This window comes from Carex rostrata, chromosome 18 (genome assembly GCF_964058835.1).
Source record: "Carex rostrata chromosome 18, lpCarRost1.2, whole genome shotgun sequence".
Lineage (NCBI taxonomy): Eukaryota > Viridiplantae > Streptophyta > Magnoliopsida > Poales > Cyperaceae > Carex > Carex rostrata.
The window spans coordinates 9,856,047-9,928,135 of NC_135935.1; the positions used below are offsets into that span (position 1 = coordinate 9,856,047).

The 72,089-nt window shown below is 35.1% G+C and overlaps 3 protein-coding genes and 2 long non-coding RNA genes across 5 annotated transcripts; 3 read left to right on the plus strand and 2 right to left on the minus strand.

Annotated features, from left to right (window-relative positions):
- Positions 1–21,073: 21,073 nt before the first annotated feature.
- On the minus strand, positions 21,074–23,051 carry LOC144569538 (proliferating cell nuclear antigen-like). Its single transcript, XM_078319922.1, has 4 exons — positions 22,638–23,051; positions 22,406–22,558; positions 22,213–22,310; positions 21,074–21,429 (listed from the first exon to the last, which is right to left on the minus strand). Exons 1-4 carry the CDS (start codon positions 22,960–22,962, stop codon positions 21,211–21,213), a joined length of 795 nt encoding a protein of 264 aa, XP_078176048.1. The 5' UTR covers positions 22,963–23,051; the 3' UTR covers positions 21,074–21,210.
- Positions 23,052–27,398: 4,347 nt separating this feature from the next.
- On the plus strand, positions 27,399–29,744 carry LOC144569223 (U-box domain-containing protein 70-like). The gene is made up of 3 exons (XM_078319464.1): positions 27,399–27,597; positions 29,155–29,254; positions 29,315–29,744. The coding sequence occupies exons 1-3, from the start codon at positions 27,399–27,401 to the stop codon at positions 29,742–29,744; spliced, it is 729 nt and encodes a 242-aa protein (XP_078175590.1).
- A 1,290-nt stretch (positions 29,745–31,034) lies between these two features.
- LOC144569224 (uncharacterized) lies at positions 31,035–31,643 on the minus strand. The gene has a single exon (XM_078319465.1). It carries the CDS (start codon positions 31,641–31,643, stop codon positions 31,035–31,037), a length of 609 nt encoding a protein of 202 aa, XP_078175591.1.
- Positions 31,644–61,456: 29,813 nt separating this feature from the next.
- On the plus strand, positions 61,457–62,428 carry LOC144569735 (uncharacterized). The gene is made up of 3 exons (XR_013516143.1): positions 61,457–61,509; positions 61,829–62,209; positions 62,304–62,428. It is a non-coding gene; the product is annotated as an uncharacterized LOC144569735 (long non-coding RNA).
- Positions 62,429–62,974: 546 nt separating this feature from the next.
- LOC144569665 (uncharacterized) lies at positions 62,975–64,545 on the plus strand. The gene is made up of 5 exons (XR_013516122.1): positions 62,975–63,010; positions 63,139–63,427; positions 63,559–63,670; positions 63,940–64,011; positions 64,113–64,545. It is a non-coding gene; the product is annotated as an uncharacterized LOC144569665 (long non-coding RNA).
- Positions 64,546–72,089: the final 7,544 nt, after the last annotated feature.

Here is a 72,089-nt window from a genome sequence, read left to right on the forward strand (position 1 = left end):
GTTACTTGTTTGATTTGATAGGTCTTTGTTATAGTTTCTTTTAGGTGGTCATGTCTCCCAACCTTCATTGTTTTTTTGTTTATGTAGATGAAGGTTTTTTTGATGTGGGCTGCTTTCTTGGAATGACACGAATGCAACAATCACGATTTCCTTCCGGTTTTGTTTCTAAAATAAGTTTCATTCACAATATATCCTTTCTTTTTTAGTTGCACGGTTTATTTCTTGCCCTTCTAGCTGTTTGGTGTACTTGACCGGTAGAAGTCAGCCAAAGCTGACTTGGCTGTTACTTGTTTCTGTTGATAGGTCTTTGTTATAGTTTCTTTCAGGTAATCATATCTCACAACCTTTATGGTTCTTTTCTTTATGTAGATGGAAGTTTTTTTGAATTGGGCTGTATTCTTGGAATGACACGCATGAAACAACCACGATTTCCTTCCGGTTTGGTTTGTAAGATAAGTTTCCTTCTCAATATATCATTTCTTTTTTTGTTGCACGGTTTATTTCTTCCCATTCTAGATGTTTGGTGTACTTGACATGTAGAAGTCAGCCAAAGCTGACTTGGCGGTTACTTGTTTCAGTTGATAGGTCTTTGTTATAGTTTCTTTTAGGTGGTCATGTCTCACAACCTTTATTATTCTTTTGGTTATGTAGATGGAGGTTTTTTTGAAGTGAGCTGCATTCTTGGAATGGAACGCATGCAACAACCACGATTTCCTTCCGGTTTGGTTTGTAAGATAAGTTTCCTTCACAATATATCCTTTCTTTTTTTGTTGCACGGTTATTTCATCCCCTTCTAGCTGTTTGGTGTACTTGACCGGTAGAAGTAAGCCAAAGCTGACTTGGCAGTTACTTGTTTTAGTTGATAGGTCTTTGTTATAGTTTCTTTTAGGTGGTCATGTCTCGCAACCTTTATTGTTCTTTTGTTTATGTAGATGGAGGTTTTTTTGAAGTGGGTTGTATTCTTGGAATGCCACGCATGCAACAATCACGATTTCCTTCCGGTTTGGTTTGTAAGATAAGTTTCCTTCTCAATATATCATTTCTTTTTTTGTTGCACGGTTTATTTCTTCCCCTTCTATATGTTTGGTGTACTTGACCTGTAGAAGTCAGCCAAAGCTGACTTGGCGGTTACTTGTTTCAGTTGATAGGTCTTTGTTATAGTTTCTTTTAGGTGGTCATGTCTCACAACCTTTATTATTCTTTTGTTTATGTAGATGGAGGTTTTTTTGAAGTGAGCAGCATTCTTGGAATGGAATGCATGCAACAACCACGATTTCCTTCCGGTTTGGTTTGTAAGATAAGTTTCCTTCACAATATATCTTTTCTTTTTTTCGTTGCACAGTTTATTTCTTGCCATTCTAGCTGTTTGGTGTACTTGACCGGTAGAAGTCAGCCAAAGCTGATTTGGCAGTTACTTGTTTTAGTTAATAGGTCTTTGTTATAGTTTCTTTTAGGTGGTCATGTCTCGCAACCTTTATTATTCTTTTGTTTATGTAGATGGAGGTATTTTTGAAGTGGGCTGTATTCTTGGAATGCCATGCATGCAACAATCACGATTTCCTTCTGGTTTGGTTTGTAAGATAAGTTTCCTTCTCAATATATCATTTCTTTTTTTGTTGCACGGTTTATTTCTTCCCATTCTAGATGTTTGGTGTACTTGACCTGTAGAAGTCAGCCAAAGCTGACTTGGCGGTTACTTGTTTCAGTTGATAGGTCTTTGTTATAGTTTCTTTTAGGTGGTCATGTCTCACAACCTTTATTGTTCTTTTGTTTATGTAGATGGAGGTTTTTTTGAAGTGGGCTGCTTTCTTGGAATGACACGAATGCAACAATCACGATTTCCTTCCGGTTTGGTTTTGTAAGATAAGTTTCATTCACAATATGTCCTTCCTTTTTTTGTTGCACGGTTTATTTCTTGCCCTTCTAGCTGTTTGGTGTACTTGACCGGTAGAAGTCAGCCAAAGCTGACTTGGCGGGTACTTGTTTCAGTTGATAGGTCTTTGTTATAGTTTCTTTTAGGTAGTCATATCTCACAACCTTTATGATTCTTTTCTTTATGTAGGTGGAAGTTTTTTTGAAGTGGGCTGTATTCTTGGAATGACACGCATGAAACAATCACGATTTCCTTCCGGTTTGGTTTGTAAGATAAGTTTCCTTCTCAATATATCCTTTCTTTTTTTGTTGCACGGTTTATTTGTTCCCCTTCTAGCTGTTTGGTGTACTTGACTGGTAGAAGTCAGCCAAAGCTGACTTGGCGGTTACTAGTTTGAGTTGATAGGTCTTTGTTGTAGTTTCTTTTAGGTGGTCATGTCTCGCAACCTTTATTGTTCTTTTGTTTATGTAGATGGTGGTTTTTTTGAAGTGAGCTGTATTCTTGGAATGACACGTATGAAACAAACACGATTTCCTTCCGGTTTGGTTTGTAAGAGAAGTTTCCTTCTCAATATATCCTTTCTTTTTTTGTTGCACAGTTTATTTGTTCCCCTTCTAGCTGTTTGGTGTACATGACCGGTATAAGTCAGTCAAAACTGACTTGGCGGTTACTAGTTTGAGTTGATAGGTCTTTGTTATAGTTTCTTTTAGGTGGTCATGTCTCGCAACCTTTATTATTCTTTTGTTTATGTAGATGGAGGTATTTTTGAAGTGGGCTGTATTCTTGGAATGCCATGCATGCAACAATCACGATTTCCTTCTGGTTTGGTTTGTAAGATAAGTTTCCTTCTCAATATATCATTTCTTTTTTTGTTGCACGGTTTATTTCTTCCCCTTCTATATGTTTGGTGTACTTGACCTGTAGAAGTCAGCCAAAGCTGACTTGGCGGTTACTTGTTTCAGTTGATAGGTCTTTGTTATAGTTTCTTTTAGGTGGTCATATCTCACAACCTTTATTGTTCTTTTGTTTATGTAGATGGAGGTTTTTTTGAAGTGGGCTGCTTTCTTGGAATGACACGAATGCAACAATCACGATTTCCTTCCGGTTTGGTTTTGTAAGATAAGTTTCATTCACAATATGTCCTTCCTTTTTTTGTTGCACGGTTTATTTCTTGCCCTTCTAGCTGTTTGGTGTACTTGACCGGTAGAAGTCAGCCAAAGCTGACTTGGCGGGTACTTGTTTCAGTTGATAGGTCTTTGTTATAGTTTCTTTTAGGTAGTCATATCTCACAACCTTTATGATTCTTTTCTTTATGTAGGTGGAAGTTTTTTTGAAGTGGGCTGTATTCTTGGAATGACACGCATGAAACAATCACGATTTCCTTCCGGTTTGGTTTGTAAGATAAGTTTCCTTCTCAATATATCCTTTCTTTTTTTGTTGCACGGTTTATTTGTTCCCCTTCTAGCTGTTTGGTGTACTTGACCGGTAGAAGTCAGCCAAAGCTGACTTGGCGGTTACTAGTTTGAGTTGATAGGTCTTTGTTGTAGTTTCTTTTAGGTGGTCATGTCTCGCAACCTTTATTGTTCTTGTGTTTATGTAGATGGTGGTTTTTTTGAAGTGAGCTGTATTCTTGGAATGACACGTATGAAACAAACACGATTTCCTTCCGGTTTGGTTTGTAAGAGAAGTTTCCTTCTCAATATATCCTTTCTTTTTTTGTTGCACAGTTTATTTGTTCCCCTTCTAGCTGTTTGGTGTACATGACCGGTATAAGTCAGTCAAAACTGACTTGGCGGTTACTAGTTTGAGTTGATAGGTCTTTGTTATAGTTTCTTTTAGGTGGTCATGTCTCGCAACCTTTATTATTCTTTTGTTTATGTAGATGGAGGTATTTTTGAAGTGGGCTGTATTCTTGGAATGCCATGCATGCAACAATCACGATTTCCTTCCGGTTTGGTTTGTAAGATAAGTTTCCTTCTCAGTATATCCTTTCTTTTTTTGTTGCACGGTTATTTCTTCCCCTTCTAGCTGTTTGGTATACTTGACAGGTAGAAGTCAGCCACAGCTGACTTGGCGGTTACTTGTTTTAGTTGATAGATCTTTGTTATAGTTTCTTTTAGGTAGTCATGTCTCACAACCTTTATGATTCTTTTCTTTATGTAGGTGGAAGTTTTTTTGAAGTGGGCTGTATTCTTGGAATTACACGCATGAAACAATCACGATTTCCTTCCGGTTTGGTTTGTATGATAAGTTTCCTTCTCAATATATCATTTCTTTTTTTGTTGCACGGTTTATTTCTTCCCCTTCTAGCTGTTTGGTGTACTTGACCGGTAGAAGTCAGCCAAAGCTGACTTGGCGGTTACTAGTTTGAGTTGATAGGTCTTTGTTATAGTTTCTTTTAGGTGGTCATGTCTCGCAACCTTTATTGTTCTTCTGTTTATGTAGATGGTGGTTTTTTTGAAGTGAGCTGTATTCTTGGAATGACACGTATGAAACAAACACGATTTCCTTCCGATTTGGTTTGTAAGATAAGTTTCCTTCTCAATATATCCTTTCTTTTTTTGTTGCACAGTTTATTTGTTCCCCTTCTAGCTGTTTGGTGTACATGACCGTTATAAGTCAGTCAAAACTGACTTGGCGGTTACTAGTTTGAGTTGATAGGTCTTTGTTATAGTTTTTTTTAGGTGGTCATGTCTCACAACCTTTATGGTTCTTTTGTTTATGTAGATGGTGGTTTTTTTGAAGTGGGCTGTATTTTTGGAATGGCACGCATGCAACAATCACGATTTCCTTCCGGTTTGGTTTGTAAGATAAGTTTCCTTCTCAATATATCCATTTTTTTGTTGCACGGTTTATTTGTTCCCCTTCTAGCTGTTTGGTGTACTTGACCGGTAGAAGTCAGCCAAAGCTGACTTGGCGGTTACTAGTTTGAGTTGATAGGTCTTTGTTGTAGTTTCTTTTAGGTGGTCATGTCTCGCAACCTTTATTGTTCTTGTGTTTATGTAGATGATGGTTTTTTTGAAGTGAGCTGTATTCTTGGAATGACACGTATGAAACAAACACGATTTCCTTCCGGTTTGGTTTGTAAGAGAAGTTTCCTTCTCAATATATCCTTTCTTTTTTTGTTGCACAGTTTATTTGTTCCCCTTCTAGCTGTTTGGTGTACATGACCGGTATAAGTCAGTCAAAACTGACTTGGCGGTTACTAGTTTGAGTTGATAGGTCTTTGTTATAGTTTCTTTTAGGTGGTCATGTCTCGCAACCTTTATTATTCTTTTGTTTATGTAGATGGAGGTATTTTTGAAGTGGGCTGTATTCTTGGAATGCCATGCATGCAACAATCACGATTTCCTTCCGGTTTGGTTTGTAAGATAAGTTTCCTTCTCAGTATATCCTTTCTTTTTTTGTTGCACGGTTATTTCTTCCCCTTCTAGCTGTTTGGTATACTTGACAGGTAGAAGTCAGCCACAGCTGACTTGGCGGTTACTTGTTTTAGTTGATAGATCTTTGTTATAGTTTCTTTTAGGTAGTCATGTCTCACAACCTTTATGATTCTTTTCTTTATGTAGGTGGAAGTTTTTTTGAAGTGGGCTGTATTCTTGGAATTACACGCATGAAACAATCACGATTTCCTTCCGGTTTGGTTTGTATGATAAGTTTCCTTCTCAATATATCATTTCTTTTTTTGTTGCACGGTTTATTTCTTCCCCTTCTAGCTGTTTGGTGTACTTGACCGGTAGAAGTCAGCCAAAGCTGACTTGGCGGTTACTAGTTTGAGTTGATAGGTCTTTGTTATAGTTTCTTTTAGGTGGTCATGTCTCGCAACCTTTATTGTTCTTCTGTTTATGTAGATGGTGGTTTTTTTGAAGTGAGCTGTATTCTTGGAATGACACGTATGAAACAAACACGATTTCCTTCCGATTTGGTTTGTAAGATAAGTTTCCTTCTCAATATATCCTTTCTTTTTTTGTTGCACAGTTTATTTGTTCCCCTTCTAGCTGTTTGGTGTACATGACCGGTATAAGTCAGTCAAAACTGACTTGGCGGTTACTAGTTTGAGTTGATAGGTCTTTGTTATAGTTTTTTTTAGGTGGTCATGTCTCACAACCTTTATGGTTCTTTTGTTTATGTAGATGGTGGTTTTTTTGAAGTGGGCTGTATTTTTGGAATGGCACGCATGCAACAATCACGATTTCCTTCCGGTTTGGTTTGTAAGATAAGTTTCCTTCTCAATATATCCATTTTTTTGTTGCACGGTTTATTTGTTCCCCTTCTAGCTGTTTGGTGTACTTGACCGGTAGAAGTCAGCCAAAGCTGACTTGGCGGTTACTAGTTTGAGTTGATAGGTCTTTGTTGTAGTTTCTTTTAGGTGGTCATGTCTCGCAACCTTTATTGTTCTTTTGTTTATGTAGATGGTGGTTTTTTTGAAGTGAGCTGTATTCTTGGAATGACACGTATGAAACAAACACGATTTCCTTCCGGTTTGGTTTGTAAGAGAAGTTTCCTTCTCAATATATCCTTTCTTTTTTTGTTGCACAGTTTATTTGTTCCCCTTCTAGCTGTTTGGTGTACATGACCGGTATAAGTCAGTCAAAACTGACTTGGCGGTTACTAGTTTGAGTTGATAGGTCTTTGTTATAGTTTTTTTAGGTGGTCATGTCTCACAACCTTTATGGTTCTTTTGTTTATGTAGATGGTGGTTTTTTTGAAGTGGGCTGTTTTTTTAGAATGGCACGCATGCAACAAACACGATTTCCTTCCGGTTTGGTTTGTAAGATAAGTTTCCTTCTCAGCATATCCTTTCTTTTTTCGTTGCACGGTTTATTTCTTTCCCTTCTAGCTGTTTGGTGTACTTGACCGGTAGAAGTCAGCCAAAGCTGACTTGGCGGTTACTAGTTTGAGTTGATAGGTCTTTGTTATAGTTTCTTTTAGGTGGTCATGTCTCACAACCTTTATGTTTCTTTTGTTTATGTAGATGGTGGTTTTTTTGAAGTGGGCTGTATTCTTGGAATGACACGCATGCAACAAACACGATTTCCTTCCGGTTTGGTTTGTAAGATAAGTTTCTTTCTCAATATATCATTTTTTTTTGTTGCACGGTTTATTTGTTCCCCTTCTAGCTGTTTGGTGTACTTGACCGGTAGAAGTCAGCCAAAGCTGACTTGGCGGTTACTAGTTTGAGTTGATAGGTCTTTGTTATAGTTTCTTTTAGGTGGTCATGTCTCGCAACCTTTGTTGTTCTTTTGTTTATGTAGATGGTGGTTTTTTTGAAGTGGGCTGTATTCTTGGAATGACACGCATGCAACAAACCCGAGTTCCTTCCGGTTTGGTTTGTAAGATAAGTTTCCTTCTCAATATATCCTTTTTTTTGTTGCACAGTTTATTTGTTCCCCTTCTAGCTATTTGGTGTACATGACCGGTATAAGTCAGTCAAAGCTGACTTGGCGGTTACTAGTTTGAGTTGATAGGTCTTTGTTATAGTTTCTTTTAGGTGGTCATGTCTCACAACCTTTATAGTTCTTTTGTTTATGTAGTTGGTGGTTTTTTTGAAGTGGGCTGTATTCTTGGAATGGCACGCATGCAACAAATACGATTTCCTTCCGGATTGGTTTGTAAGATAAGTTTCCTTCTCAATATATCCTTTTTTTTTGTTGCACGATTTATTTGTTCCCCTTCTAGCTGTTTGGTGTACTTAACCAGTAGAAGTCAGCCAAAGCTGACTTGGCGGTTACAAGTTTGAGTTGATAGGTCTTTGTTATAGTTTCTTTTAGGTGGTCATGTCTCGCAACCTTTATTGTTCTTTTGTTTATGTAGATGGAGGTTTTTTTGAGGTGAGCTGTATTCTTGGAATGACACGCATGCAACAACCACGATTTCCTTCCGGTTTGGTTTGTAAGATAAGTTTCCTTCACAATATATCTTTTCTTTTTTTCGTTGCACGGTTTATTTCTTCCCATTCTAGCTGTTTGGTGTACTTGACCGGTAGAAGTCAGCCAAAGCTGACTTGGCGGTTACTTGTTTGATTTGATAGGTCTTTGTTATAGTTTCTTTTAGGTGGTCATGTCTCCCAACCTTCATTGTTCTTTTGTTTATGTAGATGGAGGTTTTTTTGAAGTGGGCTGCTTTCTTGGAATGACACGAATGCAACAATCACGATTTCCTTCCGGTTTTGTTTCTAAAATAAGTTTCATTCACAATATATCCTTTCTTTTTTAGTTGCAGGGTTTATTTCTTGCCCTTCTAGATGTTTGGTGTACTTGACCGGTAGAAGTCAGCCAAAGCTGACTTGGCAGTTACTTGTTTTAGTTAATAGGTCTTTGTTATAGTTTCTTTTAGGTGGTCATGTCTCGCAACCTTTATTGTTCTTTTGTTTATTTAGATGGAGGTATTTTTGAAGTGGGCTGTATTCTTGGAATGCCACGCATGCAACAATCACGATTTCCTTCCGGTTTGGTTTGTTAGATAAGTTTCCTTCTCAGTATATCCTTTCTTTTTTTGTTGCACGGTTATTTCTTCCCCTTCTAGCTGTTTGGCGTACTTGACAGGTAGAAGTCAGCCACAGCTGACTTGGCGGTTACTTGTTTTAGTTGATAGATCTTTGTTATAGTTTCTTTTAGGTAGTCATGTCTCACAACCCTTATGGTTCTTTTGTTTATGTAGATGGTGGTTTTTTTGAAGTGGGCTGTATTCTTGGAATGGCACGCATGCAACAAACACGATTTCCTTCCGGTTTGATTTGTAAGATAAGTTTCCTTCTCAGTATATCCTTTCTTTTTTCGTTGCACGGTTTATTTCTTGCCCTTCTAGCTGTTTGGTGTACTTGACCGGTAGAAGTCAACCAAAGCTGACTTGGCGGGTACTTGTTTCAGTTGATAGGTCTTTGTTATAGTTTCTTTTAGGTAGTCATATCTCACAACCTTTATGGTTCTTTTGTTTATGTAGATGGAAGTTTTTTTGAAGTTGGCTGTATTCTTGGAATGACACGCATGAAACAACCTCGATTTCTTTCCGTAAGATAAGTTTCCTTCTCAATATATCATTTCTTTTTTTGTTGCACGGTTTATTTCTTGCCCTTCTAGCTGTTTGGTGTACTTGACCTGTAGAAGTCAGCCAAAGCTGACTTGGCGGTTACTTGTTTTAGTTGATAGGTCTTTGTTATAGTTTCTTTTAGGTGGTCATGTCTCACAACCTTTATTGTTCTTTTGTTTATGTAGATGGAGGTTTTTTTGAAGTGGGCTGCTTTCTTGGAATGACACGAATGCAACAATCACGATTTCCTTCCGGTTTGGTTTGTAAGATAAGTTTCATTCACAATATATCCTTTCTTTTTTTGTTGCACGGTTTATTTCTTGCCCTTCTAGCTGTTTGGTGTACATGACCGGTAGAAGTCAGCCAAAGCTGACTTGGCGGGTACTTGTTTCAGTTGATAGGTCTTTGTTATAGTTTCATTTAGGTAGTCATATCTCACAACCTTTATGATTCTTTTCTTTATGTAGGTGGAAGTTTTTTTGAAGTGGGCTGTATTCTTGGAATGACACGCATGAAACAATCACGATTTCCTTCCGGTTTGGTTTATAAGATAAGTTTCCTTCTCAATATATCATTTCTTTTTTTGTTGCACGGTTTATTTCTTCCCCTGTAGCTGTTTGGTGTACTTGACCGGTAGAAGTCAGCCAAAGCTGACTTGGCGGTTACTAGTTTGAGTTGATAGGTCTTTGTTATAGTTTCTTTTAGGTGGTCATGTCTCGCAACCTTTATTGTTCTTTTGTTTATGTAGATGGAAGTTTTTTTGAAGTGGGCTGTATTCTTGGAATGGCACGCACGAAACAACAACGATTTCCTTCCGGTTTGGTTTGTAAGATAAGTTTCCTTCTCAGTATATCCTTTCTTTTTTCGTTGCACGGTTTATTTCTTGCCCTTCTAGCTGTTTGGTGTACTTGACCGGTAGAAGTCAGCCAAACCTGACTTGGCGGTTACTTGTTTTAGTTGATAGGTCTTTGTTATAGTTTCTTTTAGGTGGTCATGTCTCACAACCTTTATTGTTCTTTTGTTGATGTAGATGGAGGTTTTTTTGAAGTCGGCTGTATTCTTGGAATGCCACTCATGCAACAACCACGATTTCCTTCCGGTTTGGTTTGTGAGATAAGTTTCCTTCTCAGTATATCCTTTCTTTTTTGGTTGCACGGTTTATTTCTTGCCCTTCTAACTGTTTGGTGTACTTGACCGGTAGAAGTCAGCCAAAGCTGACTTGGCGGTTACTTGTTTTAGTTGATAGGTCTTTGTTATAGTTTCTTTTAGGTGGTCATGTCTCACAACCTTTATTGTTCTTTTGTTGATTTAGATGGACGTTTTTTGGAAGTCGGCTGTATTCTTGGAACCACGCATGCAACAACCACGATTTTCTTCCGGTTTTTTTGTGAGATAAGTTTCCTTCTCAGTATATCCTTTCTTTTTTGGTTGCACTGTTTATTTCTTGCCCTTCTAGCTGTTTGGTGTACTTGACCGGTAGACGTCAGCCAAAGCTGACTTGGCGGTTACTTGTTTTATTTGATAGGTCTTTGTTATAGTTTCTTTTAGGTAGTCATATCTCCCAACCTTTATTGTTCTTTTGTTTATGTAGATGGTGGTTTTTTTGAAGTGGGCTGTATTCTTGGAATGACACGCATGAAACAACCACGATTTCCTTCCGGTTTGGTTTGTAAGATAAGTTTCCTTCTCAATATATCATTTCTTTTTTTGTTGCACGGTTTATTTCTTGCCCTTCTAGCTGTTTGGTGTACTTGACCGGTAGAAGTCAGCCAAAGCTGACTTGGCGGGTACTTGTTTCAGTTGATAGGTCTTTGTTATAGTTTCTTTTAGGTAGTCATATCTCACAACCTTTATGATTCTTTTCTTTATGTAGGTGGAAGTTTTTTTGAAGTGGGCTGTATTCTTGGAATTACACGCATGAAACAATCACGATTTCCTTCCAGTTTGGTTTGTAAGATAAGTTTCCTTCTCAATATATCATTTCTTTTTTTGTTGCACGGTTTATTTCTTCCCCTTCTAGCTGTTTGGTGTACTTGACCGGTAGAAGTCAGCCAAAGCTGACTTGGCGGTTACTAGTTTGAGTTGATAGGTCTTTGTTATAGTTTCTTTTAGGTGGTCATGTCTCGCAACCTTTATTGTTCTTTTGTTTATGTAGATGGAAGTTTTTTTGAAGTGGGCTGTATTCTTGGAATGGCACGCACGAAACAACCACGATTTCCTTCCGGCTTGGTTTGTAAGATAAGTTTCCTTCTCAGTATATCCTTTCTTTTTTCGTTGCACGGTTTATTTCTTGCCCTTCTAGCTGTTTGGTGTACTTGACCGGTAGAAGTCAGCCAAACCTGACTTGGCGGTTACTTGTTTTAGTTGATAGGTCTTTGTTATAGTTTCTTTTAGGTGGTCATGTCTCCCAACCTTTATTGTTCTTTTGTTGATGTAGATGAAGGTTTTTTTGAAGTCGGCTGTATTCTTGAAATGCCACTCATGCAACAACCACGATTTCCTTCCGGTTTGGTTTGTGAGATAAGTTTCCTTCTCAGTATATCCTTTCTTTTTTGGTTGCACGGTTTATTTCTTGCCCTTCTAACTGTTTGGTGTACTTGACCGGTAGAAGTCAGCCAAAGCTGACTTGGCGGTTACTTGTTTTAGTTGATAGATCTTTGTTATAGTTTCTTTTAGGTGGTCATGTCTCCCAACCTTTATTGTTCTTTTGTTGATTTAGATGGACGTTTTTTTGAAGTCGGCTGTATTCTTGGAACCACGCATGGAACAACCACGATTTCCTTCCGGTTTGTTTGTGAGATAAGTTTCCTTCTCAGTATATTCTTTTGTTTTTTTGTTGCACGGTTTATTTCTTGCCCTTCTAGCTGTTTGGTGTACTTGACCGGTAGAAGTCAGCCAAAGCTGACTTAGCGGTTACTTGTTTTATTTGATAGGTCTTTGTTATAGTTTCTTTTAGGTAGTCATGTCTCCCAACTTTTATGGTTCTATTCTTTATGTAGATGGAAGTTTTTTTGAAATGGGCTGTATTCTTGGAATGACACGCATGAAACAACCACGATTTCCTTCCGGTTTGGTTTGTAAGATAAGTTTCCTTCTCAATATATCATTTCTTTTTTTGTTGCACGGTTTATTTCTTCCCATTCTAGATGTTTGGTGTACTTGACCTGTAGAAGTCAGCCAAAGCTGACTTGGCGGTTACTTGTTTCAGTTGATAGGTCTTTGTTATAGTTTCTTTTAGGTGGTCATGTCTTACAACCTTTATTGTTCTTTTGTTAATGTAGATGGAGGTTTTTTTGAAGTGGGCTGCTTTCTTGGAATGACACGAATGCAACAATCACGATTTCCTTCCGGTTTGGTTTTGTAAGATAAGTTTCATTCACAATATATCCTTCCTTTTTTTGTTGCACGGTTTATTTCTTGCCCTTCTAGCTGTTTGGTGTACTTGACCGGTAGAAGTCAGCCAAAGCTGACTTGGCGGGTACTTGTTTCAGTTGATAGGTCTTTGTTATAGTTTCTTTTAGGTAGTCATATCTCACAACCTTTATGATTCTTTTCTTTATGTAGGTGGAAGTTTTTTTGAAGTGGGCTGTATTCTTGGAATGACACGCATGAAACAATCACGATTTCCTTCCGGTTTGGTTTGTAAGATAAGTTTCCTTCTCAATATATCCTTTCTTTTTTTGTTGCACGGTTTATTTCTTGCCCTTCTAGCTGTTTGGTGTACATGACCGGTAGAAGTCAGCCAAAGCTGACTTGGCGGGTACTTGTTTCAGTTGATAGGTCTTTGTTATAGTTTCATTTAGGTAGTCATATCTCACAACCTTTATGATTCTTTTCTTTATGTAGGTGGAAGTTTTTTTGAAGTGGGCTGTATTCTTGGAATGACACGCATGAAACAATCACGATTTCCTTCCGGTTTGGTTTATAAGATAAGTTTCCTTCTCAATATATCATTTCTTTTTTTGTTGCACGGTTTATTTCTTCCCCTGTAGCTGTTTGGTGTACTTGACCGGTAGAAGTCAGCCAAAGCTGACTTGGCGGTTACTTTTTTCAGTTGACAGGTCTTTGTTATAGTTTCTTTTAGGTGGTCATATCTCACAACCTTTATGGTTCTTTTGTTTATGTAGATGGAGGTTTTTTTGAAGTCGGTTGCTTTCTTGGAATGACACGCATGCAACCACGATATCCTTCCGGTTTGGTTTGTAAGATAAGTTTCCTTCACAATATATCCTTTCTTTTTTTGTTGCACGGTTTATTTCTTCCTCTTCTAGCTGTTTGGTGCACTTGACCGGTAGAAGTCAGCCAAAGCTGACTTGGCGGTTACTTTTTTTAGTTGATAGGTCTTTGTTATAGTTTCTTTTAGGTGGTCATGTCTCACAACCTTTATTGTTCTTTTGTTTATGTAGATGGAGGTTTTTTTGTAGTGGGCTGTATTCTTGGAATGGGACACATGCAACAACCACGATTTCCTTCCGGTTTGGTTTGTAAGATAAGTTTCCTTCACAATATATCCTTTTTTTTGTTGCACCTGTTATATCTTGCCATTCTAACTGTTTGGTTTTCTTGACCGGTAAAAGTCAGCCAAAGCTGACTTGGCGGTTACTTTTTTTAGTTGATAGGTCTTTGTTATAGTTTCTTTTAGGTGGTCATGTCTCGCAACCTTTATTGTTCTTTTGTTTATGTAGATGGAGCATTTCTTGAAGTGGGCTGCTTTCTTCAAGTGGCACGCATGCAATAACCACGATTTCCATCCGGGTTAGTTTGTAAGATAAGTTTCCTTCACAATATATCCTTTCTTTTTTTGTTGCACGATTTATTTTTTGTCCTTCTAGCTGTTTGGTGTACTTGACAGGTAGAAGTCAGCCACAGCTGACTTGGCGGTTACTTGTTTTAGTTGATAGGTCTTTGTTATAGTTTCTTTTAGGTGGTCATGTCTCGCAACATTTATTGTTCTTTTGTTTATGTAGATGGAGGTTTTTTTGAAGTGGGCTGCATTTTTAGAATGGCACGCATGCAACAAACACGATTTCCTTCCGGTTTGGTTTGTAAGATAAGTTTCCTTCTCAGCATATCCTTTCTTTTTTCGTTGCACGGTTTATTTCTTTCCCTTCTAGCTGTTTGGTGTACTTGACCGGTAGAAGTCAGCCAAAGCTGACTTGGCGGTTACTAGTTTGAGTTGATAGGTCTTTGTTATAGTTTCTTTTAGGTGGTCATGTCTCACAACCTTTATGTTTCTTTTGTTTATGTAGATGGTGGTTTTTTTGAAGTGGGCTGTATTCTTGGAATGACACGCATGCAACAAACACGATTTCCTTCCGGTTTGGTTTGTAAGATAAGTTTCTTTCTCAATATATCATTTTTTTTTGTTGCACGGTTTATTTGTTCCCCTTCTAGCTGTTTGGTGTACTTGACCGGTAGAAGTCAGCCAAAGCTGACTTGGCGGTTACTAGTTTGAGTTGATAGGTCTTTGTTATAGTTTCTTTTAGGTGGTCATGTCTCGCAACCTTTATTGTTCTTTTGTTTATGTAGATGGTGGTTTTTTTGAAGTGGGCTGCTTTTTTGGAATGGCACGCATGCAACAACCACGATTTCCTTCCGGTTTGTTTTGTAAGATAAGTTTCCTTCTCAATATATCCTTTCTTTTTTTGTTGCACGGTTTATTTGTTCCCCTTGTAGCTGTTTTGTGTACTTGGCGGTTACTTGTTTTAGTTGATTTGTCTTTGCTATAGTTTCTTTTAGGTGGTAATATCTCACAACCTTTATTGTTCTTTTGTTTATGTAGATGGAGGTTTTTTTGAAGTGGGCTGTATTCTTGGAATGGGACACATGCAACAACCACGATATCCTTCCGGTTTGGTTTGTAAGATAAGTTTCCTTCACAATATATCATTTTTTTTTGTTGCACCTGTTATATCTTGCCATTCTAACTGTTTGGTTTTCTTGACCGGTAAAAGTCAGCCAAAGCTGACTTGGCGGTTACTTTTTTTAGTTGATAGGTCTTTGTTATAGTTTCTTTTAGGTGGTCATGTCTCGCAACCTTTATTGTTCTTTTGTTTATGTAGATGGAGCATTTCTTGAAGTGGGCTGCTTTCTTGAAGTGGCACGCATGCAACAACCACGATTTCCTTCCGGTTTAGTTTGTAAGATAAGTTTCCTTCACAATATATCCTTTCTTTTTTTGTTGCACGGTTTTTTTCTTGTCCTTCTAGCTGTTTGGTGTACTTGACAGGTAGAAGTCAGCCACAGCTGACTTGGCGGTTACTTGTTTTAGTTGATAGGTCTTTGTTATAGTTTCTTTTAGGTGGTCATGTCTCGCAACCTTTATTGTTCTTTTGTTTATGTAGATGAAGGTTTTTTTGAAGTGGGCTGCATTCTTGGAATGGCACGTATGCAACAACCACGATTTCCTTTCGGTTTGGTTTGTAGGATAAGTTTCCTTCACAATATATCCTTTCTTTTTTCGTTACACTGTTTATTTCTTCCCCTTCTAGCTGTTTGTTGTATTTGACCGGTAGAAGTCAGCCAAAGCTAACTTGGCGGTTACTTGTTTTAGTTGATTGGTCTTTGTTATAGTTTCTTTTAGGTGGTCATGTCTCGCAACCTTTATTGTTCTTTTATTTATGTAGATGGTGGTTTTTTTGAAGTGGGCTGCTTTTTTGGAATGGCACACATGCAACAACCACGATTTCCTTCCGGTTTGTTTTGTAAGATAAGTTTCCTTCTCAATATATCCTTTCTTTTTTTGTTGCACGGTTTATTTGTTCCCCTTGTAGCTGTTTGGTGTACTTGGCGGTTACTTGTTATAGTTTCTTTTAGGTGGTCATATCTCACAACCTTTATTGTTCTTTTGTTTATGTAGATGGAGGTTTTTTTGAAGTGGGCTGCTATCTTGAAATGGCACGCATGCAACAACCACGATTTCCTTCCGGTTTGTTTTGTAAGATAAGTTTCATTCACAATATATCCTTTCTTTTTTTGTTGCACGGTTTATTTCATTCCCTTCTAGCTGTTTGGGGTACTTGACAGGTAGAAGTCAGCCAAAGCTGACTTGGCGGTTACTTGTTTTAGTTGATCTGTCTTTGTTATAGTTTCTTTTAGGTGGTTACCTCTCACAACCTTTATTGTTCTTTTGTTTATGTAGATGAATGTTTTTTTGAAGTGAGCTGCTTTCTTGGAATGGCACGCATGCAACCACGATTTCCTTCCGGTTTGTTTTGTAAGATAAGTTTCATTCACAATATATCCTTTCTTTTTTTGTTGCACAGTTTATTTCTTCCCCTTCTAGCTGTTTGGTGCACTTGACCGGTAGAAGTCAGCCAAAGCTGACTTGGCGGTTACTTGTTTTAATTGATAGGTCTTTGTTATAGTTTCTTTTAGGTGGTCATATTTTACAACCTTTATTGTTCTTTTGTTTATGTAGATGGAGCATTTCTTGAAGTGGGCTGCTTTCTTGGAGTGGCACGCATGCAACAACCATGATTTCCTTCCGGTTTGATTTGTAAGATAAGTTTCCTTCTCAATATATCCTTTCTTTTTTTGTTGTACGGTTTATTTCTTGCCCTTGTAGTTGTTTGGTGTATTTGACCGGTAGAAGTCAGCCATAGCTGACTTGGCGGTTACTTGTTTTAGTTGATAGGGCTTTGTTATAGTTTCTTTTAGGTGGTCATATCTCACAACATTTATTGTTCTTTTATTTATGTAGATTAAGATTTTTTTAAGGTGGTTGGGCTGCTTTCTTGGAATGACACGCATGCAACAACCACGATTTCCTTCTAGTTTGTTTTGTAAGATAAGTTTCATTCACAATATATCATTTCTCTTTTTGTTGCACGGTTTATTTCTTCCCCTTCTAGCTGTTTGGTGTACTTGACCGGTAGAAGTCAGCCAAAGCTGACTTGGCGGTTAATTGTTTTAGTTGATAGGGCTTTGTTATAGTTTCTTTTAGGTGGTTATCTCTCAGAACCTTTATTGTTCTTTTGTTTATGTAGATAGAGCATTTCTTGAAGTGAGCTGTTTTCTTGGAATGACACGCATGCAACAACCACGATTTTCTTCCGGTTTGGATTGTAAGATAAGTTCCCTTCACAATATATATTTTCTTTTTTCGTTGCACGGTTTATTTTTTCCCCTTCTAGCTGTTTGGTGTACTTGACCGGTAGAAGTCAGCCAAAGCTGACTTGGCGGTTACTTGGTTTAGTTGATAGGTTTTTGTTATAGTTTTTTTAGGTGGTCAGATCTCACAACCTTTACGCTTGTTTAGTACCGATTTTTGAGTTCTACTTTTTTTTATTTAGATGGAGCTTTTCTTGAAGTGGGCTGGTTTCTTGGAATGGCACGCATGTAACAACCACGACTGCCTTCCGGTTTCGCTTCTAAGATAAGTTTCCTTCACAATATATCCTTTCTTTTTTCGGTGCACAGCTTATTTCTTCTCCTTGTGGCTGTTTCGTGTACCTGACCGGTTGAAGTCAGCCAAAGCTGACTTGGCCGTTACTTATTTTAGTTGATAGGTCTTTGTTATAATTTTTTTTAGGTAGTCAGATTGTTTGGAGAATTTGTGTGTAGGAGCTATAGTTAGGAAAATAGAGGGTAGAAGATAGAAGAGATATAGGATTAGAGGGAGAAAGGGGGAGAAAGAGAGAGAGAGAGAGTTGTTGAATATTGCTTACCTATTTCCTCTGTCAACTGGTACACTAATAGGCTATTAGCCCTTGATTATTGCCTAACAAAAGTACTAATTAAAATATAAATCAAATCTCTTTAAATCCCCCCTGAATCCTGCCTAAGCCTTTGCTGTTCAGATGTCCTCTTAATGGCTGATTTCAAATCAATCCTAAATTGTAATTTTTCAATATAGCATCATCAGTTAACGATTGAATGCAATTGTATCTTTGTTGCATCTTGTGTAAGCCTTTAGGGGAAGGTTCAATTTTGTAACATTCCCACCCCCATGGGAAGATTTGTCCTCAAGTCGAAGCTCATCCAAATTGGCAAGGTCCTCCCAACTTGAATCTTCTAGTAGTAGGCCTGACCATTGGACAAGAGCTTGAGGAACGGCTTCCCCATTTCGAAGTATGGTACGCCTAGCTAGGATGGCAACTGGTTGGTGCATGGACTGGATGATGATCTTCAGTTAGAGCAGGCAGATCATGAACAGGCGGTGTTGATTGGCCATGGTATGGCTTTAAGAGAGAACAATGAAACACTGGATGTATGCGAGCAGTTGGTGGTAATGCCAGGCGATATGCAACTGACTAGCTAGGCTACTGTAATTATTTTTTGTTTTGTTTAGTTTCTGAGAAGGCTCCTTAAATGTAAAAATATAGGAATGTCACAATGAACCAATTACTTAATTAATATAATTATATATGTAAGAGATTAATAATTAGATCAAGTGTTCTGATGACTTCTAGGGTTCAGGATTTACGCACTCTCACCCTTGACTAGGATTTTATAAAACCAAGCACCGCCCTGGAAATCATTTGGAAAAATCTCTTTAATTCTCAGTGGTTCTCTTTAAAAACAGAACAATATAAATGGCGTATGTAATAATTGACATGCCCTCCAGCCATCAGCAGCATTCATCAGACTCGATGCAGAAGAACAATGGTGACAACAGAAGCCTCGTGTCGACCAGTGTAGGAGCGCAGGAGAAGTTCGTTCCAATACCAAAGCTACTGGAGAAGGGGGCCAGCAGGCTGGGAGTGCTGGTGTGTGGGTGGGTGGTGCTGATGCTGGTGCAAGGTGGGATTTTCATCACTCTGGAAACAAAGGTTCGTGTGTCTGTCACCGTGTTGTTCTTCTTAGTATGTTTCCGCTGCTGGCGGTACTTCTACCCCGAAGACACAGGGTGTATATATATATATATGACAACTTTAATTTTGCTTGAAATTAATTATGAATGGCTCTTTAATTTTTCTTATCAATATTTAAGGTCTTTAACTAAGGCTACTCAGTCCTTGTCAGCCGACAATATCCAACAATTGGTGATCCCGATTGGTTTCATCCGCAGACTCTTCTACGGGTGGAATCTCATCTCTGTCATGACTTGTGTTGTTATCTCCATGATGCGGCTAACCTCACAGGATTTCGGCCAAACATAAGTGGAAAATAAAGGGGCTCGAGACTTTGCTGACCTGACATTCACAGAAGCACTGGTGTTACTTTTTTCGCTCACGTTCGTCACAATAATAGCCATGCAGCGAAAAGTCACAGAGGTGCTGATTGAGTAGGTGAAGCCTTCTCAGCCTGCACAAGCACTGCCCACCCACCAGAATACAAGTCTGTTTCAGTGGGCGAAATGCCAACTTCATCCAAACTCTGTGGGTTACTCCCACCTACCAGAATCCGAACTTTCGTTAAGTGCCCAAGTGTCCCGAGTGCTTGATTTGTTCCCTGCAATTAATTTGAGTACTCTGAATATTAATCAGTTTTACTTCGACTTAGAGTGCATGACCAGCCTTGATTTGTTGCTTGCTAATTTGACGAGTCTGACTATATACGGGACATCTACTGCTTCCTCAAAGGGTGTGCCCCGATCAGTGCATGATTTCTTCTGTACAATCAATTGGAGGAATCTGAAGTATATTCATCCTTCCTTAGAGTGCGGCCTCCGGTGTAGAGTGTTGCGGCCTCCACAATTATAGCTGAAAGAGGATTGCTCCGATGACTCTGAGGATAACCTTCCTCATTTAAAAGCGGATTGATGTATCAGTATTGTTTGTATTGGTTGTTTGAATATTAGGGGATCGCCATTCAATCAATACTACCTAACATTATTAGCTCCTTGCTGTTATTCAGTTGCAGTGATATTTGATGTAAAATTGTAATAAAAGAGCTTCCCTCACCACTTCGCAACATCTGCAAGGTCAATTATTTTTTTTTTTTTAGAGAAACTTGTCAGGGACTGACAAGTGAAATTAATTGAAATTAAAAGAGTATTAGAACCTGGACTTGAGACCCAAGTCCAACCCAGCCTGCAGCCCAAGGCCCAAGTTGTTACATGAAATAAAATATGGATATAATTAAAGTGAAGTAAAATAAAATTATTTTTGTAAAGCACACAGAGGAGAGGACAAGAAACTAGTGCTATTGTTGTTTGTGATGATCGCCTCTGCGTTGGGAACCAGTCTGTGAGGGACAGAGCAGTTTTTGGTTTACGTAGCGCACAAATATGTTGCTCTCTCAAAATCTTCACCCGAAATGATTTCTAGAAACAATCCTTGTAAATTATACTAACTCTTACATTTCAGAGAACATATCTCATTCTGACCTGAGCGCGCGGGCTTGGACCCAAACTTGAACATTCATCTATTTTTTATAAGAGTTCAAATGCCTCCATTTTTTGTGCCTCCATCATGTATTTATTTTTAAAAACTTTAATAACTCAAAGTTTAAAACTTAAACGTTAAAATAAAACCGTTAGATATGATCTATGTTACTTTCTCTATGTGCCCATAAAAAATTATCACATTATGATTTTGCTTTTATGTTAATCAATAAGTTAAAAAATCAACGTCTATAAATTATCCACATTACTATACATTTTTACAAGCTCAAGATGACAACCAAAACAAAGTTGAAATGCCATAATTTTTTACACGTGCATAGATAAAATGATGTAGTTCATATCCAACGGTTTTATTTTGAATTTTAAGATTTAAATTTTGAGTTATTAAAGTTTTTAAAAATGGAGGCATGATGGAGGCACAAAAAATGGAGGTATTTGAACCCTCCTCTTTTTATAATGCATTTTACTATATTTAAAAAATTTATTTACATTAACAAAAATATATTATAGATACATTTCAATTAATTAAATATTACGTGTATTAAAGTTTGGCCTTTTTGAAAGACATTTATCTTTCATCAAATAATTTAAATTTTTAGCAGTAAAATATTAGTGGATAAATGACCAAATTTTAAATGGACTAAAATTTAATAGACGTATTATTTAAATAACTGATAACACAACTTTTTTGATAAGATTATTAATTTTTTTTTATAAGAACTGATAACACATCTTTAATTTTATTTTTTTTAATTCAATATTTTTCAAATATATGTATCATAACTCATAAGGGTTTAAAAGATAGCAAAAAAAAAAAAAAAGCAAAAAATCACCACAAGGAAAAAAAAATGTTTACTGAGAAAACAAACACAGCTAAAATCACCACAAGGATTTAAACAAATATGTTACTAATTATTAATTATCCAATGGAAAAAATACCTATATACTAAATATTTATAGAAAAAGAATATAATAATAAAATTATACAATACAATTAATACAATAGCAGAATAAATTGTTAAGCCTCCATTTCTTCATCTTCAACCTTAGGTGCCAAGTAAAATCTCATATATCCAGCACCTGAAATCTTGTACTCTACAACCATTGGCAAATCATGCGACATGCTTATAATTACATTGCTCGAAAGAGGTGTCGATTTTGTGAAGGAATTGAGATATCGAAGAGGAAAGGAGAGTGAAACCGGTTCCTTCATCTCTATCACGGTCGATTCATCTGGCTGTAAAAATTGATCGGTTTATATTATCAAATATGAAAGTTTTCTCGCAGATTTTATGGTTTTATAAGGTTATCTCGGAGTAAAGATTTTAACAAAGAAGTTTTAACTTCATGCAACGCACAAACTATAGAAGATAAACAAAACTCCATATGGTTCATGCGCTGCGTGAAGCCAAAATTGTGTTGTGAAAAATCTTTACCCATTATCTCGTTTCATCTTTTGATCTACGGTTCTGTGATCTCTGATCTCTGTAAAGAGTTTGTTTCAACATAGAAAAATATTAAATGATGAAAAATTTGAAATTTCAGAATTTATTACTGGTGTGTCTCAATACCAAGTAGGACTGATGGATAGATAAAATACAACGATCTAATTTATTACTGGTAACTTAAGGCGGACCCACGTTGGACCAGGTGGCCAGTTTCTTCCCTGAATTTTAAATTTTTACGGATATTTATCGCTCCAACCGACTTTTCTTCCTGAATGTTTTTTTTTTATCCCCTCTGAAATTCTGATTTGTAATTTGGGATAAATTTAAGGTTAAAATTAAAATAATTTTCTTATATTATGATTGGTAGTTAGAATTATAAGTCAGAGCATCAACAATAATAATTCAGAGCATTGAAAATTATAAGTTAAAGTATTATTTTTTATCTAGTACCCGATTAACTAATGGGTTTGGATCTAATTAACTATTTAAATCCGGTTCACTATTTTTCTGCCCCCTAACAAAAATCCTGAATTCGCCCTTGACTGATATTGAAAATTTGAAATGCCTATTACCTTGACTACAGAGATGTTATGTCGACATATGATATTTACATTCCCAATTGCACCACTTACTGAAAATTTTACACCTTCCTTTGTGATAGATATAACAACTGCCACAATAAAAGCACAGCACATAACAAATAAGAAGAAGAACACAAATGATGCAGAGAAACAGTAACAACTTTAAACAGGTAACAGTAAGTACCAGTATCTCCAATTGTGCTGAGATCCTTGCAAATCCGTGCAAACTCCTGTGAAGGCATTCTAACTGTTGCTTCATAACTTGTATCAGGAATGTGAAGATGCTCTGATTCAATATCCATCAGCTTCATTTCAAAGTCTGATATTCTGTCATGCTCTGAAAAAAAAATACTGGTAACAACTTAAATAGCTACATCTTAATTGATCACAGCATGAAAATGAAACTAAGAACTCACTCGGGTTTTCAAACATGAGAGACATTGTATCAGGATTTTGATCATCGGCCTTGATCGTGATTACATCTTCATTTGCTGCACATTTTAGAAGCCTTGACAAGTGTGCGAGGTTAATGCCCATGGTGAGGTTACGATCGCATCTGAACCTTTCAAAGGAATGGGGAAGCAATTGGAGAGATACGAGTGCCACGTGGCTGGAATCCATTGACTGGAGGCATAGACCATTGGAAGAGGAGCAATCAAAATTGACGTTTGAGAGGAGATCCTTCACGGATTCTAGAATCTTCTTGAGAAGAACACCTTGTGATAGCCTCAGTTCTAACATGCTTCTGACTTGATGATGAAGAGAGGTGAAGGGAGGAGTATTTGTACGAGAGAAGTAGAAGTCGTCGAGTCGAAGGAACAGAGAGGAGAAGAGACGTTGAATTGAATCCTCGCCAGTGGTTCTATGAATGGTGAAGCCGGTTCTGTTCAATTGTGTAATTCAGAACGTATGATTGTCAAGAGCTCTCCAGTTAATTTTTTATAAAAGAGAGGGATGTGCATAGTCGAACTATGGTTCCGTATTTGCGACGGAAAAGCAGGTGGTATCAATTCTCAGAACTAGCTGATTCTTTCCAATAGTAAACTAACACGTTGGCATGAAGTAAATATCTGTTGAATCAGTGCGTGGGAATAACGAATGTGGCTGCCTATTTATTTATTCCTTTTTTTTTTGGGGTCTGAACTCTGAAGAATGTGGGTGTGGCTGCTTATTATTTCTCAATATATATATATATATATATATATTTGGAGCTGCACGTAAGCAATTTTCCTTATTATTAGAACTAGGGTGTTCTTAAGCTCACCAAAGTGTTTGGTGAGCTTAACTCCAAAATTTATTAAATTAGTTTTAAATAATGAATTCGAACCGTTGAAACTCACCTATCTACAAGTGATGCGTCTACATGTGAAAATTTTAAACATTCGAATTAATTTAGTATAAAGTTAAATGGTAAAAAAACGTTCAAAAAGTGAATGCACAAAAATTAATTTATTAACCTTCTAATTTTGATCAATTGACTTTATACTAAATTAATTCGAATGTTTAAAATTTTCACATGTAGACACATCACTCGTTAGTTAGGCGGGTTCCAACGGTTCGGATTCATCATTTGAAACTGATTTGATGAGTTTTGGAATTAAGCTCACCAAACACTTTGGAGCTTAAGAACATCCTAGTTCTACTCTAGATCTTACATTGCAGTTTAGAAAAATAATCTTTGAAATCACTAAATAGAGGGAACATGAAATGTCACAACCCAATCTGTTGTTTTTCAAATTTTTTTCAATTTTTGAGTAATTAAAACGAAATTGGAAGCAACTTGAGAGGAAAAGAAGAAAAAGAAGAAATAAAGAAACAACTTAATTCTTAGTTCCTGAATAGTTCCTTCCATCTATTCTTTTTTTTTTTTTTTTTTTTCCTTTTCTACTAATTTGATGATGTCTCACTCTAACACGTGTCCACAGTAAAAGATACATATAATTAACTAAGACAAAAAGTTAAAAACAAAAGTAGTAAGATTTGAAAGCAGCAGCTTTTACAAAATGTGTAGCCCATATTAATATCTCTTCTCAGCCCACAACAGAGTTGCTTGGCCCATCTCTCTCCTTAGATTCCTTTACTTTATACTTCTCATCTTCTTTATTCACCAAATAAACCAAATAAACCGTGACATGAAACTCTCTCAGCATTCAAAATTTTCGCTCGGAGGAGCGGCTAGGGGTTCAATCGAATTGATATTATTTGTCTGTATTAAAAAATTAGATACATATATGTGCGGATATGGATATCTGTCTGTATTCAAAAATTGAATTGGGCTATGGTGCATTGCGATGTATAATCCTTCTTGTACATTGAACTATAAACTGTTGATTCAAAGTTCAAACAGTCAATCTAAAGAGTTTAATATGTTCTCCATATTAAAATGTGCTTGTATACCAAATTTTATATTTTTTTGAAAATTTTTACTATTTTTTTAGAATTTTTGAAAATCGTTGTTTTTATTAAAATCGTGATTTTCAAAAATTCTAAAAAAGTAGCAAAAAATTTCTAAAAAAATATAAAATTTGATCTCCAAACACATTTTAATATGGATATCAAACTGAATGGTTTAGACATGAAAAATTTCTATTATAAAATTACGGATACAATATCTGATCTGTATCCGTCTAATATATGATCGGTATTCGAAACAAAAGCAGATACATATATAGGTAGGGGTGCACAAAAAATTCGAGATTCGTGATTCGATTCGAGTTCGATTCAAAAAAGTTCGAAAAAAATTCGATTCGAAAGAAATTCGGTTCGAAATTAATTCAAACCAGTTCGATTCGAAATTAATTCAATTTCGAATTCGAACCAGGCCTAATTCGATTCGTATGGTTCGCGAACCAGGCCCAGTTCGAATTGAAATTACCTTTGCATTACGTGGGAACCACTTGCCAGTGTCTACTTTAATATAAAGTAAGCTCCACTGACACAAGTCCGAATGTTACGATACAGTACTTACGCATGTCAAACCACTGATATTGGGACCCATGGTCTATGGACCTTTATTGCCAGTGTGCACCCGCCACATAATGTACGTGCTAGTATAGGTAGTAGCGAATCCTGCTTCCTGCTTCCTACCTCATTCTCATCCCATCTTCATCATCACATCCATTAAAACGCCATGCCTAGTGTCGCTGTTAAGCTCTACGGTGTTTTCTTCAAGCTCTTCCTCCACCGTCGCCTCCAGTCACGTCTCAAGTGTCTCTCCTCCGACCAATTTACAACCACCAACACCAGCTCCTTTGGCGTTTCCTCTCGCCCCGAGAAATCAACTGCGCCAGCTAACCCCTCCTTTGCATCAGACGGCGTTGCAAAATCGGCTAAACCAGTTTGAATTGCTCTCAATTTCGAACTAATTTCGAATCAAATCGAACTAGTTCGAATTATACCGAATCAAATTCGAACTGACCTTTTAGGTTCGAAATCTATTTCAATTTCGAATTGGATTCGGTTCGAAATAATTTCGAATTCGAACTTGACCTAATTCGATTTGGTTCGATTCGTTTGCAGCCCTATATATAGGTTTACCACTATTTGATTTGTTTGCACTCCTAAGGGGGACAAAAAATATTGAATCGATTTTAAATGATTAATCAGATTCAAACCCATTAGCTAATTGAGTACTAGATTAAAAAAAATGTTCTAACTTCTAATTTTTAGTATCCTAGAAGTCACTGCTATGGTCTTTTTTTTTTAGAAAAAAAAAAATTCTAATTTTCAATGCTCGAACTTCTTATTTCCAATACTTTGATTTTTAATTGTAATTACCAATTAGAATTCAAAAAAATTATCATAATTCTAACCATACATTTAACACTAATTACAAATCAATATTCTAAAAAAGGACACAAAATTTCAGAAGAGGTTAGGAGCAAATGTTCGAACATGTAGATTTTCACTAAATTTCAAAATTCAGAAAGAACAGCTATCATGACCCTACTGGGTCCGCCCCTGCTCTTCATCGATCCCAACCAATTTCTCTTTCTTTGTTTGCTAAATAATATATAATTTTTATCCTTTAACCTTCCCCGCTGAAGTACTGACATAGTAATTCTTTATTTTACTGGAAGATAATAGGAGATCGGGCAATATGTCAGATTGACATGAAGAAAGAGACGATTCAAGTAATTAATCCAAGCCGTACGTGGGTACAATTTGAACGGTTAGGATGAGAGCTAAATAGAATCTTGTTTTTCTCAGAACGCATATTCTGGAGTCATGAAAAGGCGGCATGGACGAATATGATACATTTTTTTATAACATGTTATTAATTTTAGAATGCACGCTTCAAATTTTCCTCAAAACAAAAAACGTCAGGATCCTCCTACTTTTGAAAATTTTCAAATTTGCATTTTGAATCTGAATTTTGGATCTTCAAATTACCAAATGAAAAACTGATTGCTGGATTACATTTCTCGTCCATTCTATGATTTTTCATTTCATTAGCTCATGCTAAATTGCTGATGGTATCGTCCCATGATATACCAATAAAAATGAATTAATGAAGCAAAAATAAATTGTTTATTGTTACATCATGGGACGATACCATCAGCAATTAGCGCTGACCAGATAAAATGAAAAATCATAGAATGGACAAGAAATAATGCATTCATGTTTAGAGTTAGAGAGAGACGAGGACCGTCATGCTAGACCTACATTTCCTAATATTCCATTTGTTTTTGTAATATGGGTTCTCTAGGTAAGCTTCCGATCTGCTTGTTTCCCTCAAGTGGTACTATTGGTACCCAAAATAATGATCTGATGGTTACATTAATGATAAATAATTAATTGTGAAATTGCGGGGAAATTCATGATACCATTGGCTTGACTTGTAAGTTGTAGTTAACACATAGTAAATTACCTCTGAGAAGGACAGGAGGGAGTACACTTGGTCCAAATGGTACCTTGACTGTGACACAGAACCAAATTATAGTTTCAATATATAAATTAATTTGTCATAAAAAAAAAAATAATGGAATAAAAGAATGGCACAAGTTAAATAGACGAACAACTTGGGCATAAAGAATAGAGTTACTCTTATTTAATAGTCCCTCTTACCCAAGTACGAAAACTAACTGGTAAACCTGGTCCCAAAATCTTCTTTGATTTAAAATTTCATGAACTCATTCATGTCTTTGAAAAATTAAGTTTCGACAGACACAAGCAAGATGACACCGGCAATTGGGATCTATCTCGGCATAGACTATTCATGTGTTGGAGTCTGGCATGATGGACGTGTGGAGATCATTGCGAATGATCAAGGCAACATGACAACCCCATCATGTGTTGCGTTCACGCCTAACAGGCGGCTGATAGGTGAAGCTGCTGCGATCCAGGCCGACAAAAACCCCACCAACACCATATTCGGTCAGTACTTTTCCCTGTCATGAACTATTGAATTTTTGGAAATGAAGAGAACTGTTGAACAATTGTTCTTACTGATCTTTAAAAAGGTTGTACATGAGTATTTATAGCCTAGTTGTGTCTTAATTACAAAAGATTTACAAGGATAAAGCTAGCTAGGTACCTCAAATAGCTTGACAGCTATGTAATTAGAAGCTAGCTTATTTGTTGCCTAAACTATATATGCCAATGATGAATATTTTCTAGGGCTAAGAATTTTATTCCTCAATACTCTCTCTCCAGTTGGGTTCAAATAAATTGATTGAGCCCAACTTGTCGAGTATGTTTACATGGCTGGATTTGTCAAGTGCTTTGGTGAAGACATCTACCAATTGGTCTTTGCTTCTAACAAATGAGGTTTCTATTTCTCCCGACTGTACTTTTTTTTTTTCTGAAAAAGTGACAATCGATCTTTATGTACTTTGTCCTTTCATTGAACACTGGATTTGATGCAATATGTCGTGCAACTTGGTTGTCACAATACATTTGCATTGTTCCTTTGAGCTTTATCTTCATGTCATTGAGTAGTTGTTTGATCCAGATGAGCTCACTTGCAGTGGATGTCATGGCTCGATATTCTGCTTCCGCACTTGATCTTGCCACAACATTCTGCTTCCTGCTCTTCTAAGTGACCAGGTTGTCACCTACAAAGGTACAAAAGCCTGTGGTTGATTTTCTATCGCAACTACCGACCCAATCTGCATTAAAAAAACCAACCACATCGTTAGAACTATTTTTCTTCATCCAAATTCCTTAACCTGGAGTGCATTTAAGATATCTTAGTATTCTATCAATTGCACTCAAGTGACTAGTGCATGGAGCATGCATAAATTGGCTTATAACACTAACTGCAAAGGCAATGTCAGGTTTGGTAACTGTAAGGTAAATTAACTTGCATACCAACCTTTGATATTGTCCTATGTCAGGTAGTGTTTCACCATCTTCAATTTCAAGTTTAATATTGGTTTCCATTAGAGTATTGGCTGGTTTAGCTCCCAATTTACTTGTTTCTTTTGACATATTTTCTTTGGGATATAAATAAGCCTTTACTTGAGTGAGATATTTCTACTTCAAGAAAATATGAACCATTATAATGTCTTGATGGCTTTTTTCTGCCTGCTCATAATATCACTTTGTTGATCCTTGATCCCTTAAATACCTCACATCTCAAGTGTATATTTTTTAAGTATGTAAAGAAATGATAAACAACCACCGATTAAACTAATGCAATGTACAGAAAGAATAGATCAAGAAGACAAGAACGTGAAACTACACACACACACACACACATATGCTCTGTAGTATATTTTGGTAAAAGTAGTTCAACCTTTGCATTGGAAATATGTATATTATTTTTTTTTTTTTTGAGAAAAGGAAAATATGTATAAATTTTAAGCATTCATAAACATCTAGGTCTATGGAGAGTTTATATTTTCCAATTAACCAGAAGTTATTTAATTTTAACATCATAGGTTGAAGTCCTCAGCAAATTGCAACATCCAAACCTTGTGAAACTCATAGGGGCCTGTGCAGAGAACCATGCACTTATTTATGAGTACCTACCAAATGGTAGCCTTGAAGACCGTCTACGATGTGAAAACAACACTTCACCCCTCTCATGGCAAGCATGAGTTCGTATTGCATTTGAGATTTGCGATGCACTAAGCTTCCTACACTGTAGCAAACCTCATGGTATTGTGCATGGTGATCTCAAACCCGACAACGTCCTTCTTGATTTGAACAGTGTTAGCAAACTAAGCGATTTTGGCCTCTGTCGTCAACTTAACCGGACAACCAATGCAAGTCAACCATTCCACATTACAGATTGTCTAAAGGGAACATTTGGTTACATTGACCCGGAGTACTTCACAACGGGGAAAATGACTCCTCAAAATGATGTTTATTCATTTGGCATTATGTTATTGCAGCTTGTGACATGCAAAGACCCATGGGGTATAAGGCAATCGGTGGAGGAGGAACATAGGAAAGGTACATTAAAGGAATTAATTGATGCTTCGGTAGGTCCCTGGCCATTTAAGGAGGCCGATAAGATGATCTCATTGGGTCTAAGATGCAGCGATACAATGAGAATAAATAGGCCTGATTTGTAGACCATAGTCTGGAAGGAAATGAAGTCCATGGCAGATGTTGCTTCTGCATCACAATCGTCGTCATGGGCAGCTTCTTTATTCCATCGTTGATTTTGTAATTAATAACTTTCTATACAAGCTTATTTGTAGAGATCACTTGCACATGCAATAGTTGCTTAGTAGTCATTTTATTTGCTTGCTTGTAATAAGCATGGAGTGTTTCCATGACATACCTGTTGTTGGCTCCCTTGTTAGAGCCTTTTTGTTGTTTTTGTTTGTCGGGCACATCGTGGTTGCCTGACGACACTTTGCATGCTTTACTGATGAAAGCATTTCTGTCAGTTCTTATTGCAGGACTCTCTTTTCTATTAATGGATGGGCATTTCTGCCTTCTTTTAAAAAAAAAAAAAAAAAAATACAAGCTTGTTTGTTTGTGCAGCTGGTTATTTATATTTATTTTAATCAACCGAGACTTTATCAAGTTGGTAAGTTCATCGTCAATATTATGTAAGTAACTTGGTGGATGTTTTTTAGTTTCATCGAGGGTTAAAATATCTCCTTGTAATGAATGCATTACATCTATTCTTTATTCTTCGTGATTGTTTTTTGCTTGCCAGATACGCCCTTTATCTCTTCTCTTCGCTCTTGACATTGATTACCAAGCAGCAAAGTGTTTCATAATCAACTTGTACAAGTCCGGTGGGTGGGCGCGGCCCGCTTGCATTTCAGTAAGAAAGTACGTGGACAGCAGGTCGGTCGGTCATTTCAGTACCGCGGGTTTGCATTTTACTAGCAAACCCGCGGTACTGTAGCACATACCTCCTCCTTCACCTCTGCCAGGGCCGCCTGAACGTCGCCGGAGCTCCGCCTGGTCCGTCTACCTCCGCCTAGGTCAGCACTGGTCCGCACAGGAGCTCCTATGCTCTGGTCCGATCTGACCTAGATCTGATCAGATCGGCTCTACCTCACCCTAGGCCGATCTGCTCGGTTCCGCCACCTAGGTCACATTTGAGATTTCTCAGGAATCTCAGTCGCAATACCTCGACAGCCCAGCCGCCAACTTAATTTGTCGGCAAAAGCCAATCAGGAAATTAATACACTAAATGGTACACAGCGACGAAGATCAAGCTTTTCAATTTTCGGGGGAAGACAGAGACACATGTCTTCAATGCTCTCGGCTGTCTTGACTTTACCAGCATTTGAAACAAGTGACTGTTTCTTGTGTGATGCTACCACTCCCCATGTTACTGAAAGATACCGCAGGTTTTCTAACCTGGCCAATTGTTGGAGCTCGTCATCGGTTGCCACTGACTAACAGCCTATGCTGATGCTGAGCTTTCTTAGCTTCTCTAGCCTCGTCAGCTCTATCAGACCACACGGGTCTTTGCTTTTCGTGCTCCCAATCACAAAGCCTTTTAGCACTTCTAGGTTGACGAGCTGACCGAGGCCTCGAGGCATTTGATCAAGCAAATAGCACTCTAATACATCTAGGTACTGCAACATCTTCAATGATGTGACAGAAACAGTCAACTTTTCGAGGTTGTGGCACGCTCTAACATTGAGAATTATGAGACAGTAAAGATCTCCAATTGAAACAGGAAGGGACTCAATTCTAGAGATTCCTCTGAGGCTGAGATACCTCAAGTTCCTACAAGCCCCGATACCCTTCAACAACCATTCTTTCACAAGCTCGGTATGGTGTTCGCTGGAGGCAGTACACCTCCCAACCTGGAAAGTGCCCATTTTTTTCTGGCCAGAGAACCATGACCTGTCGAGATGCACATATTGTTGGTCGACATTGTATACGGATAGCAAACCCTGATTGCTGGACCTACCAAAAGACCGCACTCGTGCTCGCACATGTTTTTGCCCCTTCATCAGAATCACACAATTAGTTGTACCGACAACAGGATTTCCCATGGGATCAAGCTCCAAGAAATTGTTTTCTTTCGCTGCTTCGATCAGCTACTGACGGATCCATGGATATACTCTGAATGCATGGACCTCATCACAGTGCTCATGTTTGACTGGTACTATCAGACCATGGTACATGAACTCTTCAAAGCGTCCTTTACCGATCTCAGTATCCAGCAATGAATCAACAGCTGTTTTTTTATGAGACACTGCTTTAAGCGGCCGTCAAGGCAGTCTATTGTATTCTTGACCTCTGACATGGCAGCACTGTCTTGTGTCGACTCATAACTTAATTCGAACTGTTGTGTGGTGTTATTCACACTCTCAGTAGCTGAATAGGACCTTATGCTGATGCTTGATCGACTAGTTCTTGTCAATTGGTTCTCTTCTCCGAGTAATGTTTTCAATTGGAGCGCATCAGTTTGGATTGTGTCGAACAGGGAATTCAAATCTAAAGAAACAACCCCTAATTCGGATATTAGGAGCTTGGCTGCATCAAAGTTTTTTTTTTTTTTTTTGAAGAAGTGCGATATGTTTTCTTAGTAGTGTGTAGGTGTGACTAAGAGTTGATCAATCTATATATTGATTCGGTTTATTCTACTATGAATCAAAATCAACGGTTTAACCTTTGTTATTGTTGAGAAAATTAATCATTAGTTTATTTCGTGACAAACCAACTTTTTAATTTAATTTTAAGAAAAAAGGATGTAGTCACTAGGGTCTAGGGAGGGTTCGCTTTGATCGGTTTGTACTTTGTAGTGTGGGGGAAAATGATTTACGGTTTTTGTGAGAAATAATCATTAGCTTAATTGGCTCAGATCGTCATAGCGTTGTCCAATGGGGATTAAAATGCTTTACGGTTTTTGTGCTTCAATTATTTCTCACATTTTTTTTTAAGTCCAAATAATTAACCCAAACTGCACAACATTATATCTATATTAAATGTGTCTGGAAATCAAATTTTATATTTTGTGTTGCATATGTTAGTTACTCAATTTATAATGTTTACAGTACATGCATGTAGTTAATTATTTATTTCAAGTCATATAATATAATTAATATTCAAAAAGTAGTGAGTTGTTAATTTTAGAAAGCTTGTTAGTGATGTTAGTTCAGTCTGATATATTTATCTATTTTATATGAATTGTTTCAAGCAATTAATCCATACAAATTTTGTTATCATTAGAAGTGCTGTAACTTAATTTAAAAATAGGAGTAAAATAGAATAGTGTTAATTATTTTCGTCCCACATATGTTTTTATTTTTTTAAAATTAATTACAAATATCAAAATATTAAAGGTAATTTAATTATTGAACAATCTCTCAAATTTCTATGGCTCGATATATATACACATATGCCATCTTCGTAATATGTACTAATAAAATATATTCTTCGTAATACTCTTCTCCGAACTTATGAAAAATTCATTATCAGAAAAATACATCAAATTAATTAGTTCTCACAACATTTCAAATTTAACTACTCATTATTTAAGTTGTTAATACCTATTCATAAGGAATAAAATTACAATCTCAACTAACTTAAGCTAGTAGCTTACTTTCAATATAAAGTAGTGTGGAAAATGCTTAAATTTTATTAATATGATCATGAATCACGATCAATGTCCCCATAGGTTTCAACTATGAACTCTTGTTAATTATTGTTATTATCGTTTTAATAGTGTCTAAAATTTAAGAACATAATTGCCACTAAAATTTAGTTGAGTTTTTTATTTTATTTTATTTCAATGTTATCAATTTGTAGGCATTATACATCTGCCGCTCCCCTTCATTCCCTTATCTAAACAGAACCATATACTTAGAATTTAAATACAGTAAGGACATAGTAAAGCTACATTGGGACTTGCACTCCAAAAATTTATATAAAAGAATGACAATGAGACTACATTGATAATTTTGGTTTGAAATTAAGTTTGCCTCGTTGACTTCTAGGGCCGATTTTTTTAAAAATACCCATTAAAAAAATTAATTTAATAAAAATAACCAGACCTGAACAGAAATTTTAAAAATATCAAAACAGCGGATTTTTTCCGCGCTTCGGAATTTTTATTCTGGGCCGCGGAAAAAATTCGCGCCCCAAAAAAAAAAAGAAAAAAAAAATTAATTTTTGAGCCCGAGCGCGGATATTATCCGCGGGCCGGATTTAAAAATAATTTTTTTTTTTTTTTTTTTTAGTTTGGAGAAAAAAATTTATTTTTTTGGTCCAACTTTACACCTCTGGTTAACATATCAAAACACCTTCAAAAATCATCAAAATTTACCGACATGCATTCTTGACTTCATAGAATAAGACTGTAAAGTTTCATACAAAATCTCAAAACAGATTGTGAGATATCGGCTCTCAAAAATTGCCCGAACTGCTGAAGGAGTGCTTCTGACCCCAACTTTGCACATCTGATTAACATACCAAAACAACTTCAAAAATCATGAAAATTTGCCGACATGCATTCTTGACTTCATAAAATAATACTGTGAAGTTTTATACAAAAAATCAAAACAGATCGTGAGATATCGGCTCTCAAAAATTGCTCGAACTGCTGAAGGAGTGCTTCTGAGCCCAACTTTTTTTGAGAGCAGTTCGGGCAATTTTTGAGAGCCGATATCTCACAATCTGTTTTGAGTTTTTGTATGAAACTTCACAGTCTTATTTTATGAAGTCAAGAATGCATGTCGGCAAATTTTCATGATTTTTGAAGTTGTTTTGGTATGTTAATCAGATGTGCAAAGTTGGGGTCAGAAGCACTCCTTCAGCAGTTCGGGCAATTTTTGAGAGCCGATATCTCACAATCTGTTCTGAGATTTTGTATGAAACTTTACAGTCTTATTCTATGAAGTCAAGAATGCATGTCGGTAAATTTTCATGATTTTTGAAGGCGTTTTGAAATGTTAACCAGAAGTGTAAAGTTGGACCAAAAAAATAATTTTTTTTCTCCAAACTAAAAAAAAAAAAAAAAAAAAAAATTAATTTTTAAATCCGGCCCGCGGATAATATCCGCGCTCGGGCTCAAAAATTAATTTTTTTTTTTTTCGGAGCGCGAATTTTTTCCGCGGCCCGGAATAAAAATTCTGGAGCGCGGAAAAAATCCGCGGTTTGGGTATTTTTAAAATTTCTGTTCAGATCTGGTTATTTTTATTAAATTAATTTTTTTAATGGGTATTTTTAAAAAAATCGGCTTCTAGGGAAACGGTAAGGCACCGTCTATGGTTCTATATATTGGTGCTAAAATCTCTCTTAATTTCCAAACTATTATAATTGTCAAACTATAATTTTAAGTTTATGTAAATAATTGTCAAACTATTATAATGCTGTAGAAATATAGAACATACAAATATATAATAGATAGTTTGAAAAGACAGACGTAGTTAATGTGACAGGCATGCCATCTCAAATATATTTTATCTGATTTATAATTTATCTTTAAACAATACATCAAAAATTTGGTAACGTAACGTTATTTAGTTAATAATTAATAAATAGTGAAGTTATGTCTATAGCCATTGGAATAGCTATGTGCAAATCAAACATGAGAATGACTCATTCCAGAGAATGTTAAAGTAATAGTCATGTGCGAACCAAATGTGGAAATAACACATGCCCGGGAATGACATTCCCTGGCATTACATTCCATAGAATCATTCTGTTCCTTGGAATGACCTATGACGCTAACCAAATGCCCCCTTATATAGCTCTTAATCTATGTTGAAATAGGTGTTGTGAAACATGTGTATTCACTATAATTTTGTACATTCTTTTAAGCATGGTAATCAGATGTTATGACTTTTGGTATAGTGACTTTTACTAGAAATTAAGCTTTTGATTTTGCTATTACTCCTTGACTCAAGACATGTCCATTTAATTATGTCCCAATTCACGCTTCTTACCCAACTTTATTATTTATTAAGTGAAGATAATATATTACAACATATAACAAGCAAATAAATATCCCCCCCCCCCCCCACTCCACATTTTTTTGGTTCAATATGCATTTTTGGTGAAAAAATTAAGTCAACCATCCGCATGAGTTGTTAAATATAAGAAAAAAAATAACATGGTTACTTCATTTATTAATTTATATTTTACAAAATACCTTAACTTTAAAGATTATTTTAATGAAGTTCTAATCAAGATTCGACAAAAAAGATCGAAGCAAACTACCTATGCTATTATCCACGCATTCTGGACAAAAGGGATCTGACAAATAAATTTTTATAGAAAGGAGTTTGAAATTCAAAATCCTAAAAGGAATAGCTTTTACCAAAACGACAAAATTTTGATTCAACGTTCGATTTTTAATTTCCTTCGTTATTTCTACTTAAACCTTTTACCAAAGAGGCAAATAGGCAAAGAAGCAGCAAATTAAAGGAGAAAAAAAGGGGAGTGGAAGGAACAATAGAAATGGCGTATGTTGATTATATTATAGTTTATCTTATATATTGATATATTTTCTAGGATGGGTTCATCACAAAAATCTAGTTATAAAGATCAGTGCACCTATTTTTTTAAATGAGAAGGATTATGTTGTGTGATATTATTAGTTCAAATAGGCATGACAAATATATTTGTTTATGTCAAATTAAATTAGGATCAATTTAGTATTTTGTTTTTGTTTTTTTTTCATTCCTTATATATATATTTTTTAAATTATTTCTTTTGTTTCATAATTACTTTCTTTCATCCTTTCTCATGCATTAATTCATTCCCCTTCTATTTTGTTCCATTAATTTAGTTTTCTCTAATATCTTAGGCGAAAAATTAAGTAATGTGTACAAATACACAAATAATTTTCATTTATTGCTCAAATAAAATTGAAAACCAAAGTGTTTTTAAAGAGAGAGAAGTTCATCATGGGAAATTCATTTTGCCTTAGACACATACAAAGTTCATTTTATTCATATGGCTTGTATATATTTATTTCTAAAGCAACAGAATGCATGTTCATAAATAAAAATAGTGTGAGTAACCATAATTAATGTATAGATCGAATAATACAAATAAAATTCAAATGTCTTTATAAATTTATACAGAACTTTTATGTTTTTTTTTTTTATACCTCACCCTTTTAAATGACTAATAACAAAAATTGTGAAACTTAAAATACAACTATTAAAACTATTATATATAATAGAAATTTAGATATATACCTCCATTAATTAGATATTTATCTATTAAAACTTTAAATTTAGTTATTTTCCCATTGAAACTCATCGTATTTATTTATATCTCCGTTTAGTGATTGAATCATTTAAAAATATTAACTAATACTGATAAAACAAATTGACTTTTTTGTCTCTAACTTTGAATTACATAAAGCAAGCATAACTTTTAGAAAAGGCAGTAGTTCAAAAGTTAGTTAAACAGAAGCAAGCAAAACATTTCATAAATATGACTATTATATCGAGTTTCTTTTAGAAAATAGTCTAGGTGATATATAGGAATAAGTAAAGTTAAAACTAAAAAGAGAAGTTCAAAGCATATTATCCTCCATATATATCTGCCCATGTTGTTGAGCTGCACTTCAAAGGCCTTCCTAGCATGCATATCACTATTAGAACTGCTACCCCGATCTTCTCACCCAATTCGCCAGGTGGTGTGGCATCTGTACATTGTAGTTAATGCTAACACTCACGGCATATAACACAAAAATGAGTATGACTTCACATACTTAGGACTGGTACACAGATCGAGAGGCCTAGTGACACACTAATAGAGATTTACTAGCATCATACCATACCGGTACACAGAGTTAAGAACACCATGTTAAGATGCTCCATAAACATAAAAAAATACGATGCTCACCTTTACAAGAATAGTGACCATGATAGCATTAAGTGCTAAATTTTATTTACATTGACAAAATAAGCACATCAGTTGACCATTACAAGAATAGCAAACAAATTCAATTAGTTTTCAGGCATGTTTTACTCACCTCACCTTTCTACGTCAGCCCAAAAACGTGCTTGGCAAAATGCAATTATAAACCAATGAAAAGGAAAAAAATATATAAAAACATAAAGAAAATACCCATGATTCGGACAGTAATAATCAAAGCGTGATATCTGCTTGCCGTGGCTCACGTAGGTGTGTACCTGCAACCAAAATATAAGCCATGGGAAAAGGTGATTTGAACAAAGCAAGAACAAAAGGAGAACATCAATCGTGTCTTTCTTTCATGAATTGAGATGACCTTTTCAACTGTAGGCTTGAAAATTGTTCATGTAGGTACTCAACCCAACTCACTTACCATGACTATTCAAACCTATAGACAGACTGATGGAAAAATATCAACACAACCAAATGCAGTTTAAAATAAAGAAGGTAAAATTGCAATGACTTTTGGCTACTGAAATTAATTCTAGGTTAGTAAACAAAATAGCACCACAATTTTCACAGTTTTCAAATAAAAAATGATAATAATAAGGACCTTAATGTAAAATTTAAGAGGAGAGGACATCAAGGCATAATGCCTGATCTCAGATGAGTCATGGAGCTCACTCATATCCTGTGGCCCTTCCTACAGAAATATTAACATTTACACGTATATAATTGTTTTTTTTAAATAAAAATGCAAAAAATAATAAATGTAAGGACCTCTGTGAAAGAAAAAATATCACTGTTGGCTCGAGAGATGTCTAAATTCAATCTAAGTTCGTAGTTGTTTCTTATAGCCACTGGAACTGGAGTTCATTCAATTAAAAAGGCTCAATTTTATAAATAAACAAGTTACAAGGATATAGGTGCAAAGTTGTGAGATGAAGGTGTAAACAGTGGACTTGACTCCACAGTACCATGACTGAAAATGAGCACAGAGCACCTCATGAATCTCTATAATACAACACACTGTATTGAATCTTGTAAAAATAAACTTTTGATAGAGATGTGTTAGTAAACATAAAAGTGAGGTTGGATATGTAAAATGTACAGTCTGACAAGGCAATGACCAGCACAAGTGAACTTGATTTCACAAAAAGAGCCTACTGTCAAGAATTGATAAAAACAATAAAAAGTGTAAATACTGTGAAAACAGGGACCAATTTGTTAAACTTTGTTCATAGGCGCTGACAAAAGTTTAATCTTACTGACTCATCTCTTTTAGATACTCTTATAAATAAAACATACAGCCAAAACCCTAAAAATATGTAACACCTTGCATATAGGCATTAGGTGTTGTGCATTGTCCTCGTACCATCCCTCTTGTACCTGGACCAGCCATTCATGCGTATATAAAAAACAATACCCATACTGGTACAGTACCAACCATAAAAACAATCCCAAAAAGATCAAATCAGTAGGCATATCTACAGATCTTGAAATGATCCCAAATCATGCACACTGTTAGAGTACAACACACTGAATATACTTGCACTTGATATTCCATTTATGGGTATTTTTAAGATAATTATAAACAATTGATGAATCTTAGTCAGTGAAAAGTAAGAACTGCGCAGTTACAGTGTGCTGGCACAAGAACTGATCTGCACAAAATCCATAAATTTCATACAGTTCTGGGTCTCCACAAATCCTGATATTTTTTTAGCCTATAGTTCATGATCCAGCCATCATTTTCATATAAAGAACTAAAAATTATACATAGCTAATTGATCACAATAATTTGTCAAAGTTCAGTGATTCAGAATATGTAAAAAGGACAAAATAATAAAACACCATGTCAAATTGATAGAATTAAGGACTAACAAATCATGAAAATGTGCAAATATACACAAGGAGATCCCCTGAGCATGACTACATATATACCCCAAGCATAGTAATTGATGTGAAACCTGATGGTCAGGTAGAATTGAATTCATAGCAATGCTATGCACTGAGAGTTGTTCAAATGGATGAAATGGATAAAGGACCTGTTCATTACGCGGGGCTCAGTCAAGCTAGGGTATTAATCAATCAATGGGGACTCCACTGATTTCTTCTTACATATATAATTAGCGGGGGTTGCCGGAATTAGGCGATATGAATATCGAAACCAGAAGAGGTAAGAAAGGAATACAAGAATGTTTTTATTATTTCTTGATCAGTCTTAACAGTACACTGTATTGCCCTTTATATAGGGAAAGTAATTACAAGCTATTCACAGAAACATGTAGAAGCATAGTCTGTTATAACTAACTATCTCCTAACAGCCTATGCTAACTAACACCTGTTCTTACTAACTGGGTTGACTGATCGAGTATGCGTTGACTGATCTTGAGTAGTATCTGTGATGACTCTATTAATATATATAGCTGAGCATGACATATATGCCATGGATATCTATATATTCACTGCGAGTACAGCCTGGCATATATATAGCTAGGGGAAGGCAATTGAGATACATCTCTAATTATCTCTGTATTACAGAAGCATGTCAGTTGAGATACATATATATATATAGAGTTAGGCTGCGGTGCTATGGATAGCATAGTGGCCTCTATGCTACGGCTCAATATTCGAGTTTTCAAAATCCAAACGGTCGATCCGAACCGTTCATCTTATTCTCCATATTAATATCTGCTTGGAGACCAAATTTTATAATTTTCTGAATTTTTTTACTATTTATTAAGCCACTTTGAAAATCGCTAATCCAACGGTTTTACTGTTTTGTGCAGCCACCGTTGGATCAACAATTTTGTAAAATACTTAATAAATAGTAAAAAAATTCAGAAAAATGTAAAATTTGGTCTCCAAGCAGATATTAATATGGAGAATAAGATGAACGGTTCGGATTGACCGTTTGGATTTTGAAAACTCGAATATTGAGCCGTAGCATAGAGGCCACTATGCTATCCATAGCACCCCAGCCTAACTCTATATATATATATATATATATATATATAGAGAGAGAGAGAGAGAGATGGGCTACGGTGAGTTGCGAAGTAAAACGACTATTTTACTTCACGCTCATATTTTGCGATTTTTAAGTTCAAAACGTCGATCCGAACCGTTTATCATGTTCTCCATATTGAAATGTGCTTGGAGACCAAATTTTACATTTTTTAGAATTTTTTTACTATTTATTAAGCAATTTTGAAAGTCGCTGATCTGATGGTCCAGAAAATTTTACTGTTTTTTACTGTTCATAGCAAAACAACAATTTTCAAAAATGCTTAATAAATAGTAAACAAATTTCAAAAAATGTAAAATTTGGTCTCCAAGCACATTTCAATATGGATTAAACATCTAACGGTTCGGATCGGTCGTTTGGACTTTCAAAATAAAAATACAACGTGAAGTAGAAACGCGTTTTACTTCGCAACTCACCGTAGCCCACCTCTATATATATATATAGGAATATGCTAGCATGTTATGCATAGCATAGAGTGCCTCCGTGCAACGGTTCAATATTCGACTTTTTAAAATTCTAACGGTCAATCCGAACCGTTCATCTTGTTCTTCATATTAATATGTGTTTGGAGACCAAATTTTACATTTTTTGAAATTTTTTTACTATTTTTTTAGATTTATTGAAAATCGCTGTTTTTTATGGTCCAGATTTGCATGAAAATAGCGATTTTCAATAAATCTAAAAAAATAGTAAAAAAATTTCAAAAAATGTAAAATTTGGTCTCCAAACACATATTAATATGGAGAACAAGATGAACGGTTCGGATCGACCATTAGAATTTTAAAAATTCGAATATTGAGCCGTTGCACGGAGGCCCTCTATGTTATGCATAACATGCTAGCATATTCCTATATATATATAGAGAGAGAGAGAGAGGGAGAGAGAGATAGGCTAATATGCTTTCGGTAGCATATGGGCCGAAATACACATGGTCCAAAAAAGTCGATTTGAACCGTTCATCTTGTTCTCCATATTAATATGTACTTGGAGACCAAATTTTACATTTTTCTGAATTTTTTTACTATTTATTAAGTCACTTTGAAAATTGCTGATCCAACGGTGGCTTAACAAAACAGTAAAACCGTTGGATCAATGATTTTCAAAGTGGCTTAATAAATAGTAAAAAAATTAAGAAAAATGTAAAATTTGGTCTCCAAGCACATATTAATACGGAGAACAAGATGAACGGTTCAGATCGACTTTTTGAATTTTGAAATTTCAAATTTGGACCGTGTGTATTTCGGCCCATATGCTACCGAAAGCATATTAGCCTATCTCTCTCTCTCTATATATATATAGAGCTAGGCTACGGTGAGTTGCGAAGTAAAGCGACTATTTTACTTCACGCTTATATTTTGTGATTTTAAAGTTCAAAACGTCGATCCGAGCCGTTCATCTTGTTCTTTATATTGAAATGTGCTTGGAGACCAAATTTTACATTGTTTTAGAATTTTTTTACTATTTATTAAGCAATTTTGAAAGTCGCTGATCTGATGGTCCAGAAAATTTTACTGTTCACAGCAAAACAGCAATTTTTAAAAATGCTTAATAAATAGTAAAAAAATTTCAAAAAATGTAACATTTGGTCTCCAAGCACATTTCAATATGGATTAAATATCTAACGGTTCGGATCGGTAATTTGGACTTTCAAATAAAAATACAGCGTGAAGTAGAAACGCGTTTTACTTCTCAACTCACCGTAGACTACCTCTATATATACATATAGGAATATTCTAGCATGCTATGCATAGCATAGAACCCCTCCGTGCAACGGCTCGGATTTCGAGTTTTCAAAATCCTAACGGTCGATCCGAACCGTTCATCTTGTTCTTCATATTAATATGTCTTTGGAGACCAAATTTTACATTTTTTGGAATTTGTTTACTATTTCTTTATATATATTGAAAATCACTGTTTTTTTATGGTCCAGATTTGCTGAAAACAGTGATTTTCAATAAATCTAAAGAAATAGTAAAAAAATTTCAAAAAATGTAAAATTTGGTCTCCAAACACATATTAATATGGAGAACAAGATTAACGGTTCGGATCAACAGTTAAGATTTTGAAAACTCGAAATCCAAGCCGTTGCACGAAGGGGTTCTATGCTATGCGTAGCATGCTAGCATATTCCATATATATATATATATATATATATATATATATATATATATATATATATATATGTATGTATGTATGTATCAAGACTGTATCAAATGGTCAAGACTGTATCAAATGGAAATTAAATGGGATAAAAACATACAAATGACGTGAGTACTAGATCAGCCTACAAAATGTTAAGTGAGGCCGGTAAAAGCAGATGGCGGTTCACTAAATTATGGAATAGCAAGGTACGGTACGTACCACCAACGGTGAGATCGAGAATTAATCTTCATGTACCTATTGATCCAAGGGAAAATCCTAACTAAACAGGTATTTGGGGAGCAGTGCATTAGTGCATATATATATATATATATATATATATATATATATATATATATATATATACCACCGAATATACTAGTCAACAGATGCATGCATGCATGCATGAAAAAGCAAGGTAGGCGTACGTACGTAGGTGACTTAATTTTGGACTTAAATGATAATTAATTAAGGGACATTAGTTGCTGGTACAGTGCGATGTAATTTTTTTCAGGAAAATTAATTTTAGCTTGAGAGACAGACTAAATTAAAATGTAAATAAGTAAATAAGTATAAATAAGAGGAGGATTAAAATGCCTGACAATTTTCATGCTTATCATACTTCACATTCTTTATTTATTTCTGATTTTTCACATTCATAGTCGTTGGATTAATACTTGTGGAAATCAATAAAATCAAATCATTAGTGCGTCTTCTCTGAAAGTGAACTAATTAATAGCTCGATTTCATCTATTTATCGAAGAAAAATAGTAATTAATATATTTTGTTTATTTCTAAAAATAAAAAAAGTTGGTCAATGACGCTGATGATGGATGTCATTTTTCGGTCGACCCAATAGAATTAGTCGAATTTTGTAATGTGTAGGTGAGTGGTAACGCATCTTTTTATTAGGTTGGGTAGAGGGGGGTTTACATGATTTATGAAGTTTCTTTAAATTTTCGAAACAAATGATTTATTCGAAGGTCAACCTCATCCGAGTCGGATGCTCTTATAAAATTTTGAAGGATTAACAAGTGGAAGATTTTCTAGACCATTTCTGTTTGGAATATTCATGCCTTTTTCATGGTCTTTTATGGCCGCTAGTTGGCGCAGGGATGGACTCAAATTTTTTTGTCAAAATAAGGTAAAAATATATTGAATTGGATTTAAATCCATTAACTAATTAGATATTTGATAAAAAAAACAATACTTTAACTTATACTTTCTAATACTTCGACTTATAATTTTTTATTCTCTAACTTATAATTTTAATTATCAGTCATAATTCAAATGCTTCAGTGGTAAATTTATATGATATCAAATTATCAATAGCATATATAAAATATAGATCCTATCACTACTACGTACAAAAAACATTAACGATACACAACATATCATGCAGAGATGTAATAAAAATTCAAGGGAAAATTAACAATATATAAAGGAAGAAAGAACATTATAAAAGCACCATTGAATACATAAAATCACGCCGGAAAGGATCTAGACCAAGCATCGTGCATGCATCTGGTTTTGAACCAATGGTTTTCAATGAGAAATTAATTAATTAATTAATTAAGGATTCTCTGCTGATTCTAATACTGTAACCATCTTTACGATCGATAGGAGATACTGAACCAATGATTGAATTATTGTTGTAATCAGTAAACAATTAATTGCATATATTTATAGAATTGCGCCAGTACGTGTGAATTAATCAGACCAAAATCTACAACGTTAATTATTTTAGTGCGGCGTGGAGAACATCGGATGCTTTTTTCAAAACAACCTACTTTTTTAATAAAATGGTTGAAAGTAGAGCTTCTGCATGCTTTACGCAGACACTCCCTTCCTTTTTAACTTTTAATTAATTAATGACTTGATCATGAGGTGCATTTCTTCCTGCGAGCTCACGGGGATCAGGAAAGGCTAGTTCTTTTTCTTCCAATTATAATATATATAGCTATCGTTTGAATGGTGTTATCCTTCTCATGTTTCGGTTATGTAACTTCATATATAGTTTCAGTTTTCAAACCGAATATCTCTGTAGTTTAAGTTATTTGATAGCTTTGTATTCGTGAAATAATGGATTTAGAATGAGATTATATTTGATTAAAAATTTCCAGAAATTTGAAGCTAAAATAGTCATCATAAAATTATGTTGTCGGTCAATGGTCAAAGCAATATTTTATGATCCAATCAGAAAGTTTGAATAGTTTTTTTTTGGCGGAAAGAGGGTAATAATTTTTTTGGTCAAAACATGCTCGGAGTATTTTCCAATTGCAACTTTTGACTTTAAGCTAAAAAAATTAGGAGATGATATTATAAATTGAGTATTTAATTACATTTGAAATACTAAGGCAGATCGTTGTACCAAATATGTTTAAGGACGAGTTTTGATTGATGAGTATTATTACTTATATTTTCTTCTAGATTTGCTTTAACGAATTATATCTATATATATATATATATATATATATATATTATATATATATATATATAGAGGTTGGCTAAGATCAAAGTGGTAGTTCCTGAGCTTTGGTGCTACCAATTCATTTTTCAATTTTCAAAGTTCAAAACGTCGATCCGAACCGTTCAAGTTGCATGTTCTCCATATTAAATTGTGCTTAGAGACAAAATTTTACATTTTTCTGAATTTGTTTACTATTTATTAAGCCACTGGTGTGAATAATTACAATACAAGTAATAAATCCTAATTTACGCTCAATTCGGTTGCAAGTGTACAACCTTGTCGAGTAGTACTTAGGGATCGTCTCCACAGGGACAAGTTGGAATATCAAATCTAACCTAACAATTTAATTTAGTAAAAGAAAGTAAAAAATGTTTTTGTTTGTTCAAAGGTTGGTTTGGTTTTGATTAAAATGAATTAAACTAAAGTCTTAAAGCAAAATCTGAATTTTTAACAAGTATGAGAAATTAGGGTTTCTTAGGGTTCCTATCCACTAGTGTTATGACTAATTGGTTTATTAAATTTATTCTTTTAGTTATGAAGGCACAGTTGGGTGTTGTAGGTACAAAGGGATATCTCTATATTAATACCATCTTTAAATTAGAATAAACGTCACCTCTCGGTACTTGGCTACTCTAATCTAAAGTCATTAAGTTCTTACTGTCCCAATTGATCTAGAAAACTATCTTTCACCTCTCGGTACTTGGCACAATTTTCTAAACTATTGGGTGAAGCCCATATAAGACAAGCGTCACCTCTCGGTACTTAGCCTATCAAATACTCTATTTCTTATGGTCTGGACCTTTTTTGAAAAGCATGGTAGTAGCTACCAGCATTATGGTCTGGACCTAATATTCAATTTCTCAATTGCAAATACCAAATCCTAGGGTTTCATGTGATTTCGATTAAGTCTTCACAATCAATTAAAATAAAGAATATATCATAACAAAGAACAAGAATATATAAAATAAAACCAACTAAATCATAACAAAAGTTTCAAGTACAACCTTAATCAACCCTAGAAAAGCCTTTAGCCAGTCATGGCTAAAGCACAAATCAAAAGAATAAAAGAGTTCCAAAGGAAAGAAAACAATAAAACCGGTTGATCAATGGTGTTCTCTTCTTCCTCCTTCTCTCTTCCTTGCTTTTCCTTGCTTTTCCTTGTTTAAAACCAGAAATTCTGCCTAAAAAAACGTACTCAATCTGTTCTACAGGTCCTCTTTTTATCCCCCTCCAAAACCTAGAAATAACTAACCAAAAATAGCAAATTCGGGCTCTGAACCGACCTAATTGCGGGCCGCAATACATTCATTGCGGGCCGCAATGCATGGAGGCAGTTAATCAGACTGCGCAGAAGAATTTTGGAGAGGGCATTGCAGGCCGCAATAAAGGTCCTTGCGGGCCGCAATAAAGGTGCAGAAATGCTCTGACTTGCTTGGTTCTGGGCCGCAAAGGATCCATTCCGGGCCGCAATGCATGTTGGCAGAAGCTCCAATCTTCGTGCTAACTCACCCGTTTTGCTTCGTTAAGCTCCAAACACTTGATTACCTGTAGAACAAACATAACTAGGGCAGTAACTTGAACTTTTGGACATTTCTAACCTAATTAAACCTAATTTAATCAAAACTTGGCTTAATTTACATAACAAACCCTAGGTTTCAATAGATACAACTTCAGCTTATCAAATTTCCCAAAGCTTGAACATTGCTTGACCTCAAGCAATATCTAAACTTGGACTACAATTCGATCAAAAAATTTGTATGATCTTGCCAAAATTTAAAAATCTCAACGTAAATTTTGTACAAATTTAAAGTGCAACCCTTGGTTAATCATGCTTCACCCCACAATTCAATTACTCTAACTTTTATTTCCTTAAAGGTTTAGAATTTGTAAATTTCGGATATCTAAATTTGTTACAAAAAATGCATTCTTATTTGCGAAAATTCTTTTAAAAATCCCCCAAGCTTGAATCAAACTTAGGTTAGAAAGTCGCAGACTTCGTGTGTTGATATATGCAAAATTTTATTTTTCTTTTGTTGGTTTTATTTTATGACACTATAAATCTTTATCCTTAGAACAAAACCGGCTAGTTATAGGTAGCTAATCTATACCCAACCGTTTTAATTCAAAAGTGCATTTGCATGCTCTTGGTTCAACCCTTCCATGACACGAACCTACATGGTTAGTGCAAACCCGGTCACTTTATCGGGCAAACTAGCGGAGCAAAGTGTCTATGACTCATTGCTATAAGTACGTCATGTCGCCGTAACATAAGCAAACGAAGTCTTTCTTTTCTAAAAATTTTCAATTTTACACAATTTTTCAACATTTTTACAAAATATCATGAATACACACATCCTTAGGCATTAAATCATACCTATGGATATCCCGATCTTTCTAAATTTGTTTTTCCCAAACAAGTTGCATTTTCAAAAAAATAAATTTAAATCCCTAAATTTCTAATTTCTTAAACCTTTATTTCCACAAAGTTTTTCGCCAAAGTATGTGGTTATTTCAAATTATTCCAAGGGTATTACTAAAAACTTGTTAAAATTTCAAGGGTTTTATTTTTTGCTAACTTTTAACACAAAAAAAAATTAAACATGATTTTATACTTTATGCATTTTCAAACAATTAAGTCCAATTATGCAAGACTCTATTTTTCATAACCTCATAAAACATCTTGACAAATTCGCAATTTCAAGCAATTAAGTTTAAAATCACAAATCCTATTCATGGTCAAGTAAAAATTAAGGTTATAAATCCTAAAAATTTTGAAAAACATGCATGCAAAGATACAATTTCTTCCCATCCCCCAAGCTTAAATTAAGCATTGTCCCCAATACCTAAAAAATAAACAAAAGTAAATAGGAAGAAACATGGACTACTCTATTGGCGGAAGGTGGTGGTGGTGCGCCTTAATGCTTAGGTGGAGGATCAGGAGGGCGGCCTCCCCATTGCTCCATTTTGTGTCGATTTTCTCGAGATTTGTCGGTTTCAGATGTTTCCACCGGCTTCTTTTGCACATCCGACTCAAGTTTGTCATTCTCCGAGATTTCAGTAAAGTTGGGAAGGATCTCAATGGTTGAAACTTGGAGAATCAGGCTCAGAATATGCGTCAGGTCATCTGGGAAGGGTTCATTGCGGGCCGCAATACATTCATTGTGGACCGTAATGGGATCTGTCTGATTCACGCCCTCTGCCTGATGTTGTTGCGGACCGCAAAAGGCTTCATTTCGGGCCGCAATGAGGTCAACAGAGCTCGATTTTTTGGCTTTTTCGCACTCCTGATCCATCCAATACTCAACGGAACCTTTCTCCCAGTTGTTTATGAGCTCTTCATCTATCAACCTGTCAAGAATATCAACACTAAAAACACTTTGATCGTTAGATGGATATCTCATAGATCTTTTGATATCGAATGTCAATTTTTCTTCACCAATGTTCATTGTTATAATTCCATCATGAACATAAATCACAGTTTTTGGTGTATTGAGAAATGGTCTACCTAACAAGAGTGGTGTATGAGTGTCCTCATCCATGTCAACCACAACAAAATATATTAGGACAAAGAATTTACCAATTTGAATTGGCAAGTCCTCTACCACTCCTAGAGGTAACTTGACCGATTGGTCTGCCAATTAGATAGATATTCTGGTTGGCTTAAGTTCCCCAACACCTAACCTATCATAAACCGACTTAGGCATAAGACTTACGCTTGCCCCTAGATCACAGAGTGCACGTTTAAATTGGACATTTCCTATAGAACATGGTATGGAAAATTTACCCGGATCATCCAACTTTTTGGGCAATTCATTCATTACCATGGCACTACCATTTGAGTCTAAGGATACCATTTGTACTTCCTCAAGCTTACGCCTATTTGAAAGAATATCCTTGAAAAATTTGGTGTAAACCGGCATTTGGGTCATTACCTCAGTTAATGGTAGGTTCACATGCAGTTGTTTCAACAATTCAAGGAATTTAGCAAATTGTATGTCAGTTCTCTCATTCTTAAGCCTGCCAGGAAAATGTGCGAATTTATGAGGAGGAATGTAAAGAGGTACCTGTGCACTTACCTTTGGTGGCTCATCTTGAGATAGATTTGCTTGTTTGGCAGGGTCGCTTGGTACAATTGGTGTAGCTTCCTTTGAGGCGGAATCCTCATGTGTGGAGATATGCTCATCACTGCTTCGTGTCTCTTCACCCTGTGGCTGCACATAGTCATCCGTCGGCATAGGGCGGAGCTCACATCAGGCAGGGAAAGGAAATGAAGTGGGAGAGGAAGAAACACAGGATTTAGGCAAATAAACCTCAGAATCGTTGCATAAAACGTTATAACGTTTTGGTAAATCGTTATAACGATTCAGCTGGTGAGAAACGCAGAAAATAGTGTATAAAACACATAATTTAGTGTATAAAACGTTACAACATTTTCTGAAAATGTTATGACGTTTTAATTGAATCCAGCCTTCATAAAATTGTCATTTTTATCAAGTTTTACAGTGAAAAACGTTACATAACGTTTTACGATATATATATATATTTTTTTGTAGAGATGTAACATGTAGCTAGCATTAACTTGTAGGTGCTTTCAAATTTGCCTTCAATCGGTAGTGTGTGTATATATATATATATATACTAGTATTATACCCGTGCGTTGCAACGGAGACATATTATAAGAAACAAATAATAGCTCGATTCGAATCTAATGATATCAAATAATAGCTCGATTCGAAATATATATATATATGATTCAAAAAGAAATATATATATATATATATATATATATATATATATATATATATATATATATATATATATATATATATATATATATATATGATTCGTTTTTGTTTGATAATTAATTAATGTATCGTAACTTGCGCGTCCTATATATATATGCATCCACAATTTAATTACTGCCGTAAAATTAAATAGAAGGATCGAAAAGCTCGATCAATGAATAAAAAAAGAAAGGGACAAAAAGAAGATAATAACATATGATCCAATAATATTATAATTAAGTAAAAGAGAAGCATTAATTAAAGCTCTTTTGCTTGCTTCGTAATATAAAATTTGGAGCGGAGCTAGCGAAACGGAGAGTAGAGAAGAGAAAAGAAAGAGAAATTAACACTATTTTATTTTATACAAAAATACAATCTGGGGCTTGAATTGATTAATTTTAACTATATAAATTAATGCAATCAAACAGCTGAGAAATTGATAAGACTGGATTAAATGTTCCGAAATTCAAAATGAAATTAACTTGTTGAGCACGGGTATACATTTTGACTCTACTGCTCATGCCCTGTATGAATTAAAAACAGCTCTGTCAAAATGTGTATATGTTGAGCACAACAATGGGTTCATAATAAATTGTGAATATGCCCTGTATGAATTCAGATTTGTTGTTCTTTAAAAACAAAAATAAATGTTTTCTTGCTCTTTGAAAGCATGAATTAAGCATAACTTGTAAACATATGCGCTCACAAATTAAGCATGCATAAAATTGTCAATAAATTTATGTCGAAATATCATTGTTAAAGAATTTAAAATATAAATAAGATCTATTTAATTAGCATTGCACTTCTGCTTATATATCTTCTCATTATTTTAAAGCCATTAACGTAATACGTCATTGAGAGCCTGAAAAGTTGTATAAATTTGGTGCATGCATGATACAATAACTAATGGATGCTTTGCTCCAATTAAAAACAATAGTGGGCTGATATTTACAAACAACTTTAATTATTCTTTTACACAGTATTATTTAATATTTTAATTTAAGAACTACTCTATTCTCTATTCATATTTTTCAATACTTGCTTCGTTCTCATATTATTGTTGTCTTCCTCTAGTTCCTTTAATATTAACTTCAATACTTTAGCATAAATTGTTAATTTTTCATTTTCTAGCTCTTGCTTAGTTTTTGGAATTTGGGGTTATTGTTGCTGGGTTTGAATTCATGTTAACCAACTCATGCAAGCATTAAGATATGTTCGAATTTATGTTATTAAAACAATCAATAAAATACACTAATTTATTTAATTAAACAAAATATAATTTTACTTATTGAATGGAAATATTGTAACCGACGTGTTATTAAATGTGGTCACATTAAATTAAAATGTCCATGTTAAGCATTAAGATTTTTTTAATAAATTATATAATATTTACATGAAATGCATAATACTTCACATGGACGTTTTAATTTAATGTGGCCGCATTTAATAACACACCGGTTATAATATTTCCATTCAATAAATAAAATTTCGTTTAAATAAATTAGTGTATTTACTGATTGTTTTAATAACATAAATTTGAACATATATATCTTAATGCTTGGCTGAATTGGTTAACATGAATTCGAACATAGTAAGAGGAACCTCATAAAAATTATTACATTCCTCTCTTCATGGAAGAAATTGTTTTGCAAGTATTTTTAGGTTCATAATTTTTACTGTCCAAAATTAGCAATTAACTTTGACGACTATAGAGACCGGTGCAGTATTTTGAAGCAACACAACAATATTGGTAAAGTAAATCCAACTGACCTATACTTATTTATTTCTTTCAAATTTTTTTATTTTAACCCGTACAAAGTAATTCATGAAGTTCCTTTTGTAAAAAAGTTGTTAAAATTTGTAGGATGTAAACCAAATTGTCTTGTTGGACTATAATTCTAATTTAATAACATTTCTTCATTCATTGTCCTTTATGTTTTTTTAGTGTTTCTACCTGTTTTATAATTAAAAAAATAGTTATATGTATATCCAATGATTTGTGTACATATACAGCGGAATACATCATCAGATGTTTGATTAAACTCAATTGTACTGGGCAGATTCATTTTGTTAATAAAATATATATATATATATATATATATATATATATATATATATATATATATATATATATATATATATATATATATATATATATATATTTTATGACAGTAACATTCTGTTTGGGTGCATAGTTGCAAATATATTTCATTAAATTCTGAATGTAATTACAAAAATTCAAAAGTTTGGATCTGATTTTGAAAAATATATCAGTATATTCAGATTACCAAATATTTTATCATTGAATAATAAATTGTTTTTAATGCTGAATGGCTTGACTTTTGTGGACTGGAGCTGCTGATGTGAATAAAGGTGCGTGAAGGTCTTACTTTTGTGGACTGAACTGAACTGGACTGGACTGGATTGGACTGGAGCTTATCAACTTTTCTTTGTTAAAGCCTGTTATTTCTCAGCATGCTCCCAAGTTCCAACCCATGAGTTTTGTACTCGAGGGCTGTAGATAACTAAGTCGTTTTTGTGACGATTCATCTATCAAACCAATGATTAAAAAAATATATATATCTACCTATCCATAATACACTTAAACTGTATAAAATTGAATGAGTTTGGTACATATTGAATTAGAGTTGGAGGGACAGCACATTTCTCGAAATTTTTATTAATAAAAAAAAATATATATATATATATATCGACAATAGTAAAGGAAATGGAGGAATTTTGACATCTAGAAAAAACGTAATAGTTTATAACGTACAGAGGACCTTATAAACAATCACGGCCTGCTTAGCGAAATCTAATTACTTTCTAACTAAACAGTGAAAAAAAAAGTCTCGACTTCATAGTCCATTACGGCCAGAGAATACCTGAACATCATAGTCCATCACGAACTGAGGGGTAAAAAAAAAAACCAAGCTCTCTGGCATATGAAATTTGATTTTCAAATTATATATTTCTCCTAAAATTGTGGGATAAAAGATGAAGAGGGAACTCCAACACATGATTATACGCTCTGAAGTTTGCTTTTCATTATAATTTAATTATGTAGGAGGAGAGAGTCTGTATATGTTGCTATAAATGTGTTTGCTTTAACTGTTATATATCATGATCGCCAAATCAAAATTAAATGGCTTCAAATATATATCCGGCTTATAAATATTACCGAAGGGTACTTTAGAGATAAAAATTTTAGCTTCTTTTTTATTGAAGATCAGAATTAAAACTTCAAAACTAAGACAATAAAAAAATATATGTTCATATATAACTCATATAGATTGAAGCTATAATTCACAATGTGAGAACTTGAGAAAGTGATGGGGAGCTTTGCACCGTGAAACAAATAGATTCCTCTTGTTCTAGCACGGTTCGTCATAGACCAAAACAACATATTTTTTTTCCTGCCCCTCTGGCCATGATAGACTATGAAGTTCAGGTATTCTTTGGCCATGATAGAATATGAAGTTTAGGTATTTTCTGGCCGCGATGGACTATGAAGTCTAGAATTTTTTTTTTTTTTTTTTGGCCATTGTATATAATCAGAGAATAATTAGATTTCGTTAAGCAGGCTGTAATTATTTATAACATCCTCTAGATATTAAAAACTATCACATTTTTCTTAAATGTCAAAATTTCATCATTTCTTTCTTCATTGTCGATATTATAAACTATCACAATTTTTTCGAGCTATTTACAATTTTCGTTGATGTGATGATACGCTACCTAATTACGGTATGTCATTAATACTTTGTACATCCCAAGCTAGTTACAAATTTGTCATTAAAAGATAACCGGCAGCCGGCCATTCCCAACCATTTCTTTCTTATAAATTATGCAAACTAAATTATGCGCCAATCAAATAAATAAAAGCTTATGATCTTCATGTTTCCAAATTATTCAAAATTGAATAAGTTTTATGAACTTTGTGAATTTAATTAATTTAATTACATATAAAATTAATCTCTCGGTAGTAGCAAGACTCTGCATAGAGACTTGAACAATTTACTCTCTCGGTACAATGGTACATGGCACGACCACATTATCAACTTTTTTTACTTAATTTTTTTTTTCAAAATATGTCTTTTATAATATTTATTTAAAAAAATTATGGTAGTTTTGCATATGATGCACTGTAAAAATATTGTTGTATAACGAACATTCGTACAAAAATCTTTTCACAGTTAAAAAGTTAAGATTGGTTTACATTTTTTTTTATAATAGTCGAAAAATCCGAGTTGATAATTTTTCATGCAACAAGTTATATATATCAGTGCAAGCAAATGTACTTAGAAATAGTTTGAAATATTTTGAGGATCGCTATTAGTGTTTGATGACTCCGTGAATGAAAGCGAGTAGTTCAATATTGAAAAAAATAAACAATAAATGTATCAAACATGTAACATTAGACCCATATATATATATATGGAGGGAGAGATGTGCAAGGACCTTAAGAGACTCCACCAAAACACCGACGGACCTATTAGAGGAAGTGACACAACTTTGTCAAAAAATGCGACCGACAGCCTTTAGCTTACTTTAACAATTGCCTATTATGACGCCTTTAGCTTACTTTGCAGAATTTTGTTAACTTATTTTTCTTTGGACGAAGCAGTAAAAAGAGACTTGAAGGAGTGGAATATAGATAAGGAGTCGGCTTCGGACAGGAGCGCGTGGAAGCTAGCGATCCACGTACCAAAACCATGACCTAGTGCTGGTTAGGGATTATTTAGAGATAGTATTATAGGCCTTAGGTCATAGGAGTAAAAAGTTGGAGTCAAAGGGATTATTTAGGACTTTGACCTCTATGATTAGGTAGAATATAGTTAATATTAGTATTAGTATTATTAATATCACTTTCACTTTCTCTTTTATTTTTATTACTTTTATTTCATGACTACTTTATTATTACTTATCTTTATTGTTTGATGTGATTGTGTTTCATTTCTAGCCTATCCCAACTCGTTTGGGACTAAAGGCTTGGTTGTTGTTGTTGTTTATTTTTCTTTATTCTTTAATTAGTTTTCACTTTCATGCATTATTTCTCTTTCTAGCTCAATTGTTTTTGAGCAACTTGTTTTTTAATTTCTGCACGGCAGTTGCAATCGTATTGTAACCACGACTATCAATCAAATATGGGTGTGACCATTATTTTTCTTCAAAAAAAAAATTTAAATGTCTTATGTACTATAATCCATCAATTTAATTATAAATAACAGTTTATTGGTTGATGCCAACTGACAAGAGCAACTCTGATGACTTCATAAGTGGAAGGGAAAGGCATCCTTCTTCTAGGGTTGCATTAAGTTAAATTTCCTTCTCTTATCCAAATACATTGACAGTGACTGTCAATGGGAATATGTTGTGGAGTTATTTTATGCTAGAAGAATAATAGTTAGTATCATCAAGGTGGATTATCTATTGCTGAAAATGTTCATATTAGCAACTCATGTGACATTTTCTTACTACGTACCTAAACTAAACAGTTTGTAACTATAGTTGTACGGTAAAGCAGCTGCCATTAATGTTGAGACCTTTTTATGAAAAAAAATGTCCAACACAATTAATTTTCAGCTTCATAATTTTGATGCTCAACAACTGTTGAGATCTTAATGTAGCACCCACTCTAATCCCAGTTTATAATCTCTCTCTTTCTCATTTCCTCAATCAAAATTAATTCACTTTTTGTGTACCTCACAATATTTGCTCAATTTGAGGAAGAACCATCCATCAACCCAATAAGAACCATGTCACGCGACCAACCAAAAGTACAATTACATCATAAATGAAATAAGATTTTCAAACTATGAGGATCAAATGCAAATGAAATCAATCATATAAAATTTCCATATGCTGAGAATGATGATCAACTTTATATGCCCTATGAAATATTATTCTAAATTATATAAAAAATCATATATAATTTTTTTTTAATTGAGGTCAATTAATTCCAATTAATTATGCATGCCTCGGCCCGAAAACACACATCCATATTTTAAGATAACCTAATGTTAGCGTTATAATTTTATGAAGCCCCGGGAATGTTATTTTCTATAACAAAAATTGTCATGCTTCAACTAAATCAAATATAAATTAAAATATTACGTGAAAATAAATAAGATTATAATTATTCTCATAACTCAATTAATGTTCATAAATCCTTGACGCGCACAAACATATGACAAATTAGACTGACTATAATATGTAAATTTGTCTTTAATTTAAATATGAGGTGTTGATTAAATTATGCATGTTTTTTTTATTTATTGTTAAACATCCAAAACAACTATTTCACCAGAAAGCAATAACAAATAATTGTAGAGAGCAGCTGCGGCTATTGTTGTGGTATTTTTTATTTATTTTCCTCTGGAGATTGGAGATTAGTCCGCAGTTTGAACCCTTAAAAAAAAATTTGGTCTAGACACCCAAATTTGGTTCAGTTTGAAACTGCGGGGTAAAAATTGAACTTTCAAGAAAATAGAGCCATTTGATTTGTGTTTTTAGAGATGATAAAAAAATAAAATTTGGTACAAGAGGTGGTCTAAATTTTTTTTAGGCTAAATTAGTTTTTCTCATGGATGGTTCATTAAAGTGTTATAAATGTTATTTTGACATTTATTTAAACGAGCTTGATGTTCAAAAACCTTATGTTCTATAAAAGTTACAGAAAACGAAGACTTCTTAATATTTATTCTTTACAATTATCATTTGTTGTTCTATTTGTACAAGATCAAGTTAACACTTTAAGACGAGGTTTTGTGATAATGGTATGAAACCAGTACCATCCTGCATTAGTTTCTACATCAACTCTAGAATTATTACAAAAAACAAAATTAAGCAACATAAGTAATAAAATAAGTCCAACAAAACGTATAATAAAAACTATGCATGAATTAAGGTCCTACTTGTACATCAATCAAGAAAAGCTAATCATTGAATCGAATCGTGAGCTACATATTCAGCAGGTTTTCGTCCGAAATTTTTATTTTTACCCAAAAAATAAATTATTTTATTATAAATAACCAAAATCACGACAAAATTTTATTTCTACCCAAACCGTAAATAATATTTACAGTTTGAATTCTTAATTCGAACCGTAAATAATATTTACGGTTCGAAGTCACAATTCAAATCGTAAATAATATTTACGGTTCGAATTAAGAATTCAAACCGTAAATATTATTTACGGTTCTAATTCAACAGCCGTATCAAAACCAAACGATCGGTCGATGATGCCTATGTCACAATATTTACTATGTGCTGTTAATTGTGTTAGAAAAATATTTAAACTTAGCAAAAATATGAATCAAGCATCTCACTTGATTGTATCCATGTTTCACGATTGCATCAACAATTTTCTGGAGATCAAACCCGCCTCGTGTGGTTGTGAGCATAGTGCCACCCTTCTTGTGCCAATCATGCACCGAACGTGGATCCAGTTTAATTGGATCTGCCGTGTAAAACCCCCTGTATCCCATTGGTATACCATAGATATCCTTCACACCATACAGCTCAGTCAGACCCACTACCAGCTCCCTTATCACCGTATTCAACCCGGGACACAGCCCGCCGCATGTGACAATTGCAGCACAAACCTTAGACGCATCAAAGTTGATGATACGGCGAGGTCCGGCTCGGAGGTAGGCAAGAGGGGAAGCGGCTGTGACATCGTGAGTGGCATTGAATTAGAACCATAAATAATATTTACGGTTTGAATTCTTAATTTGAACTGTAAATATTATTTACGGTTTGAATTCTTAATTCGAACCGTAAATATTATTTACGGTTTGAATTGTGACTTCGAACCGTAAATATTATTTACGGTTCGAATTAAGAATTCAAACCGTAAATATTATTTACGGTTTGGGTAGAAATAAAATTTTGTCGTGATTTTGGTTATTTATAATAAAATAATTTATTTTTTGGGTAAAAATAAAAATCTCGGGGTTTTCGTCATCAGATTGACCCTATGCCATACATTAATTGCTAGTCTTCTACACCTAACGCTTAACATTTTTTTTGCATTTTCTTCATTTAACGGACTATACTAAATAATAAATAATAAAAATAAGTTGCAGTGCTTTATTGCATTACAAAAATACAAAAAACCAATGTAGAAAATTAAAAATTTATCTCATTCACATGGTACATCAACTTTAATCCTATCATCATGATTTTTTTAAATTATATTCAATTTTTCAAGGATATGATATTCTCTAATTAGCAACTATATATGTAGGTTAAGTCGTTTGGTTATTTTCTTTATTTAAAAATAAAAATAAAAACAGAGTACTAAATAATTATATTGTGCATTGATAAAGAGATTATAAATTTTTAAGTTCTTCTAGTTATTAATTGCTTTACTTTGAAAGAAATGTCTTAAACTTGCTCATTTAATTTTTATTATTATTATTATTTTATAATTAAGTAATTAAATAAAAATTAGGCTGTTTTGTTAGGATTTCAGCCTTGTATTATATATTATATTATTCTCTTGGTATAAAAAAAAAATAATAACAAAACATGAGTATTGATTGGATTTGTGTTTTTATTTACTATTTTATTTTAAAGATAATTTTCACCGAGGCCTCACCATATATACTCTTTAAATATGTTACTATTATATAAGTGTCCAGATTACTGATAATTAGCAAATCTGATTTTTGTTATGTACTATTTTTTTTTTCAAGTAGAACAAAAAATAGTTTGGGTTTTCTTCTAAAAAAATTCTAAATCTAATAATTTGTATAGAGAAAAGTTATACTAACTCTAGTCTCCATAAAATGTATATTACAGTACAAAATTGTAATGATGAATTACGAGGTTTTCTTCGCGCATAATAAAATGCCTCAAATTAAAAGCTCTAGTCTAAATTAACTATATTTATAGATATTGTGTTTTTTTTTAATAATGAATTGAAATCAGAAATTTGCTTTATTAATAAGTATATATTGGAAAGTGTTTGCTAGAGATTTTAATCATAGTTTGAAAAGTGCTTTGTAGACGCTATCTATTAGAATATATTTACAACTATATTTGATGACAATCATTAACAATAAATTTTTTTTACAACTTTGTTATTCGTGTAAAATAAATAATTTAGTAGATTTATTTAATCTATTAGTATTTTTAGTGCCTGTCATTAATAGTAAAATTTTATCCGATTTAATACATTATTTGTGAAAATTCTTATTGAAATTAAAAAATTTGAAAACATAATTGCAACGAAATTTATAAAAATTATAGAATTAGTATAATAAAAATGAACTAAAATAGATAGTTTGCTCTACACGCAAAGACCTGCTGCCGAATCAAATCAAATCAATATCATTTATAACAGATATTATTTTTTGAGATATCGCCACAAAGATTAATATTTTTTAGATCTTTTGAGGCCTTTTTCTTGAAATGGGAAGGTCTACACGCAAATGGCTTGCTCTACACGCAAAATTATGTCTGGCACTATACCAGTCCCGCCTCAGACCAATAAGGGGTCCGGATTTTCTACAGCAATATAATATTTGAGTTTTCATCCTCACCGTCGGATTTCCTTAATATTCGTGCCAAACACAGAGGGAACGGCACAGATCCAAATAAAAGATTGGGTTATACTCCTGAATTTTCAAAGGGCCTCGGGTACCTACTTATAGGTCAGCTCCCGACTTTCTTCATTAATGAGATATTTACAGCTTCAAAAATCTCACCGAGTTCTACCTCTGAGGCTCTGAGTGACTAGCTAGCTGAGAGCTCTCCCTGGCTGGCTAGTTGTGGGCCGAAGTTTTTTTCTGAAACCACAAACCTTGCGAGAGAGCAGGCGTGCGAGAGAGAGAGAGAGAGACAAGCGAGAGCGATCGCGGGAGAGAGCAGGCGTGTGAGAGAGAGACAAGCGATTGAGAGCGATCGCGGGAGAGGAGGCGAAGGAGAGGGAGCGTGAGGAGGAGAGAACGCATCTGATGTCGGGGAGGAGAGAACGCCAGAAGCGGCCGTCAGGAGGAGGAGCCGGCCTTTCAAACCCTCTCACACGACAGAATTGGTCGAAGTTCGAAAATCTCGAGTTTGAGGGGTGAGATAGCATCTCTTTCTCCCCTTGATTCTTTATTTTCGATTTAGGCTTCAATTTCGTAATTTAGTAATCGTTATCTCAGGGTTTAGGGTTTAAGACGCAGAAATAAGGATTTCTGGGGAGAGAAGCTTCAGATCTCTAGTATCTGGTGCTGTTAGAGGATGGTGGAGCTGCTGAGGTAACAGGTTCACCCACTGAGAAAGCAATCCTTTCATGGGGCATCAAGGTATCTGGTTTTTCATCCTCTATCAAGATTTTTCCCCTCTTTTTGGTTTTTCTTGCATTTGACCAACTTCAGTTTTACTTTTTGGTTCCATTTTAGTTGGGAATGAAATTCAGTGAAGTAAGAAATAGATCTTCGGTTATTCATGTTTTTCCATTAAGCTTGGTGGTGTTGCTGTACAACTGGTAGGTGACTATATGAATAATTATCTTCCATGTAATATTAAATTTTGACTAGTTTCATGTGCTTATTATTTTATTTATTTATTAAGTGCAGCCTTATTTTGACTAGTTTCACTTGCAAGGTCTTGCTGTTTTCTGATTTTTACCTTTAGTTGGTAAATTTACATGAAGTAAAATCCTAATTAATTATATGTGCCAAAATGAGCTGAAGCTATGAGATGTAAATGGCATCTGATAATAGTCCATGTGTTGGATTCTTAACTCCCTCCCTCTTCCTGTATTTGTATGAACTTAATTGATTCCTTGATATTAGATGACAGTTGTGGAGGCCTATGTTAGAGGAACCAGGTTGGATGATGTCAGCAATTGTATCAAGCCTTATGATGGAGGGCATCTCACAAAACACTACTGGCAGTGTGTTCTTTTTTTTTTCAATATACCCTGTTATTGTTGTTCTGGTATAAAACAGATATAGTTTTTTGTCGATTTGCTTTTTTTTTATTACTTATTTTTGGAATTGTGACATGCTTATTCTTTCTCAATTGTGCAGTCAGCTGAGAGAACGTTGGATGCACCAGATATAGTAGATGACTACTACCTTAATCTGCTCGTCTGGAGTACCTGGCGATGGATCGACCACATTCTCAGTTTTTGCGGTACACTCTCTTCCTCTCTGTTGAAATTCTTGATTCATGGATCTTTTTTGTGTTCAATTCTGTTTCTCTGAGATCGAATTTGTAATGATCAGCTGACATGATGGTACAGTTCAGTAGGTGAACCTGTTGCATCTCTCTTGATGGTACAGTTTATCCGATAAACCCAGTTCAATTTGTTTCACCTACTGAACTGAACCTGTTGCCTCTCATCTTGGTTCCTAAAAACCTATTGAATTGGCTCACCAAACTACATTCTCAGTTTTTTATTTTTAAATTAAATGAAAAATAGGGAGACAGGTTCATCCTAAATCTTGCTCATTGTCAACAACATTTCAACTTCAAATTTGGAGGCTAAGGCAAAGGACTTTAATGAAGTCTTGCATGGACAGTACTTCCCTTGGTTTGCACAATATATGGTCATGCAAACCATCATTACTATCTACTCTTCCTTGGGAGAAGGTGCTCTCTGTCACTCGTTAAATGAGGTTCTTGTTCTAAAACTTCTGGCTCTATTTATTTGGCATTTTTAGTTTCAATTTTGCTTATCCTCGCAGCTATTGTGATGACTTTAAACCCTTTTTGAAACAAACATGCACTAACATAGATGCATTGCCTGTCTGATTAAAATATCTTTTCAAGAAAAGACCCCAGAATTCTTAATACACTAGGTGAAAGAGGATAAACAACAAATATATATTCCCGCTTAATACATTAGGTGAAAGAGGATAAACAACAAATATAGATTCCCGCAAACACAGTTTGTGTTCATATTATAATTATTATATCCTTATTTCTGTATTTCAGACTGAGGCCACAACTGTGGTATGTGGGCCAAAGGAATTGAAAAAGCTGATAGACACAAGTGGCCAGCTTGACACGGTAAAACGCGTGATTTACATCAGTGAATCAGGTGGCTCAGCTGAGGTTTCATTGGCCAAGAACAACTCCTCGTGACAACTCTCTTCCTTCGAGGAAGTTCAGAAGTTAGGTCAAGAGAACCCTGTTGAACCTGTCATGCCCCTTGCTTCAGATGTTGTCGTAGAATAAGCTAAATAAACTTCTTTCTTCATTCATTAGGTGCACTTGATTGACGGACGAGCAAGTGCTAGCTCCAGCCTTGATTCAGCCAGGCAAAATCCAACTGCCACCTTTGTCAATGCATTTGTGAATGCTGGATTTGGCCAGGTCATATTTAATAAAAATATTTTCAAGTAAGGTATTGCTTTTAACTATAAATTGTTTTTGTTTAAATATTCCTTTTTTGGCACTCTTTGTACAGGATAGGTTGATGACTGCCCCAGCTAAGACTGCCAGTGGTGGGTCCACCGGAAGTTGGTTGTTCAAAAACAAGGAGCATGGCAAAGCCAGTGCAGCCGCAAGCTTGGTATGAACTTTGTGTCTTCTTCTAGGCATGATCAAAACATTCATTGATATCCAGTATGTCATTACTAGTATATTTATTGAATCTGCATACTCTTTGTTCATTTTTTGGGATGATCCATTTGTGGGATGTGGACTCGGGTCTTTCACAAATTGACAAGTTCCTACACAGCAATGATAATCATGTGGTGGCTGGAGCTCTCTTGGGTGTTAGAATAGTTTACTGTGGCATCAAGAATGATTGTGATCCTGTACTCGCTCTCTCTCTCTCTCTCTCTATCTATTTGAGAATGATTTAATATCGTTGCTTCTCAAATTGTCCCGGCATTGGCACTGCTTATTGGTTTTCTTGATAGAGAGGATACCACCATCAGAATTGTTGGGGCAATCCTAGGTCTTGGCATTACATATGCTGGTACTCACAAGGATGAGGTTAGTACTGAAGATATTTCTTATATTGAATTACACGGCAGTGACTACTATCCACCTTACATTTTAAGTTTTATATACAGCTTAAAGTTTGCCTGCCAAATATTTTGGGGGACCCAAAAACAACCCTCGAAGTGCTAGTTTTTGCAGCTGTGGGATTCTACCTCCAATAAGATGGTTAGTATGATTAATTTTATTACACTTAAACCATTATTTTATGTCAATAATACCAAAACAATTTCTAGCATCTTTTGCTCCTTTCAATGTGCTTCATACTAATTATTCGAACACATTCTCATCTGCAGGTCAGGACTTCAAGAAGGATCCATCAGTCCCGGGTCGGGTGCCTTGCTGGGAAAATAAACATTCTCACAACTGGTGGCATGGATGGTGCAATTTTGAACAATGACGTCAGCACTCGGGTTACACCGTCTGCTCTTTCCGTGCCCATTGCAAGTGGTATAAATGATAATCTTCTCCACATATGGCACCTCACTACATCCAACCCTAGTGACCAGTTTAGCAATCATACTGCTGAGTTGAAGGTGTTTGCTTGGTGTCCCTTCCAGAGCAACCTACTAGCATGAGGAAGAGGTAGTAAGTGAACTATTCTTCTAATTAATCTTGTGTTACGATAATCTATTTTCTGTTTGATTTGCTGCTAGTTTGGGTCGTGATCTGGTTCCTGGGGTACACCTAAGCTGTTTGTATTTTCAATTCTGTAGGTGCAGTAAGTTGGCACATGCACTAGCTATCCTGGGTGACATGCTGATTTTCCTTGACTTGTGCTCCAGTAGACAACTAAGCAGGAACTGGATGTAATTGAAACTCAATTAGGTAACCTTGCCCCATTTTTTAAACCTTATTTTGGTCAAAACTGACCTTAACCTATTTCATTTAACTATTTTGGTCACATTTTTGAAACCTTAAACTACTTCATTTAAATATGTTTCTACTTTGTTTCAATTGATTTTATTGGCAAGTACATTTAATCTCCAATTTTAATAATAAAGCGTTTAACCATATTATCATGAATTCTACTTTATTTCAGCAACTGGAACCTATGCATCCAAGGGGCATCATCAACATGGCAATTCATTTTACAGAGCTGATGATATTCATTGCAACAGTATGGCAAGGGCATTGTATGCTAACTATTGGTGCTGCAATTTTCGAAGGTTCTCTTCTCCCTCATTTTATTCTCCTTTTCCCTTGTGTATCTTTTTCTTGATATTCTAATATCACCACTAATTGTGACTTCATCTCTTGCTTGATATAGTAATTTAGGAAGTGATTCTATGCTGGAAATTTTGACCAAACTCGGACCGGTACACATTTTAATTTTTTTTTTTACAATTTTATGATGTATTGGAACAGTTGTGCAGTCTTTTTTGTTGGTACCTGGGGTACCATCTGTAACCATCGATTTGGTAGCCAATGTTTTCCTTGGTGTTTTCCTTGAAAACCAGGGACTAAAGTGTTTTGAGAAATTAGAGGGGCTTCTTGATTGAAAGTCACACACACTTGAACTTATCATTCTGTGTGTATAATTTAAGCTAAATGAATTTAAGAGACACATCGAAGTCATGGCCGAATCTAGTCTTAGATGTGTTGCTTTTGCGTATTGACCACTCAATGCGGAAGCGGTACCAAAGGAGGAAAATAGGGACAATTGGGTATTGTCAGAGGAAGAACTCATTCTCCATGGAATAGTGGGTGGGAATCAAGGTATTCTTGCAACTTCTAATGCTCCTTTCATTGTAATTTTATATATATCCTTGACCTTCGATTAATTTCCATTTTCCTTTTTTATTTTTTTTTAAAGGATCCGTGCCGTCCAGGGGTCAAGGATGCTGTGGAACTTTGTAGCAGTGCTGGTGTCAAGCTATTATTTAATGCCTAAATTCACACTAATGATAAATATGAAAGGGATGAGTATTTAAATTCTTTTTTTTTCTCTGAAGCATTTAGGTACGTATGGTGACACGAGATATACAAATAGCGAAGGCACATCCCTCAGGTATATCATCTTGTTCCTTGTTCGTTAGTTGGGTTTAGTTTCTTGGATGTTTTTTTATTTTTCTTTTTTTTGCTAGGGCTATGATTAGACTGATATCCTTTTAGGGCCCTTTGTTACATAAAAGCCGGGTCTGTAATTTTGTTACCTACTGGGTGTCTGATTCAACAAATAATAGTACAATGTTTAGCTCGGTTAGGAGTTGTTGAGATTGCGTGTTGTACCCCACAATTCAGGTCTGTGTATGTTGTGAATTTTTTTTATATACCTTGTCCGTTCTTGTTCTGGTATATAGAAAACAGACTATTTTTTGTCAATTTGTTTCTTTTATTACTTAGTTCTGGAATTATCACATGCTTATTATAAAATTTTTTGAGATTTATTTGTTGCTGTGCCCCACAATTTATGTCCGTGTATGGTGTACATGAATTTTTTTTTTGTTTAATATACCTTGTTATAATTGTTTCTGGTACAAGGCAGAAACAGTTTTTTGTCAATTTGTTTTTTTTTAATTACTTTTTTTGGAATTGTGACATGCTTATTCTTTCTCAATTGTTGGTCAGCTGAGAGAACATTGGATGCACCCGATATAGTAGATAACTACTACCTTAATTTGCTCGACTAGAGAAGTGTTAACGTGCTTTTAATTGCACTTAACAACACTGGGGAATGCTGTAAATGTGTCTACCTCTGAATTGGTGACAATTGATGACGACACTGGCCTTGTTACTAGTGTCAGCTGGGCTCCAAATGGGCAACACATTGCTATTGGTCTCAACTAATCTGATGTACAGCTGTGGGATTCTACCTCTAATAAGATGGTTAGTATGATTAATTTCATTACACTTAAATCATTATTTTATGTCAATAATACGAAAACAACATCTTTTGCTCCTTTCAATGTGCTTCATACTAATTATTCGAACACATTCTCATCTGCAGGTCAGGACTTCAAGAGGGATCCATCAGTCCCGGGTCGGGTGCCTTGCTGGGAAAATAAACATTCTCACAACTGGTGGCATGGATGGTGCAAATTTGAACAATGACGCCAGCACTCGGGTTATAGTTTTCCCCAAATTGGTCCCATCCCAGTGTAATTAATTCGGCAGGAAAAAAACACATCAGAGTACATTATTTATATCCATCCCATCTTGATTGATTACTCTCTCTCATCTCTTTATTGGTCATGAAATGAAATGGACCAAGTGCATTATCTTATATCATATAATACTAACAAATACGCTTCAACAGCAACTTAGCTACCAAGATCATATATAAAGGTATCTAGCATCTTAATTCTTTTTACCCTTTGTGGGACTAGTTATTTGTAGTCTGATCCGGAACTACAACTCTACAAATTTGTTTGAAAAACTTACGCATATATATTAATTTCTTTTATTGAAAGGGACTGACTAACTAACTTTAGTTCTGAAGTCAATGCACGGTTTTTTATTATAAAATCAATTTTATAAATATTGTTTAATTTTTTATTTATTTAAATTACATCGAATTTAGTTCCTTTTATATATTAGTACATCAAAATTATAAACATCACTTTAAGTATTTTCTTATTATAAAATATTACTTTTTACAAATTACATAGAAATTTAAATACTTTGAGATTCCACATTTTTTTTATTTCGGAACTCAATTTGATATCTCATGTCAGATTATATATATATTTTTTCTTATTTTAAATAGGTGAGAAATTTAAATAAAAATACATAATTTGAAATAAATAAAGATTTCCTACAACTAATTAATTCCACGATACAACCAAACACTCCTTTCAATATATTTCATAATCAATCCTATGCATATCCATGCTCATGGCTTCCCACCTTTTCAAAGTGGATTACCATCACCATTAAATCTCATCCCGTGTAATCATGTAACAAATGAATATGCCCTTAAAAGTGATCTATGGAGAGAATAGGATCTTGTCACCGTTCAAACTTATACACCATAATTTTTTAACCTGTTTGAGTTGATAGGATCTTGCCACCGTTCAAACTTATACACCGTTCAAACTTATGGTTGTAGCATGCGTGCCGTTCAAACTTGCACGTCTTATTTATTCTACTTTTGTTTCTTTCGTATACATAACCGGTAGAATTTAACGAAAGCTGACTTGACCGTTACTTGTTTAAGCTGATAGGTCTATGTTATAGTTTTTTTAGGTGGTCAGATCTCACAACCTTCACCATTGGTTAGTACCGAAAATTGAGATGTACTTTTGTTTATGTAGATGGAGCTTCTCTTGAATTGGGCTCCTTTTTTGGAACGGCACGCATGCTACAACCATGGCTTCCTTCCGGTTTCGCTTGTAAGATAAATTTCTTTCACTATATATCCCTTTTTTTGTTGCACGTCTTATTTCTTCTCCTTTTAGTTGTTTCGTGTACATAACCGGTAGAAGTCAGCCAAAGCTGACTTGACCGTTACTTGTTTGAGCTGATAGGTGTATGTTATAGTTTTTTTTTAGGTTGTCAGATCTCAGAACCTTCACCATTGGTTAGTACCGATAATTGAGGTGTACTTTTTCTTATATAGATGGAGCTTCTCTTGAAGTGGACTGCTTTCTTGGAACGGCACGCATGCTACAACCAAGGCTTCCCTGAAGTTTCGCTTGAAAGATAAGTTTCCTTCACTATATATCCCTCGTTTTTTTATTGCATGTCTTATTTCTTCTCCTTTTGGTTGTTTCGCGTACATAACCGGTAGAAGTCAGCCAAAGCTGACTTGAATATTACTTTTTTAGCTGATAGGTCTATGTTATAGTTTTTTTTAGGTTGTCAGATCTCACAACCTTTAACATTGGTTAGTACCGATAATTGAGGTGTACTTTTTTTTATGTAGATGGAGCTTCTGTTGAAGTGGACTGCATTCTTGTAACGGCACGTATTCTACAACCATGGCTTCCTTCCCGTTTCGCTTGTAAGATAAGTTTCCTTCACCATATATCCCTTTTTTGTTGCACGTCGTATTTCTTCTCCTTTTAGTTGTTTCGTGTACATAACCGGTAGAAGTCAGCCAAAGCTGACTTGACCGTTACTTTTTTAGCTGATTGGTCTATGTTATAGTTTTTTTTTAGGTTGTCAATCTCACAACCTTCGCCATTGGTTAGTACCGATAATTGAGATGTACTTTTGTTTATGTAGATGAAGCTCCTCTTGAAGTGGGCTGCTTTCTTTGAACGGCACGTATTCTACAACCATGGCTTTCATGCCGTTTCGCGTGTAAGATAAATTTCCTTCACTATATATCCCTAGTTTTTTTGTTGCACGTCTTATTTCTTCTCCTTTTGGTTGTTTCGTGTACATAACCGGTAGAAGTCAGCCAAAACTGACTTTACCGTTACTTTTTTAGCTGATAGGTCTATGTTATAGTTTTTTTTAGGTTGTCAGATCTCACAACCTTCGCCATTGGTTAGTACCGATAATTGAGGTGTACTTTTGTTTATACAGATGGAGCTTCTCTTGAAGTGGGCTGCTTTTTTGGAACGGCACGCATGCTACAACAATGGCTTCCTTGCGGTTTCGCATGTAAGATAAGTTTCATTCACTATATATCCCTTTTTTTTGTTGCAAGTCTTATTTCTTCTCCTTTTAGTTGTTTCGTGTACATAACCGGTAGAAGTCAGCCAAAGCTGAATTCACCGTTACTTTTTTAGCTGATAGGTCTATGTTATAGTTTTTTTTAGGTTGTCAGATCTCACAACCTTCGCCATTGGTTAGTACCGATAATTGAGGTGTACTTTTGTTTATGTAGATGGAGCTTCTCTTGAAGTGGGCTTTTTTTTTGGAACGGCACGCATGCTACAACCATGGCTTCCTTGCCGTTTCGCTTGTAAGATAAGTTTCCTTCACTATATATCCCTTTTTTTTGTTGCACGTCTTATTTCTTCTCCTTTTGGTTGTTTCGTGTACATAACCGGTAGAAGTCAGCCAAAGCTGACTTGACCGTTACTTTTTTAGCTGATAGGTCTATGTTATAGTTTTTTATGGTTGTCAGATCTCACAACCTTCGCCATTGGTTAGTACCGATAATTGAGGTGTACTTTTGTTTATGTAGATGGAGCTTCACTTGAAGTGGGCTGCTTTTTTGGAACGGCACGCATGCTACAACCATGGCTTCCTTGCCGTTTCTCTTCCAAGATAAGTTTCCTTCACTATATATCCATTTTTTGTTGCACGCCTTATTTCTTCTCCTTTTGGTTGTTTCGTATACATAACCGGAAGAAATCAGCCAAAGCTGACTTGACCGTTACTTTTTTAGCTGATAGGTCTATGTTATAATTTTTTTTAGGTTGTCAAATCTCACAACCTTCGCCATTTGTTAGTTCCGATAATTGAGGTGTACATTTGTTTATGTAGATGGAGCTTCTGCTGAAGTGGGCTGCATTCTTGGAACGGCACGTATTCTACAACAATGGCTTACTTGCCGTTTCGCTTGTAAGATAAGTTTCCTTCACCATATATCCTTTTTTTTGTTGCACGTCTTATTTTTTCTCCTTTTGGTTGTTTCATTTACATAACCGGTAGAAGTCAGCCAAAGCTGACTTGACCGTTACTTTTTTAGCTGATAGGTATATGTTATAGTTTTCTTTAGGTTGTCAGATCTCACAACATTCGCCATTGGTTAGTACCGATAATGGCGGTGTACTTTTGTTTATGTAGATGGAGCTTCTCTTGAAGTAGGCTGCATTCTTTGAACGGCACGCATGCTACAACCAAGGCTTTCCTGCGGTTTCGCTTGTAAGATAAGTTTCATTCACTATATATCCCTAGTTTTTTTGTTGCACGTTTTATTTCTTCTCCTTTTGGTTGTTTCGTGTACATAACCGGTAGAAGTCAGCCAAAGCTGACTTAACCGTTACTTTTTTAGCTGATAGGTCTATGTTATAGTTTTTTTTAAGTTGTCAGATCTCACAACCTTCGCCATTGGTTAGTACTGATAATTGAGGTGTACTTTTGTTTATGTAGATTGAGGTTCTCTTGAAGTGGGCTGCTTTTTTGGAATGGCACGCATGCTACAACAATGGCTTCCTTACCGTTTCGCTTGTAAGATAAGTTTCCTTCACTATATATCCCTTTTTTTTGTTGCAAGTCTTATTTCTTCTCCTTTTGGTTGTTTCGTCTACATAACCGGTAGAAGTCAGCCAAAGCTGAATTGACCGATACTTTTTTAGCTGATAGGTCTATGTTATAGTTTTTTTAGGTTGTCAGATCTCACAACCTTCGCCATTGGTTAGTACCGATAATTGAGGTGTACTTTTGCTTACGTAGATGGAGCTTCTCTTGAAGTGGGCTGCTTTTTTGGAACGGCACGCATGCTACAATCATGGATTCCTTGCCGTTTCGCTTCCAAGATAAGTTTCCTTCACTATATATCCCTTTTTTTGTTGCACGTCTTATTTCTTCTCCTTTTGGTTGTTTCGTGTACATAACCGGTAGAAGTCAGCCAAACCTGACTTGACCGTTACTTTTTTAGCAGATAGGTATATGTTATAGTTTTCTTTAGGTTGTCAGATCTCACAACATTCGCCATTAGTTAGTACCGATAATGGCGGTGTACTTTTGTTTATGTAGATGGAGCTTCTCTTGAAGTGGGCTGCATTCTTTGAACGGCACGCATGCTACAACCAAGGCTTCCCTGCGGTTTCGCTTGTAAGATAAGTTTCATTCACTATATATCCCTAGTTTTTTTGTTGCACGTCTTATTTCTTCTCCTTTTGGTTGTTTCGTGTACATAACCGGTAGAAGTCAGCCAAAACTGACTTTACCGTTACTTTTTTAGCTGATAGGTCTATGTTATAGTTTTTTTTAGGTTGTCAGATCTCACAACCTTCGCCATTGGTTAGTACCGATAATTGAGGTGTACTTTTGTTTATACAGATGGAGCTTCTCTTGAAGTGGGCTGCTTTTTTGGAACGGCACGCATGCTACAACAATGGCTTCCTTGCGGTTTCGCATGTAAGATAAGTTTCATTCACTATATATCCCTTTTTTTTGTTGCAAGTCTTATTTCTTCTCCTTTTGGTTGTTTCGTCTACATAACCGGTAGAAGTCAGCCAAAGCTGAATTCACCGTTACTTTTTTAGCTGATAGGTCTATGTTATAGTTTTTTTTAGGTTGTCAGATCTCACAACCTTCGCCATTGGTTAGTACCGATATTTGAGGTGTACTTTTGCTTACGTAGATGGAGCTTCTCTTGAAGTGGGCTGCTTTTTTGGAACGGCACGCATGCTACAATCATGGCTTCCTTGCCGTTTCGCTTCCAAGATAAGTTTCCTTCACTATATATCCCTTTTTTTGTTGCACGTCTTATTTCTTCTCCTTTTGGTTGTTTCGTGTACATAACCGGTAGAAGTCAGCCAAAACTGACTTGACCGTTACTTTTTTAGCTGATAGGTATATGTTATAGTTTTCTTTAGGTTGTCAGATCTCATAACATTCGCCATTAGTTAGTACCGATAATGGCGGTGTACTTTTGTTTATGTAGATGGAGCTTCTCTTGAAGTGGGCTGCATTCTTTGAACGGCACGCATGCTACAACCAAGGCTTCCCTGCGGTTTCGCTTGTAAGATAAGTTTCATTCACTATATATCCCTAGTTTTTTTGTTGCACGTCTTATTTCTTCTCCTTTTGGTTGTTTCGTGTACATAACCGGTAGAAGTCAGACAAAGCTGACTTAACCGTTACTTTTTTAGCTGATAGGTCTATGTTATAGTTTTTTTTAGGTTGTCAGATCTCACAACCTTCGCCATTGGTTAGTACCGATAATTGAGGTGTACTTTTGCTTACGTAGATGGAGCTTCTCTTGAAGTGGGCTGCTTTTTTGGAACGGCACGCATGCTACAATCATGGCTTCCTTGCCGTTTCGCTTCCAAGATAAGTTTCCTTCACTATATATCCCTAGTTTTTTTGTTGCACGTCTTATTTCTTCTCCTTTTGGTTGTTTCGTGTACATAACCGGTAGAAGTCAGCCAAAGCTGACTTAACCGTTACTTTTTTAGCTGATTGGTCTATCTTATAGTTTTTTTTTAGGTTCTCAAATCTCACAACCTTCGCCATTGGTTAGTACTGATAACTGAGGTGTACTTTTGCTTATGTAGATGGAGCTTCTCTTGAAGTGAGCTGCTTTTTTGGAACGGCACGCATGCTACAACCAAGGCTTCCCTGCAGTTTTGCTTGTTAGATAAGTTTCCTTCACTATATATCCCTAGTTTTTTTGTTG

Bases quoted from the DNA above. Each gene is read 5' to 3' on its own strand.
- LOC144569538 (XM_078319922.1), bottom strand. From the start codon at position 22,962: ATGTTAGAACTGAGGCTATCACAAGGTGTTCTTCTCAAGAAGATTCTA. The intron at 22,559-22,637 runs GTGAGTTCTTAG...TTTTTTTTTCAG, and splicing joins TCTCATGTTTGAAAACCCGA to AGCATGACAGAATATCAGAC. The intron at 22,311-22,405 runs GTACTTACTGTT...TTATTGTGGCAG, and splicing joins CAGCACAATTGGAGATACTG to TTGTTATATCTATCACAAAG.
- LOC144569223 (XM_078319464.1), top strand. From the start codon at position 27,399: ATGACACCGGCAATTGGGATCTATCTCGGCATAGACTATTCATGTGTT. The intron at 27,598-29,154 runs GTCAGTACTTTT...TGAAACTCATAG, and splicing joins CCCCACCAACACCATATTCG to GGGCCTGTGCAGAGAACCAT. The intron at 29,255-29,314 runs GCAAGCATGAGT...CCTACACTGTAG, and splicing joins AACACTTCACCCCTCTCATG to CAAACCTCATGGTATTGTGC.
- LOC144569224 (XM_078319465.1), bottom strand. From the start codon at position 31,643: ATGGGAAATCCTGTTGTCGGTACAACTAATTGTGTGATTCTGATGAAG.